Source organism: Camelus ferus, chromosome 16, assembly GCF_009834535.1.
Source record: "Camelus ferus isolate YT-003-E chromosome 16, BCGSAC_Cfer_1.0, whole genome shotgun sequence".
Classification (NCBI taxonomy): Eukaryota; Metazoa; Chordata; class Mammalia; order Artiodactyla; family Camelidae; genus Camelus; species Camelus ferus.
The window spans coordinates 10175478-10247566 of NC_045711.1; positions in this window are offsets into that span (position 1 = coordinate 10175478).

The following is a 72089-nucleotide window of genomic DNA, read 5'->3' on the forward strand; positions in this document are numbered from 1 at the left end:
AAACCAAACAGTCCTACAATAAGACATATTGTAATTCAGATAGGCCAAATTTAAAGATAAAGAAAGGATTCCAAATGCAGCAAGAGAAAAACAAAGAGTGAGTTTCAAGGAAACCCCCATAAGGCTTTCAGCTGATTTCTCAACACAAACACTGCTGGCCAGAGGGAGTGACATTATATATTCAATTTCTCAATAAGAAAAACTGCAACATATGATTCTTTATCCAGCAATGCTATCTTTAGAATAGAAGGAGAGATAAAGAATTTCACAGACAAGAAAAACTAAAAGAATTCAACAATATTAAACCTATGCTAGAACAAATATTGAAAGTTCTACTCTAGATATAAAAGAAGCAGAAAGCTATAGAAAGGAGAAAACCATAGTTGGAACTGTGATAACTACAATGAGTTGCAAGAGAATAAACATGAAGCTATAAAAGAGGACATCAAAATCATTAAAGGTGTGAGAGGGAAGCAGGAAAATACAGATTTTTTTTTCTTTGCTCTTTTTAGCATGTATTTGAGCTTATTACCAGTTCAAAGCAAACAAAGATATAGTAATGGGTCAATATACTTGAAAAACAGAGTAATCACAAATCAAAAGCATACATTAGAGTCACAAAAAATGAAAAGAAACCAAGACAATACAAAAGGAAATTATCAAACCACACACACACAAAAATGAAAAGAACAAAGAGGAAATACCAAATCAAGTGGAAAACTTAGCTCAAAATGGTAATAAACACACATCTATCAATAATTACCATAAATGTCAATGGACTAAATGTTTCAATCAAAAGACAGAGTGGCAAATTGGAAAATAAAACAAGAGCCTACAATATTTTTCCTACAAGAGACCTAGTTTAGGGTGAAGGACACACATAGATTAAAAGTGAGAGGATGGGAAAAGATATTTCATAAAAATGGAAATGAGAAGAAAGCTGGAGTAGCAATATTCATATCAGACAAAATAAACTTTAAAACAAAGGCCATAAGGAAAGATAAAGGACAGTATACAATGATTAAAGAAGCAATACAAGATGAGGATATTATACTCATTAACATATATGTACCCAAAATACCTAATGTACCTAAATATGTCAAGCAAATGTTAACAGACATAAAGAGAGAAATTGATAGGAACACAATAATAGTAGGAGACTTTAACACCCCATTAACATTATCAGACAGATATTCCAGACAGAAGCATCACTGTTTACATTAGCCATAATATGGAAGCAACCTAAATGGCCATCAACAGATGATTGGATAAAGAAGTTATGGTATATTTATACAATGGAATACTACTTAGCCATAAAAAAGATAAAATAATGCCATTTGCATGGTCCTAGAGATCCTCATTCTAAGTGGGCCAGAAAGAGAAAGAAAAATACCATGTGATAACACTCATATGTGGAATCAAAAAAAAAAATCCAAATAAAGAAGCCACTAATGAACTCATCTACATAACAAACAGATTCGCAGATATAGTGAAAAAACTTATGGTTACCAGGGAAATGAGGGTGAGAAGGGATAAATTTGGAAATTTGAGATTTAGAAATATTAACTACTATATTAAAAAATAGATGAAAAACAAATTTCTTCTGTATAGCACATATATATATACACATATATATATATATGACTGACATTACACTGTACACCAGAAATTGACACATTGTAACTCTCTATACTTCAATAAAAAAAAAATGCAGCTCTTTATAGTTTTGGTGGAAATTAATGGCATACTAGAATAAAAGACACAATAAACCAGAAATTTCTATTTTTATTTATTTTATTACTAAATAATATTTATTAATGCTAAATATTATTTTACTAATATTTCTATTTTTATTTATATTATGTCCCTTATACTTAGAACAACGTTTAGCACAGAATAAGAAAGTGAATATTTGTACAATAAATAAATGTCTGAATAAAAAAATGAATAATAGAAGTACACAATTCTATGATTGCAAAAACTGCCTCAATTCCAGGAAGAACATATTACATTTGTTATAATGTAGTTAATTAGCTAGCTAACTTAGCAGATGAATAATTCTGGGGTCTGGCATCACAATTTATTTGAAATGATTTTAAGATGGCATAAACACACACAGTATTTGTGCATTTATTCTGGAGAATTAGGTGAACAAATTCCAGTTTCACTTCTGCGAAACTCATTAATTAGAAGAATAAAAACTTGAAAATAAAACTTTCTCTTCCTTTTGTTTAATGTCATACTTTCAAGAAAATTGAAGATCTGTTAGTAAACCTTTCCTTATTTTTTTAAACAAAAGATCAAGAACAAAATTAAACATATAGGCAAGTATATTGATGTTGTCATATATATTATACTTTAAAGAACTGGCCCTAGTTTCTCCAAATTATAATGAATTGCCCATTCTGTCTTCATGCTTTCACCACCTTTATCATTTTCTACCACTTTACTTTTATTTTGTTCTCTTAAATTTCCCCTTTCTCATTTTTTCTATCTTTCCTGCATAAAATCATAAAATATATTTCCTTTGCAAGTCCTAGGTTTTCATTCCTTACCACAGCTGCAGGCTAGGAATGTAAACTCTCAGCCAGATTTTGCGATCAACCTCCCCAAAGAAAAGAAAAATATATCAATTTTTGTAATTGTAATATACAGCAACAAATTGAATTTTATGCAAGTTTTCTTCTTTTATAAGCCTTCTAGAAAAACCAATTTATCCATAAACTCTTCATGGAATCAGGGTCAGATTTATTATTTGTTAACTAATTCCTTCTAGAATTTTGTTGAACCTTAGCAGTTAATAACTGCTAGTTGTCATTTATCAGCTTCCCTCACCAGCTGATTCAACTACCTAACTTTCTGTGTGGCTATAATTTTTCCCCTCAAATTTATCTCCCTATTAGTGTCACCCAGAACTCATCATAGCATGAATTTCTAAGAGAGAAGTCACATACACCAAATACGGTCCAAAACTAGATTTTTGAGCTTTAACACTTCAGATTTAATTTTTTTATTTAGATGCATGAGTTGTTTCAACTTCCAAATTTTTGCTCTTTCTAGCATGAGTGATAGACAAGTGACACATGGATGACTATTCTTTCAGATGATCCCAGCTCCCAACTTTTAAACTGTCCCAATACTAAGTGTTTCCCAACGTCCAAGGTCCAGATTCCTTACTCACAGAAACAGTAGAATAATAAATGACCACCTCACTTTCCTAAATTGTGGGGTAATTTTTATACAGCATAGTAATAACACTAGGCACCTAGAGTTTTATCAATTTTATTGATCTTTTTAAAGGACAATTTATGGTTTCTGCAAAATCTAATTGTGTGATGTTTCTATTTTGACTTATTTTATTAGTTTTTCTTGAACTTTACTTACCTTGGATTTAATTTGCTCTTCTTTTCCTGTTTTTGTTTGCTTGTTTTTTGCTTTTTTTTTTTTTTTTTTTTAATGTGGAAACATCTTTTCTAACACAGGCATTTAAAGCTATAAATTTCTGTCTCAGTTTCTCTCCAACAGATACTAGTATATTGTACTTTGACATTAATTCAGTTTAAAAGGTTTTCTAATTTTCTTTGGGGTTCATTGGCCTGTGATTATTGACGTGTTTGTTACTTAATTTGCAAATAGAGATTTGGAAGATATATTTTCTCATTGTTCTCTGTTAATTCCCTTGTTGTCTGAGAAAACATTTTGAATTATTACAATGCTTTTACATTTTTTGAGACACTTCCAGCATATGGTCTTTTATGATAAATGTTCCACATAGATTAGAATAAAACAATCTACAGTTTTGAAGTAAACTGTTTTATAAAATCGCTTTATACATGAATTTTGTTGCTAGTTTTGTTTATTTTCTGTATCCTTTTCCTCTACATATTCTAGCAATTACTGAGAGATACCTTCAAATGTTTGTGAACTTGTGTCTTTAATCTCTTTAGTTCTATCAGTTTATGCTTCATGCATTTGAAACTTTGTTATTAGGTGCATACACATTTTGGATTGTTACATCTTAATGAATAGATCTACTTATCAAGTTGAAGAGGACTTCTTTATTTCTGATAATACTCTTAATCTTGAACAATCTTCTGACATTAACGTAGCTTTTTACTCTTTCTTATGGATTTATTCATCAATTTTAGACTATACTGTAATATTGTTACTCTCTCTTTTGGTCATTTCTTTTATATATATGTTGGAAGATATTCTTTTCTCTACATTTTTATTAATTTTTTGGTTTTCTAATGTTTAATTTCTCTATGCTGAATATTGAGCAATTTTCTTGTTATAGCTTCTAAATCACTGATTGTCCTGAATTACAATGTCCTAATTTCTTGTTTATGCTCCATCATTTTTAAAATTTATTTAAATTACTCTATACTATATTGATTTTTTTAACAAATAAGCCTATTTTAGTCACACTCTGAATTTTTGTTTGAATTTGATGTTTTCTAGTTTATCTATTTACTCTTTTTACTAATGGTTTCTTTCATATACTTCTCAATGTGGCAGCTGGTTGAATCTACTCTTGATTTATTTCCACAATGTATTTTGATGTTTCTTTGTGAAATGTTCTAATAGAATTGGTTTGCATACTATAAATTACCAAAAGTCAGAAGTTATCTTTCAGATCTGTTATGTATTTGCTTCTAACAAGTACCCTAGCCGTAACATCAACCAATGAGCAATATTTATAATATTTATTTTGGGAACACTCACATTATATAGCTAGTATATTTATTATTGTAGTACAATGTGCATACAATAAACTAAATCAACTTTAAGGATATTACTAAATAATTTTGATAAAACAACCATGCAACTAACACCCAAATAAATTTTATAAAACAACCATGCAATTAACACCCAAATAAAAATATAGATTTCTGTCATCCAAAAAGTTCTTCTCATTCCCTTTTTCATCCAATTTCCCAAACTATTCACAACCAAGGAAACACATGTATGTTTTCTATAATTATAATTTAAAATTGTCTTGCCTTGAATTCCAAGGAAAAAGCAACAGAATTTCAAATGAAAAGAGCAAGATTTACTTTTATGGCTGCCTTGCTTTAATCAGCATAATGTTTTGAGAGTCATTCATGTTGTTGTGTATGTTACTAGTTTGTACATTTATATTCCTGAGAAGTAGTCCATTTACTGAATATATCATATTTTGACAATCCATCCAGTCATTGATGGACATTTGCATTGTTTCCAATTTCAAGTTATACTGAATAAAGCAATTATGAAGATTGTTCTCCAAGTTCTTGTGTATGAAAATGTTTTTATTTCTCTTGGGTAAATACCTAGGTTTAAAAATTCTATGCTATATGATAATTGTCTTTAACTTTATCAGAAAGTGTCAAACTATTTTTTCAATGGATTGTACTGTTTTACATTACTAATAGAAATATCTGAGAGTTCTCCTTGTTCCACATTCTCAATAACAATTGGTATTAACAATCATTTTAATTTTAGCTATTTCACTGGCTGTATGGGAGTACCTCTTTGTGGAAATTTTAATTTTGCTTAATGAAATGGACACTTATATAAAGTTTATTATTTAGGTTTCAGTTCTCTGAGTGCTAATAACCACATAAAGCCCTGTGACCAGTTCCACAATCAAGATATAGAGCAGTTCTTTCCCCACCTCCCCCAATACCCTATAGGCATTTTTTAGACAATATACCACTTCCTGCTTCAAACCCCTGGCAAAAACTGGTCTGTTTTCTGTTCCTAAAGTTTTACTTTTTCAAAATATTATATAAATACATTTATATACTATGTAACATTTTGAGTTCGGTTCCTTTCACTTAGCCTGATGAAGCTGAGATTAATCCATGGTATTGCATGTGTTAGTAATTGGTTCTTTTATTGCTGAGTGATACTTGATTGTACAAATGAACTACAGGTCGTTCTACCATTCACCAAATGAGGGAAATCCATGTTGTTTTCAGTTTTGGAGTAGTTATAAATAAATTATGTGCTTATTTACATTCATTGAATTCCTAGGTTTACCGAGTCAATCACGTTTTAGTTAAGGCATTGATGAGGAAGGAGTGAGACCTTGAATTTTGGGATGGAGACATCAGATCAGAAACACATAGAGTTGAGAATATCACTCCATTGAACCTCCTTTGTCAATAAAACAGCCTTATTTCCTGTGCCTGAAGAGGCTGAAAAAAAACAGGTTAAAAATAGAACATCAGAAACATTTATAAACAACATGCAAATGTTGTTCTCAAAATAACAAAATAACATGAAAAAACAATGTTCTTCATGGTTAGGCATGGTCTTCTGTTAAACCTTAATCCAAGACTTTGAAATTCAGAATAGCAAAGTGTTAAGACTACTCAATAATTGGAAATAGCCTAAAATGTGTCACATATGAGACATTAATGTTTTATTCCCTACCTTAGTTTTTTATGGATTACTGGTTTAGCATTTGGGAAAGTAATCATAGATTTTAGGTAGTAAAAAGGGTCATGGCAACCAAAATTTCTCTTATTACTGTCTCATCACAGACTTTAATCACAGCGTTTTCTTGACTAGTTCTGTTTTGTGCTAAATCACTAAATCTAAGGCACTGCTATCTCAGGTGTGCAGCTGCAGTTCCCTTATCTGAGCCTACTGCTGAATACATAATAATGTCCCTCTCTGTTCTCTCCCTGCCCCTTCATTGGAGAGCCTAAAGAGGCTCTCTACATTTTTAGGAACAAAGTTTCTTTTATTTAATGTTTTGAGATAACAGAGAAAATACAAAGAGAAGAGGAATTTTAATCCAGGAACCAAGAGTCAAAACTTAGCCTTACCCCCATCTTGGGCAATAAACAAAAATTGCTCCACAATTTTGAAATGAGTATTGTAATATCTATCATATTCTGTTATTTTGATTAGTAAATGATGTACTGCATGTACCAGTATCTAGCCCAAACACTGACCACTTATTAATTAAAACTATACACACTGATAAAATACAGAATTAAGTGAGATTTATCTCTAGAATGCAAAAATGTTGCAATATCCAAACATCAATAAATGTGATACACCATATTAATACATTAAAGAATAAAAAACATATGGCCATCTCAATAGATGCACGAAAAGCTTTTGACAAAATTCAACATCTATTTACGAGTAAAAAATTCTCAACATAGTGGGTATAGGGGGTACATAATTCAACACAGTAAAGGCCATATATAACAAACCTGCAACCAACATCATACTCCACAGTGAATAGCTAAAAGCGTTTCTTCTAATATCAAGAACAAGATAAGAATGGCCACTCTCACAACTTTTATTCAACATATTATTGAAAATCCTAACCAGAGCAATCAGTTAAAAAAAGAATATAAAAGGTAGGCAAATTGGAAAGGAAGAAATAAAACTGTCACTGTTTGCAGCTGATATGACTCTATATATAGAAAATCTTAAAGACTAGTAAAGAATTCAGTAAAATTGCAAGACACAAAATTAACACACAGAAACCTGTTGTATTTCTATAAAGTTACAACAAGGTATCAGAAAGAAAACAATACAATTTGCAATCACATCAAAGATAATGAAATACCAAGAAATAAATCTAACAAGCAAGGTGAACAGTTGGTACTCGAAAAACTATGACACTGATAAAGTGAAGACAACAAAACAAATGGAAAGATATGTCCTGCTCATGGATTGGAAGTACCAATACTGTTAAAATGACCATACCACTCAAGGCAATCTACAGATTCAGTGCAGTCCCTACTATTAAAAAGTTAATGGTATTTCTCACAGAACTGGAACAAAGAATCCTAAAATTTGTGCAGAAATACAAAATACCTTGAATAGCTAGAACAATCTTGAGAAGGAAGAACAAAACTGGAGGTATCTCACGCCCTGATTTCAAACTATACTACAAAGATACAGTCATCAAAACAGTATGATACTTGCACAAAAACAGGCATGGAGAACAATGGAACAAAATAGAGAGCCCAGAATTAAACCCACACTTATGTGATCAATTAGTCTATGACAAAGGAGGCAAGTATATACAGTGAGCAAAAGACATACTCTTCAATAAATGGTGTTGGTAAAACTGGAGAGCTACATGAAAAAGACTCAGACTGGACTACTCCCTCACACCATATGCAAAAATAAACTCAAAATAGATTAAAGACTTAAATGTAACATCTGAAACCATACAAGAAAGCATACCTAGTATACTGTTTGACATTGGCCTTAGCCGTATTTTTTCTTGAATCTATCTCCTCAGAAAAGGGAAACAAAAGCAAAAATAAACAAACAGAACTACTTAAAACTAAAAATCTTTTGCACAGTGAAAGAAACTATCAACAAAACATAAAGTCTGCTTACTGAATGGGGGACAGTGTTTGCAAACAATATATTTTGAAAAAGGGTTAGTATCCAAAATATACAAAGTATTCATTAAAACTCAACATCAAAAAAACCAAACAACCCAGTTGCAAAAATGAGCAGAGGACCTGATGAGATCTTTTTCTAAAGAAGATATACAGATGACAAACAAGCACATGAAAAGATAATCACTGATAATAAGGGAAATGCAAAAATGCAAACCAAACCACAAGGAGGTACTATAATAGGGAATAATAAATCTGGATTTGGATTTATTATCCATATTGGATTTGTTTCTTTTACTTTAATCTTTGTATTCTATTGCTTTTACTACTAGTGAATCACTAAAGAGATGTTGCCTAACAATACCATCTCATACACGTCAGGGTAATTATCATCAAAGAATACAAAGAGCAGGTGTTGGCAAGGATGCAGAGAAAAGGGAAGCTTCTTGCACTGTTGTTGGGATTGCAAATCAATGCAGCCATTATGGAAAACAATATGAAGTTTCCTCAAAAATTAAAGATCAAACCTTTGAATGATGGATAAAGATATGGTGGTATCTATATAGAACTGAATATTACTCAGTTATTAAAAAATGAAGTCTTGCCATCTGTGGATGACATGGATGGATCTAGAGTGCATTATCTTAAGTAAAAAAAGTCAGACACAGACAAACAGTGTATGATCTTATTTATATGTAGAGTCTAAAAAGTGAACAAAAGAAAATGAAAACAGACTGATAGATACAGAAAACAGATGGTTGGATGCCAAAAAGGAGAGAGGTTGGGGGGGGGGGATGAAAGAAGTAAAGGGAATTAAAAGGGATATACTTCCAACTTTATAATAAATAAGTCATAGCCATGTAATATATACCTTTAGGAATATGATCAATGATACTCTATGGAGATAGATGGTTACTATAATTATGCTAGTGACCATTTCATAACATATTCAACTGCCAAATCTTTATATAGTTTACTTGAAAAGTATAATATAATATTATATGTAAACTGTATTATATGTAATATAACATATAAACTATATTTAAATTTAAAATTAAATTTACTGAAGCAGTCAAGAACAATAGAAGTCTTTCTGTTTGGTCACATTCACAGCAGTTTTTAATGTATTATTTTACCTGATTTTCAAATTTCATTTAAAGTTACCTTTTAATTGAGTCATTTAAAATGAATTTTGTTATGAGGATTCATAAATTTGCAATATTAACATGTGGGTGACTTTTTAGAAAGTCTGGATTGGAAGTGTCTAACTTCTTTCCTGTTAGAAAGAGATTGTGGCATTAAATGTTATCACCATTTAAAGTACTGTTTGTCCGTATTAAACAAAAGGGATGGGAGGGTCTTTTCAAATGCCTATCTGGAGTGGGAAAGACCTCTCTGACAGGGACATTGCTCTCCACTTTTTCGCTTCTGTAAAACAGCTTGCTTCTAGGAAACCAAAACTTACAATTGGTTCCCAAAGCTGACTCCTATTTGGTCCATTTCTAACACCTAATTTGCATTTACCCCTAAAATTCCATTGGTTCCCAAAAGCTCACTCCTGATTCATCCATTTCTAACACCTCATTTGCATATGGTGCCAACTTAATCAAAACCTAAAACCCTATAAAACCCTGTGTAAACCTACAGATGGGGTCCAGAGCCTGGAGTGTTAACTCTTTTGGGCCTGCCAGCATAATAAACCTAAGTTCTCCAACCCTCCGAGTGTCGCTTGGTCTCTCGATGGGATTCCGTCTTCTGTAAAACTCTAATTCCTCTGCTGAAGAATCGTTTTTGTTAAAAGGATAATGTAAGCTTTTTAATTGATCCAAAGTAATGGGTCAAATAAAGTTTTGCTGCAACAGTTACTAGAACCCTACCACTCTGTAGGATATGCACATTAATTCTAAATATTTAATTTTAAACTAATTTATTTTATCTTTATTTTCAGAAGTCAGAGACATTAAAATCATAATTTAATTTCAGGTTTATTTCAATATGATTATTATGTTACTTTGCTTGAGCTACATAAATCTGAATATAATAGAAACACTTGATAAACTCCAATCAAGAAAAGATTAGTGATGCGAGCTGAACATTTAAAAATTTCTTATCAAAGCTATTGAAATACTTAACTGTGTGACTGAATTAATATCTTTGAAATCAATGATAGTGAAAATACATTTGTGCTTATTCAGTGCTGGAAGAGAAATTAGTTAAGAATGAATTAAAATTTAATGTATGCAACTCTACCTTTTAAGAAATGCTAAATAGATTTCATATTTGGAAAATTCTACATAATAATAGTAGATATTACTATCAAGAGTATAATTTAATGACATTTAGCCAATATTGTTAACTAGATATCATATTCTAGAAAATTTTTTTTAAACTAATGTGGAATTACTATGCCAGTAAAATCTTTATCTTCTTTCAACACAGTTCTTAGGTCTATTACTCCAGGTCATCAGGACTCTGGGAAAATTAAGAAAATAATTAATTTTGAGAAATGTCTTACATATGTATTTTCCAGTATTTTATTCTCCCTCCATCCTGGTGAAACCATGTTGGAGCAAATCTTCATAATCTCACTGTAGCTACATGTCTAAAAACTAAGCCTAGGTAACACAATCTTTTCTTAATGGGAAAATAATTTTTTTTTTCCTGAATCTGGGAATCCATGTGTAAATTCACAAAACCAAATTTGGGTGGGAGATTTAAGACAAGAATCGTGATTGACTGTGGTGGACTTTGTAGAGAATTGACCTTTCTTAAACTGGGTAGAGTTGTTACAATTAAATTTATATATGAATTTTTTAGATGGAGAACTAACTAATGAAATAACAATAAAAACAGTAGGCAAGATACTAGGGTTAGAAATAATCAGCTCAACCTACGGACTTATTATTTACAGAACCACGGGAAATTTCCCTCAGCTCTTTGTGTCTCAGTTTTCTCATTTTCCAAATAACGATGATAGTACTTAAACCAGGGTTATCAGAGGTGAATGAGACAATAACTATAAAGCACTTAAAAGAGTATCTCACACATAGTGAACTTCATATTTACATGCATTTGGTAAAAACATAAAGATCCAGAGATCAGAGAGCTAAAAATAGGATGCAGGTAAGCTTAGTATATTTAGAGACAAGGATACCACAAAGCACAGGCTGGGCAATACATGAGTTATGATGAGATAACATTATGGAACCTCTCTCCGTAGCCAGATGAGCCCCCTACATACTCTCAGCTAATTAAAATGATAAAAGAAAATGAGAAAAATGGCTAAGCAAAATGAAATGTAAGGGTTAAACTGCCCAAGACTGACCCCTGTAAACTAATCCCCCAGGGGAGGGAAGTTGGCCTCCTGCAGAACAGAACATTTTAGGAAATGAGGTCTATTCCATGAAACCAGATTCAACTTAGTGATTAAGGCAGTCATTCCTGGTAGAAGGCTGAGAGGGCAGGTCAGGGCTAAAAGCCACAGTCACTACAGGATGTTTTAGACACTTGATCATGCCGGAGAAGGGACTGGGGTTGCAACTGAGGGTTAGAGGATGCAATTTCACTACATACTGCTGTAACCACAAGGCTTGTACTCAACCTACTGATGATGCTGGCTGAGGTGGAACTTGTGCCTTCCTAATCAAGCTGATTAAATGCTTCATAACTCAAGAGTCAGTGGTCCTCCCCAAAACTGTGACATTGCATCATGATCAGTTTATGTGTGCGCTTTTAGAATGCATCAGGCTGTGGACAAATCACGTATCAGCTATAACTCTTGTGTCTGTGAACTTCCCCCTCATATGTTTACTGTCTGATCATTTACTCCTATTCTCTTGATCAAGATTTTAAGCAGAACCAAAGCTTGACCCACTGGCTTCCTTCACAGTTTCAAAATCATTGATGAACTGCAAGATATATAAGACATCTCATAGTGCTGAGGTAGCAATATTCCAGGCTATTACTCATGTCCACACTATAGTTAAAAACTCAGGATGCTGCAGTATTAAGTACAAAGGAACATTCCCAAGAAGGTAGCTTGAGTCATACTGACCAGATAATCACAAGAGTTTTAATTTCCATAGTGAATGAATAGAAAAAAAAAAAAGTAGGAAAGGGGATGGAAGGAAGGAAGGATGGAAAGTAGGATACTGATTTCCTTTGCATAGGAAGGACTCTTGATTAAAGCAGGACTGGCAATTAAATTATATCCCTGATACACTTTCAACTTCAGTCCTTGATATAAATGGTGATTTATGATATCAGTGCAAGGATGGTAGTACAAAGGACCAAGAGAAATACCTTGAGAATAACATCCTGACCCATCTACTCTATAAGAATTGTTCAACCATTCATTTATGCATTCAACATATATTTTTGAATACTTATAATGTCCTTGGTGGTTTTCTAGGTACATGTGAACAAAACTATAAAGTCCTTGCCTTATGTAATCTTTATTTTAATGAGGGAAGGCATATAATAATTTTATTTATTTTTATGTTTCTATCTATATATAGTATATGTATGTGTGTGTATATATATGTGTATATATATATCAACTGTATGATATATCAGGTGATAATAAATGCTAAGAATAAAAAGAAAGCTGGATAAAAAGAGAATTTATTGATATTTAAATTTCAGATATTGTTATGGGAGAAGTCCCCTCTGAACGTGTGAATCTTGGGCAAAACATTGTAGGAAGAGATACTGTGATACAGAGAGGAGTATCCTAGTTAGGGGGAAGAAATATAGAACAAAGTCCCTAGGACAAGAGCATAAATGTTACAAACTGAGTGGAAAACAAGGAAGCAGAGTGGAGGCCAGGAGAATGGCAGAAGGTGGGGAAGTTAGCCAGGAGCAAGGTGATATAGGACCCTGAGTGCCATGCTGAGGATTGTTTTCTCATTCTGAATGAGAAGGGCAGACATTGGAGGATTTCAAACATATGACTGTTGTGACTATAATCTTACTGAGCTGCATTTTAGAATAATCATTCAATAGTCTGTAGAGAGAACACACTGAAACTATTGAAATAGTTTAGATGATAATGGCCTGGACCACACAGGAGAGCACTGAAGACTATGAGCAGTAGTTAATTCTGATTATGTCTTTAAGGTATAGGTAACAGGATTTGCTGCTAGATTATTGGGGATATGCAAAAATGTTTATAAATACTAAAAGAGTTTAGGATGCAACTGTGCTGTGGTTTTGTAAGTGTGGGTGACAAATTTAGCCTTCAATATCAATATACAAATTGATGCTTAGTATTTAGGTTTAATAAGATGTTACATAACTATATCAGTTAGCTGTGACAAGAGTGCTCAGTTCAAGTTTCATAAATTCTCCAAAATGTTAAAAAAGTGAAGTGCAAAAGTATATATAACTTCAGAGAAAAAAGGAAAAAAAGGAAGTACCTGATAATACATGATGTATTCCTTCTCATCTCTCAACATAGTAAATTAATTGCTATTAAAGAAATGTGTATATATATATATATATATATATATATATATATATATATAAAATGTCCTAGGAAAAGTTGAATTTCTGTTAGCATTACTGTTTGGATGATAAATAGGTAAACCATTTTGAGGAACGGATAGATCCTTATGAGTTTGAATTAGCAACCACCTTAGAAAAACCTGATGTAGATTTTTCAACGAACATCTATACCAAGAAAACTGAAGAAACTGACTCTCCTACCCATAGATCATTGGACAAACCACCCCAAAAGACAGACCTGATTCGTCACTTTCCAGAAAATATCTGCCACGTACATAAAAGTGAATAGATGCTGAGTTTACCCCTTCTTTGTGGGAAAACTAAACTAAATATGATCTGCATTAAAAATTTATGGATTTATAACTATGCAGTCAATCAAGCAGGATATTTTCAGAAAACAAGCCAATAATAAAATGCTAATGTTCACTCACAAACATTACTTTCTGCATTACCAGTCTAAAAGTAGTAGAATTTAGTGAGCTCCTGTCCTCTTATTGAGACTACAAGTACTGTTTCTAATGTATAAGGTGATAGACCCAGTGAGATGATGAAGACAAGAATTCTGCTCAGGGGAGTAAATAATTAATTATAATACAACACAGAAAATACTGTTGTAGATGTGGGCATTAGGATTCTTCACAAGTGGCACAAAATTAAACTCTCACCTTTTAACCACATTATAAGGCTTACCCTTTCTCATTGCTTTTGAAGTTAGTAGAGATCATTTGAGGTGCTTCGGTCAATGAATGTGAAGGTAGTGACTTTGGTCACTTCTGGTTATAAGTACTAAGAGCCAGACCGTGATCTACCCTGTCACTTACTTTCTGACACACTGACTGTCAGGGCACAGCTACAGACATAGCCTCCATTATCTGGGTTCCTATAATGAGCAGAACCCCCTGCCAATTTCCATTGGTTTTGTAATGTAACCAAAGAGTTAGCTGCTATTGTCTTAAGAACTGACACGTAGAGATGGTGCTTGAATAAATCAGAATACGGTCATTATTCAGACTAAAGACTTTGAGGAAAAGATCTTGAAGTAAAACTTCTCTGAGCTGAACCTTAACAACGAGTAAGGAGTAAGGTGAATGGACAGGATGGTGGCCTTATATAAGCCATATGAAAAAGAAAGAGTGTTATGCTCAGGAAACTGTGCATAGTTCATCATGACTGGAAGGTTAACATCAGTATACTGTCAACAGGGAATCCTGGAAAAATACTCAAGGATCAAATCATGTGGGCCTTTTTTGATAGGTTTATTTTTAGTTACTCATTTTTCTAGAGACTACTATTTAAAGCATACAAAACAGATTTAAAATATAATAAACACTATGTACCTGTTATCCACCTTAAAAATTGAAGATATACTAAAAGCTCCCTGTGCATAAAATTTTTCAGTCACCTCCCTCATCAATACAAGTAACAATTATCCCAAATTCTACTATATAGCTATGCAACCCTCGTAAACAATATATATTACTATTTTGTCTTTGTGTAGATTATAAGCACTTATATTATGCCATATTTATTTTCCTTTTTATTTCATTTTTTGGAAAATAGTCTGTATTCTTATATAAATGCAAGACATTCATTTAAAATGTTGCATAGTACTCAATTATTTGATGATATCATTTTTTTTTTTTTCTATTTGGTGCTCTGAAAAGTGTGGTTTAGGTCATTTACCATTTTTCACTAGTACAAACAACATAACACTGAATATTTTGCAAGTTCCCCTGGTAGATGTATGCAAGAGTTTATCTAGGATATATACCTGAGTGTAAAATTACTGGGTCTAAGGATTTGTGAATCTTCAAATTAACCAAATGTTGTTAAATGAAAAGAGACATTTAGACTTAAACCAGAAGCCAGAGGAAACTCTTGAAGGATGTTTAAGCAAGGCAATTAGCATGATAAGAGTTCTAGTTTAGAAACCTCTGGCAGCAATATGCAAACTCGATTGGAGTTGACCAAAAACTTTTGAAGAACTGAATAAGGCAGTGCCCAAAGTAGATTGTCAAGAAGAGGAGAATCAGCAGATATTAGGTGGCTAATGGGGGAAGAGAGAGATGTTGAATTTGGACTCTTTCCCTAGCATTAACTCTGAGTTTCTTCATGTACTTAGTTAGTTGATTATTGTTTCTATTACTTCAGGTATTAAGTTGAAAGCACAGTACTGTGTATTCCTAACCAACTATGCGTAAGACATTTCTTTTAGTTCTTTGTAAGGGCACGTTGCAACTGCAAGAGTCACTTGTTTAAAGGCATATTGACTAAATTTAAATCTGCCTCATCGCTTATGTGTAACTTCTCTTTGCTTTTGTTTCTTTTTCTGTAGAACAGTGATAATAATGCTTATCTCATGGGGTTGTCATTAATATTAACTGAGGTAATATTTAGCATTTATAGAACATATGCGGCATATAAGATAGGGGTTGACACTGATAAGTGGCATCTACTATGATTATTCTAATCTCAAACTCAATTGTGAAAGTAAATGAGAGCAACTTCCACTGAAGAAATTGAGACCCAGAAAGTCTGAGGAACTTAGCCAGAAGTTGAGCTAGAAATCAGAGGATTTGGGATATGAAAACTATGCTCCTCCCACTATGCCACATTGCCCATAAATTTTCTCTTACTTTTCAGGTTTCCTTCTCTCCCTTTCTTTTATGGCAGGAATCCCACAGACTGAATACACTGAATCATCCTTCACCTTTTTGTTGCACCATTACTCTAGTTGGTTATTTCTCATCCTTCAAGGTGTGTGTATATATATATATATATATTTTTTTTTTTCGCTTTCAAGAAAGGCAATTTAGGTGGTGTAGCTTTTTTCTAAATTCAAATCATACTGTTCTTAGGAGACACTCTAGATATGCAAAGGTTCTCAAATTTTACCTCTCCCCTCCCCAGTTAAAGAGAAAACAAGTTAATCTTCACCAATGTGTATGTGGGAGAATTAGAGGATATAGAAGCTGCACACCAATATGAATCCAGTGTTTGTAAAACTCTATCTGAATATGGAATCATAGAATATGCTTAGTTTGCAAAGGATTTATGGATTTAAAAACATGCATTTTTGACTACTCTAGCAAGATAGAAGAGTTAATTGTGTCAGTGGTCCAGATGAATAGATGAAAATAAGAATTAAATGAATACATTTACTGACGGTTAAAAAGTTAAAATACATCCCTATATATTCATGATTTAGTTCTGGCTATTATTACTCCTGGGGATCTCCTTCAATTTTGTTTGCAACTGTTTACTTTGAAATTCAGTGATTTGTGGTAGACCACATGATGAGTTACTTCATTGGTGCAACTTTCAAGTGAAAAGATGTCTTAATGTTGCCTTTTATCAATGCCAATACTGGGCAATGTCTGGAGATATTTTTAGTTATCATAACTTTAAATGAGTGCTGCAGACACATAGACATAGAGGCCAGGGATGCTGCTGAACATCCTCAATACACAGGACATCTGTTCCAGCAAAGAATTAGCTATACCAAGTCCTGAGGTTGAGAAAATCTGTCTTGTATTTAGAACAGGTTGGAGTTAATCCTCTCATCTTTGATCATTATGGTGTTTCATTCTCTGTACTCCTTGGGCTCTCAAAGCCAGTCTGTCCCCAATACAGAAAGCATTAATTTGTGTGTGTGTGTGTGTGGATACCAGGTGCTAAAATGATGTTTAAAAAATAATAAACAGGTGCACCACTGCTCAACTACAAATAGAACATTGATACACACTCATTGCTCATATTGTCCATTTGATATTAAAACATGATATGATAAATGGTCACATAGTTAATTATTTCACTACAACCTCAAAATTTAAAACACAGTTTTGGAAGCAATTAATCCACAGTGGATTAGCCCTTGGGAAAGATTTTGATAAATAAAATGTCAACATCTTTGGCATAGAAATCTAACAGTTCCCAATACAGGTAGGCTCTCTTATAACCTGGATATCTTGCATTCCTTATCTTTCTCATTTCTGTTACTGTCACCAACATTATAAAGAACAAGGAACATTGTTCAGGCAAGAAAAAAATACTGATTTTTTTTCTAACCCGCCAACTATTGATTTCTCTAATATTTCCAAAGTAATGCTTTCATGACTTCTTATTTAAGAAACTAAAGCTTGGATCAAAGTATGTGTCTACATTACATGCATCTGTGGGCTACATCTCATTTATGCCCTATCATTTCTCATCACATTATTGCATTTGATCTGTCTTTCCTCTAAGACATTCTCCTCCATGTTACTAGTTATAAATATAAACACAGAGCTCCAAGCATGTTAGTCATATATTTTAGAACTTTGAATTTTACTCCCTTGCCAGTAGGATAAAATACTTAGTGGAATGCCTAAAACTATTTTCTTTCTGGCACCAGCCAAACTGTCTCATTTTATCTCCTATTAGTTTCCTTTCCTATTCTGTTTTAGCTGTATTTAAAAGTTGCCATTTTTGAGCAAACTGGGCAATTATTTTTATTAATGGATTTTTCAAGACAAAGCTCAAACAACATCTCCTATCTCCTCTCTGAATCCTCTGAATCCAGTTTCCACTTTCTTAGAGTTTATCCCCTTTCTTCTCTATGTTCCAATAGTTAAGTGTAATAATACACACCATATCTTTACAACTATGATACTAACGACTGCTTCATTTTGACTTTAGGTCTACCTTAATCACTGTGGTCTCCCCTCAAACACTGTGGCTATATCTTATTCTCCCTTGGATTACAAGCACCTATTTTGTTGCTTTTAGCTGGTTTTCTAACAGTGTTTTTGGGTAACTTAATAAACATTTCCAAACTATTTATTTCATCTTTGCCATATTATTAACTTTCACCCAAGCATCTACCATTTGGGAAATAACCGGTTGTCAGTCTTTTTGCCATTGTGGCATTGATGTGTTTATCAAAAGAATAGATAAGAAGAAGACCCAAGGATGCCTGGCTCACCAAGTGAGTACCATCAGATAGAAATCATGTTCAATCTAAAAGTCATAATTTGTAGAGAAGATAGTCAGCTTATGCTTTTCTTTTCTCTTTAGCATATGTTGTGCAGTAATTTTGATGTATTAACATGTTTTTAATGAATCAGCAGCTCACTGTAAGGGGATATTATAAATGATTTTGAATATGAAGTGGTTATTATTATTCCATATGTATTTTATAAAGCATTAACATTAAGTGAATGTTGATAGAAAGGTCTTATGCAGTTTAGACATTTAATGTATTTGTAATACCTACTAGAAGTGGCATAAAATAAACTATCAATATTGAATAAATCTTTTGGCAAGATACATTATAAATTCTAAGTGACTGGGTCTAAAATATGCATAAAATATGGTGCTTATTATAGTAGTCTTAGACAGTTTCCTTTTTAAGAAGCCATTAATATTGTGAAGAACTGAAGTATACAGTAATGGGCTTTAGAGAAAGCCATCCATTAAGTCATTCTATATTTAACTAAGATAGAGTAAATTCCATAATTATAAATGCTCCCGCACACAAAAAAGGACTGAAGAGAAATTTTAGTTGAAAAAAATCTCTAGTGAAATAAATGGAAACCTCAAAGTGATTCAAGAAAATCCATTAGTCGCTCATCTTCTGTCTTGTGCTTCAGCACTCTGTCATTTGCTCGGTATCTACAGCAATACCATTTTCTATTCTTTTTTTCCCCCTTTTTTCATGTCCTAATCTAAAAAAAAATTTTTTTCACTCCAGTCACAGATTAAGCTCTCTGGGCATAACAGTCAATCAGATATAAGTTCAGAATTCCAAGTCTCCCAAATTTTTCCATGGTAATGATCTCAGCAAATTAATAAAACCTCATTAAACCTCAGTTCCCCCAGTTATAAAATGGGGATATGACAGTAACTGCACTATGAAATTGCCATAAATATTAAATGAAATGTGCTTAGAATGCCCTCATTACAGTAATTGTTCAATAAATGAATGAATGTATCACCATTTTCCCCACTTTTTTTTTTTTTTGTATTCTAAATCAAGCCCCTAAGAAAACATTTTCTAAATGGAATACAGTTTTATGACAGATATTTCTCCATGACATGAGGTTGGATAAATTTCTAATTTTAACTTTTTGTTCATTTATATACAGGTTACTGATTGTTTAAACAATGTAGGTAAATAGGCAACTCTCCAAGCTGCACTGTCCAAAAGGTTAGCCTCTAGGCACATGTGACAATTGAGCAGGGAAATGTGGCTAGTCCAAACTGAGATATACTGGAATGTGTTACACGTATCAGATTTCAAAAACTGGGAGTCCGTTAAGTAAACTATGGAATATTTATGCAATGCAACAATGACGAAAATGTAACTCGAAGAAAAGAGTGAGATATCTCTGTGTATATTTAAAACTGAGTGATATTCGATATTTAAGGTTTAGTGAAATGTGAAAGAGAGAACTGTATTTGCTATTTCTTTTATTTGTGTGTATGTGTGTGTGTGTGTGTTGTGTGTAAAGAGAGAGATGGTGGGCAGATATTTGCATATAACAATACTAAAAGCAAAAAGTAAAACAATGTTAAATGTTAAAACAATCTTTTTAACCATAAAGAGGAGAAAATAGGGCAGCCAGATATAGAAACTAAACTTCTTTCAATATGTATATTGTTATATTGATATTTTTTGGAACCTACTGTATTTTACATAATTTTAAAACATAAACAACATGTGAAAAAACCCCAAAAAGCAGAAGCAAATGAAACAAGCCAATTGTGTCAAGCTGATGTTATAACTATGACATGAACAATTACAAATGACTGTAAAAGACTATAATTTGACTATATATCCCTAAATAGGTATGTGGTATATGCCCTAAGGACAAAGGTAAGTGCAACATTTTTAAAACTTTTCAGTTATATTGTTGTGGGCAGTCTTATTTTTGGTCTGAGACAATAGTATGCATCTTGCAGTACAAATGAAATGATTCTTTTTTGGCACCATTTAAGATTTTTGTCATGGAAGAAAGGAAATACAGGTGGCAGATGGAAGAGGTTAAATGACAACTCTGAAATCCAAAATTCATGAAGCACTTCCTGAAAATAAAATACATGCATCCTACCTCTGCTACACTGAAATGTCTCCTAAACGATGACAGAACCGGTGGTAATAGGTAAACATAATACCCAGATTGTGTCTCCAGCTCTCGTTTGCCACTAAAAGGAACTAGAGCACCCTGCAAACCTGTAATTTCAGGTCTAAAACAGGAAATATATAAGATGAACATGGATCATATTGGAATATAGAAAGCAGGAAATATTTCAAGCACTGTTTTAGCAGAGTTAAAAGGATTCAGGAGCTAATTAAAATAAGCTCCCACCGGCCCTAATAGGATATATTGATCAAGACCAATAATAATTGTGGTAGATTTAAACATATAAACTGTGTTTAAACTCTTGAATAACAATATAAATAAAAGAAAAATTAATCGGTATATCTATTGGTACATACAATGAAAGCAACTTATTTTTGAAACCAGTAAATAAAAGCATAAAAGATATTTACCTTAATTTCATATAAAAATTATAACTCTAGTATCTAAACTGTTGAACAGGGGAAGTTGTCTTTAGAAAACTATTTCAGCTAATAGATGAGGAAGGCATGACTGTATTTTTTCAGCCCCTAATGAAAAACTAAAGCCAGGCAATAGTCACCAATGACTGCTCACCAACGGCCAGATGTTATGCTCCTCCTGATGGAAGTATTCTCTCCCTCTTTCTCTCTCTCTCACACACACAAACACACACATACACAAAATCAAACCAAAATATGATCAAGCCTCAAGATCTAACTGCTAATTTACAGAAAGTGTAGGGAACAAACAAAAATGTTAATCAACACAACAGGGATGTAATCAGCACAATCCAGATTGTGGGAAACCATGAGACAAACTTAATTTTGCCAACAAATTAAGTGCAAAGAAAAAACACATGGAAGAACCTATAAATTAAAAGATACTCACAAGATAATCATAAAAAATGAACTTCTTTGAATCATGTTTCAAAAGAAGAATATGTGTGTCTAAGCATGTGGTGGGGTAGGGATGGGAGAATGGTGTTCTATGCACAAGCATACATGCATTGTGTGATAATTCAGGAAATTTGAATAATGATTGGATATCTGATGCCGTTAAGAAATCACTATGGTTATATCAATCACAACAAATATTATGGTTATGTTAATGAGAGTATTTAACTTTGGAAATACCTATATAAATATTTATTGATGAAATGATATGATGTCTGGGATTTTCTTAAAATATCCTGGGTCAGAAGTAAATATGAAACAAGATTCACTATGAGTTAAAGATTTGCAAATGTTAACCACCATATATAAAAAATGAGACAAGACATTATAAACCTCCTAGAAGAAAACATAGGCAAAACATTCTCTGACATAAATTTTAGCAATGTTCTCCTAGGGCATTCTACCCAGGCAATAGAAATACAAGCAAAAATAAGCAAATGGGACCTAATTAAACTTATAAGCTTTTGCACAGCAAAGGAAACCATAAGTAAAACAAAAGAACAACCTACAGAATGGGAGAAAATATTTGCAAATGATCCAACTGGCAAAGGTTTAATTTCCAAAACATGTAAACAGTTTATACAATTTAATAACAAAGAAACAAACAACCCAATCCAAAAATGGGCAGAAGACTTAAACACACATTTCTCCAAAGAAGACATATGAATAGCCAATAGGCACATGAAAAACTGCTCAATATTACTAATTATCAGAGAAATACAAATCAAAACTACAGTGAGGTTTCACCTCACACCAGCCAGAATGGCCATCATTCAAAAGTCCACAAATGATAAATGATGGAGAGGGTGTGAAGAAAAGGGAACCCCCCTACACTGCTGGTGGGAATGTAGTTTGATGCAGCCATTATGGAAAACAGTATGGAGATTCCTCAAAAAAATAATAGTAGACTTAACCATATGATCCAGCAATCCTTCTCCTGGGCATATATCTGGAGGGAACTCTAATTTAAAAAGATACATGCACCCCAGTGTTCATAGCAACCCTATATACAATAGACAAGAAATGGAATCAACCTAAATGTCCATCAACAGATAAAGAAAAATAAAGATAGTTGTGATATATTTATATAGTGGACTACTACTCAGTGATACAAAAAGAAAAAAGAAAAAGAATAAAATAATGCTATTTCCAGCAACATGGATGGACCTAGAGATAATAATTCTAAGTGAAGTAAACCAGAAAGAGAAAGAAAAATACTATGTGATATCACTCATATGTGGAATCTAAAAAAAAAGATAAAAGCAGACACTAATGAACTTATCAACAAAACAGAAACTGACTTGCAGACATAGTAAACAATCTTATGGTTACTTGGGGGAAGGGGATAGGAAGGGATAAATTTGGGGGTTGGAGATTTGCAAATGTTAACCATAAATAAAAGCAAATTTCTTCCATATAGCACAGGGAACTATATTCAATATCTTGTAAAAACTTTTAATGAAAAAGAATATGAAAACAAATATATACACACACACACACACACACACACACACACACACACACACACATGACTGGGACATTATGCTGTACACCAGAAACTGACTATACTTCAGTCAAAGAATAGATAAAAACACATTTCTCTTTAGTACAGGGAACTACATTCAATATTTTGTAATAACCTTTAATGAAAAAGAATATAAAAATGAATACATGTATATATATGCATGACTGGGACATTATGCTGTACATTAGAAACTGACACATTATAATACTTCTATTAATTTTTTTAAAAGATGAATAATGGGTATATGGAAGTTCATTGCACTATTACCTGCACTTTCATATATATTTTACATTTTCCACAATAAAAAGTTTAAAAATATGCAGTTTCATTCTAAACATGACCATGATTCTGCAGTGGTTCTTTCAAAGCATTGATGGTTAAAGATGCCCTTCTCTTAAGTAACAAAGTCAAACACTGCTCTAACAGATATCTTGTAAAATTATAGTGTGGATGTTCTGAGTTTTTTTCTTATTTGCAGACAAGCACTTGAAAAATTAAAATGAGAGCTGTCTCAACCATTCTTCAGTTTAATTTTACAGTGTCTTCCAGGCTCTACTAAGGTAGGACTATCAGTCATATTCTGTTTTATGAGGCCAGAGAATTGTCCAATCTAGGGAACAAGCAGGTGTCTAGGTGGGTGACCATGACTTCAGATTACTATGATGCATCTATTTTTCCATCTTAAAAAATAATAGAATAATACCAACATAAGAATTTTGTTCAAGTCATTTATGGGTCAGCTATGCTTTTCCTCTGTTAAGAAACTTCTCATTTACAGCTGATTCTTTAGGATAAAGCTATAGGTTTCTAATATAAGGCCTAATTGAGTCAGCCACAGGTAAAAACACATCCTATCAGATTATCTTTTAAACTCAAGCCTCAGATGTATCTTTTCTTACAGGAATTAAAGATGAGAGAGATTGACATTTATTACTAGGATGATTGTTTCTTTTGTAGAGATCTAAATACACCATCCTGGCTCTGCTTTGTTACTGATTTCGAAACCTCAGAGCTTCAGTTATGTTTCGCTTTTAATCCAAACTTAAAATACATAAAAACCACATTTAAAGAGATAGGGCCACTATAGAAGATGAATTTCACATGAAGGAGTAGCCTTTTGTTGGTTCAACTGATACAATATAAGAGATAAAAAGAGTATCTTCATCTATGTATTAAAGAATGCAAACAATTTTCAAAGTGTAAGTAGAGCTTACAACATTGCTGGAATCCTATAAATAAGTGAATCTTATAAATAAATAAATCCTATAAATGTATAAAATTAATACAATTATTAACTCTAACTGTAGGAGATAAAGGGGGCAGAAAGGAGCCCATGATGATTCATCTTGTCATTTTCCATAGCCTTTCAAACTTAAAATTCCTGGGTTCTCATTGAAGTAATTTCACAAAAGACACTTGAGTCTGTGTTAAGAGAGATTTCAGTTTCAACTATAAATATGCTACTTACTAACTGAAAGGGATTCTGTATCATTGTTGGTAAATTGTTGCCATTCCCAGAATCTCTGCCTTTTTGATTTGACTTTGCAGTTCCTCCTACTAGAGGCAGAGAATATATCTCTGCTCATTGAGTTTCCATCAATATGGTATGAGTAGAAGTGACAGTGGGCCAGCTTGGTTTCAAGCCTTAAAAGTCACTGCATTTCTGTTCTCACTCCTATTTCTGCTGTTATCATGTAAGAACATGTCCCAATTAACCCATAGTCCCAGCAGAATGAGAGACACATGAAGCTGACATGAACCTATCGTTGGCTTGGAGCCAAACTCAGCCAAATCCAATTAGTTCAGATGAATCTCAGCCAAGTGGAGGCTGCAGGAGTGAAAAAACAAAAACAAAACAATGATTATTATATATCATTAAGTTTTCTTTGGTTTTACTTTTTGTTATGCATTATTACAGTTGCAAATGCTGATTAATCCAGACATTGAGTACAGAACTAAGATACTGCTTTAAGAAAAACCTGAAATGTGTTACAGTGATTACAGCTGTTCTGTAAAAATGTTACATAATAAGAGAGGGGAGAAAACCAGTAAACCAGTATCTGAGGCTGGAAAACACATTCATTATGTGTCTTAATTTCCTACATGGTAAAATTTGAAAAAATATAACTAATTCATAGAGACAATATGCATATTTAACTGGATATTATGTGTCAACTGCTTAACCAGTACTTGGTGCATACAAATTATACTCAAATTTTAGTTATAGACATTTTAATGAAAATTATATTAAAAATAAAAGTAATATCTGTACAAGTGGAAGTTGATACATGAGGAAACCAATGTTACCGAGTCCAAACTCATTCTGCTCGCTGCATGACAGGCCAATGAATTGGGAGATGAGGTGTTGCGGCAAGGAATAGTGACTTTATTCAGAAAGCCAGTAGACCAACAGGATGGCAGACTAATGTACTGGAGAACCGTCCTCCTCCAGTCAGAATACAGGCTCCTTTTATACAAAAAAACAGGGGAGGGGGTGTGGTTGATTGTTGCAAACTTCTTGGTGTAGGAATTATTTGTTCCTGCAGCTGTCCACGTGGGCCAGCTCATGGTGCTCCTGCAAAACCTCCAACAAAACAAATGTTATTCTCTATTCCGCAACTTACTGTCTTTACATGAGTGCAGAGCTAGCAAGACTAAGCCTAGAAAACAGGGCACAGGGTTAAAGCCAAAGGAACAGATCTAATAAGGAGTCAGATCTGTTCTTTTCCATTACACTAAGACACAGCAAGAAAGGAAACTAACTCATACTTAAACTCCTAGTAGGTAAAAGAATTAAGGTTTGAACCCAGGTTCAACCAGTTACGCAGCTATTGCTCTGCTGAAGCTCCCTGGAGCACAGAGGTTCTCAAACCTGGCTGCCCATGAAAGTCAACTAAGGGATTCTGAAAACATATGCATGTCTTGGTCTAAATTCCATAGATACCCCCTTCATTAGTCTGAACTGAAGTCAGAAATTTTTGAAATATCCCTGATGATTCTAGAACACAGGCATGGTTACAAGCCTCCAACGCAATGGGAAGACACAGTAAAGTGCGGTGGATAAGAGCTGGACTGCTATCTTCAGCCTGCACAGTCTGGTATTCCAGTTCTTAAAGTAGAGAGACTCTGTTCCTCATTTTCCTCACCTGCAAAATGGGGATTATGATTATGTCACCTCATAGGATTGTTTTCAGGATTTAATGATTTAATATTTGTAAAGTGCTTGGAACTGTATCTGGATATAGTAACTGCTACCCTGGTGATTCTTAAATAAAGAGAACAGGCCTGGAAACAGAGATAATTTGGTGGTGGTGGTGGTAACTCCAGCTGTTGCTTGCTAACACTGAGAAAATTACACACATTGTATCATAAAATTCTCACCTATAGGTGAGAATTATTGATGGCTTCATCCCTACCTCTCTTTATTTTTCTTCTATTTCATTTTATTTGGGTTTAATTATTTTTTAGAATTAAAATGTTTAACCATAATAGTATATCCTGTTCTGTTTTTTAAATGTACTGGGAAATTTGAACACTGATTTTTGAAGGCTAAAAAACAATTCTCATCATTCAAAGGCTAAAATTAGGGTTCAAACAAACCATTTTCTTTCAGGTTAGGTAACTCACAAATTGCATAATAAATGTAAGTGAGCAATATGGGAGGAATGTAGAACTTAGGATCCCTTGAATTTTAATCAACTCATTTAGAAAACATCACAATAACAGATTATCACTGAAATATGGTAATTCTCTTCTTCAGGGAAGGTTTTTATTGAGTCATATAATTTTTTTTTCTTATAAAGGAAAATACAGGATCTAATATTATTCCATTCTGGGCAACTTCCCAGTAAAAGTTGCTGAGACAAGAAGATCTGTGATGGCTTTCATTTTTGTGGAGGTGGAATAATTTCAATTTGAACGTATCTGCAAATATGAGTGTGGGAGGAAATTATTTCCAGATCCAGTTTGAGAGACTAAGAATTTTCTGACTCCACGTGGTATTTCTTCTACAAGCCTTTAATGTATTGCTTTGTTATGGCCTAATTTCTCCACAGCATCATGATGTTTTATAAATATTTATTTAGATTTTCTTCCCCCTACAAGACCACAGACTTCTTGAAGCTTATGTCTGTGTCTTCCTCAGATATAAATTAATGCATTTTTTGCAGATGTCTGTGTGGAACAGTAAGAGAACACTTTTATTTTCTTCAGAAAGGTAAATTATTGATCTGTAAAACCTGAAGTTTGCTAAAAAGGGTGTGAGTAAATGTCATGAGGAAATCAAGGAAAAGAAAGAATACAAACTTTTATCTGTTCTGTCTGCAAGTCTTTCTGAAGGTCTTGGGTTTTTTTAACTGAGGTCCATGCAAGGCAGGATAAACAAGATTTCTAAGATAAGTATTATGAGATAAGCCTGGAAAGAGTCTGGACCAGGCTCTATACTGAGTTAAGTGGTTGTGGAGAAGTGTGATTTGAGAGTGCTGCACTGAGAAGGAAGCAGACCCTGGACCCTCTGCTGCAGCTATCAGGATGTCCTGGGAAAGCTGACTGCACAAGTGTATACAAAGAAAGAGGATGCTGCAAACCATTCTGGAATGAACTACGCTTAACTGACTATACTGCCAAGGAAGTTGCCTTCTTGTATTTCTCCTTGAAGAATTACAGTGGTAGGACAATGATTTTCACTAATGCCAGTGAGAACAAGGATAGGATCAAGTTCAACCACAAAACATTAATAGCTGGCTCTTACATATTTGCAACCTGGTGGGTGCAGAAGGGATGAACAGTGACAATGCTTTGGAGTACAGGTTTTAGCTGTGATACCAGACCTTGGCACTGGAGGCGTAATGGCAGAGCTCCAACCATTCTGGAGCAACCAGGATACATTATCCACACTGGAGACTTCTAAGCTTCATCTTTGAGGAATTGGCACTTTGGACACAAAAGGGTATTCCAACATACATTGCAGAAGATACAAAGAAAGAGTATGTGTGTTTATTTGTTTGTTTGTTTGTTTGTTTGTTTCAGGGTGTCCTGGTGTTCTTGACAATATGAGCAACATCAGCAACAGGTTACCATCACCACTGAAGGACTCTGTGGAAGGCCTACCTTAAAATGAAAGTTGGTGTATCCATGTGTATCAAAGAGTGTATCTAGCTCTAGAATTACTGGCAATGAAATAGGATACCCCACCCAAGCAGGATAAAAATATTTAATAGGTTTATTGGCTTCCCACATTGTCATGGCTCTGGAGATGTAATGTAAGTTGGATAGTTTAGTTGCCAGGGCTGCCAGAGCAGGGGCTGGAGTCTCCGACTGTTGCTTGCTGCCTCTCACTCATCACTCTCTAGGTGAAAATTCCTAGCAAGGAGGACGAGGTGACACATCCTCGCCCACCCAGTCCACCTACAGCAGCTCCCTCCAATGCTCCAGCCCCAGGACCATCTCCTTTTGGATGAGCCCCAGAAGGGACAACTCTGAGACCACCTTAACCCGCAGCACCAGCATGAGGCTCCTGGCCAGCATGGTCAAGTTAGGCCAGAAGCTGGAGTGATACCACATAGCTAAACAGAGATCAGAAACCATCAGGTTTCCTGGCTTCTCCCACACTGAGTTCTTGGGGGCTCCTGTGGACATGGCCAGCAAGGGCCACCACTTTGAGAAGGAGCTGGTGGGCCACAGCCAAGAGGAGCCAGTCTCCAGCTAGAAGGAGAACCTGAGGCTCTCGAGGGTTGTGATACCAAGGCTCAACCTGTGGATCAGCAGGACCCAGGAGCCTGGAGATCAGGACCCTCGGGAAGTGCAGAAAGAGTCAGCAGCCACCAGGAGGACCCTGTGGAGGAAGAAAGCAGATGCCTCTTTGGGTGCCGAGGTGTGAGGGGCCCTCCCCAGAAAGACGAGCAGGTGGTCTCGGGGCCCCTGCGCCACCCCTGTCTTACCACTCCATTTCCTTTCTTCCTCTGGACCCAGGACCGGGAATGTCGGGGAGAATCTGCCAGCCCCTTCCTGGCCCAGCTTCAGGGGCAGTGGTGCTGGCACCTGGTTCTACTGCAGGCAAGGCGGGTCCTGGGCCCCAGCACTCCCTCCCGTCCATCCACACCACAGGCCTCAGCCTTTGGTCTGGAGACAGCTCCTACTCTGCTCCCTTCAGGGTCAGGGACGCACCATCCCACAAGAACCCGAGGGCCACCTGTCTGATCTGCACCTGGCAGGTGCCTCCCAGTGTGTACCTTGGAGGTAAATTTGTTTACTTGAAAATCCTTAGCCTAAATGACCCTGTTAGTTCTGTGAATTGGATATCCATGCACGGAATTTCAAGGTCACTTAGGATCCTCTGACCCAGCCCAGTTACCTCCTCCATCCTAATCTTAGGTCCCTTATCCCTAGCCAGTCAAAACCCTAAATGTACTATCTCAGATTTCCTTCTTTCCAAATGATTCACATATATCTAAATTTACTCCTGTTCTCCTGCAGTTCCCTCCTTCTTTTTTATTCCCCTAAAGGATCACTATCAAAATATTTAATAAACATAGCCCAAATGACTAGGAAATTTGAGACAATTATCAATTTTCAGAATAAAATATAAAATTTATTAATTTTATTATTGGGTGAATTCTTCTCAAACTTTTCCAGAGAAGTTAACTATAATTTGCCTATTTTTTTCCCTAACTCTTTCATGCTTGTGTACACTGCAGTTAAAGTATTCATGATGTTGTATGGTAATGCATATTTATTTCCCATTAGACTAGAAGTTCTTTAAAAGTAGAGACTATGCTCCTGATTGTAGTATTGACTGCATTTAAAAGAGTAATAAATCTTTTGTGAGATTTTAATAAATGGCCATTGAATAACCATATTATCTAGGGTTTGTGGCTGTTTTCACTCAATAATAATGAATAATTTTCCTTTGAATATTGCTATGAGACCCTGAATATTATTTGACTACTGTATAGGTAATGTTAACAACCTGGAGAAAACAACTGATTTCAGAAGCCTAGCCAATAAAGTCTCAAACTCTACAGCTACCTTAAAGGGATCACCTAGGTTACATGCAATTTGATTTGGAAAAGATACACATGTTGTGGGATGACAAACTTATGCAATTAAGGAGACTCTCCTGAAGAAAAAGAAAGCAAGTTGCAGGTGCAAATTTGGTGCTGTGGCTTGGAAGAAAACCAGGCCTGTGAGGGGCTCTGAAGCCAGGTGTTATTTGCTCCACAGATAATCCTCTCTCTGGTATGTATAGAATTACCTTTACAGAACAAGATGCAATGCAGTGTCTCAAATTTTACAGAGTTTCAATATAACAAATAATCATGTTTGTAATGGGGGAGCATTTTTATTTTGAAGCAGAAGAAGGATACATATACTGAAAATATTATTCATTATTTTTGTTCAAAATCCCTTATATGAATCTCCTAGGCAATTTTATTATTTTTTTTTTTTTGCTCAGAACCAAATCAAGGTATAGCCTGTTTGTAATTTATGAACTTGTTGGTTTCTTACTGTTAAAGAGTGAGAACTTCATGACACATAGAATGTCTTTTCTTAGAAGCCAGGAAATGTAGATATAAATGATATATTCAATCATTGTAACTCTTCACAGCCTTGGTTTTCCAAAATTCCTTTCCCTTCTCCTTCTACCATTTTGGTTACTTGGGTTTTTATCTTCTCTTTAATGATTTTTTTCCCCAATTTTACTACATCTATTTTTCAGTGTACCTCAGATCACCATGTATAAACAAGTTAAACTTGAATTATTCACCTAGGAACCCAGCAGTTTAAAAGAAAAAAAAGGAGGGGGGGAAACAATGGAGCTGGAAAGGATGGGACTCTTTAGAGATAGTAAATAAGACTACAGCTTCTGAACTTTCACACCTCAATTCCCATCTCAACTCAGCAAAAATTAGAATTACCTCTGCTCTCCCTCTTGTAATGGTGAGGCCTGGGATCAATGTGAGAGTCAGGGGGTGAGGTTAGCCTTCCTGCTGTGGTTCTCGCAAGGTCAAGGATAGTAGCAAAATGTATCTTAACTGGAATTGCAGGAAAGCTAAAACTCAGCACACAGGAAGCTGAGAGTCCAGCTGGGTTAGGGAAGATTGGGAAGGTCACCTAGGCAGAGAATAAAGGCCCAAGACAAAGAAGTCAGAAACAGGTATTTGAAATGAAAGACGCCAGCATGGTGATCTAGAAACAGAGAGCAAGGCATGGAGGAAGAAATGGTCTGGGATAGGCTGTAGAAATAATTGATTTACCTTTCTCTCTGTCCTGTGATGCATAGGCAGGTTGGTTTTATGTAAAGAACTAGTGTAAAGAAAGATTTAGGAGACAGAATTCATATGGCTTTCAGAGTCTACAATAGTGTTATTTCTAAGATAAATTAATTTCAACAGTTGCACAAGCTGGAAAAAGCTTTCAGAAATTAGTTACTTTTTAGGTTTTCAGTACAGCACTGTGTTCTTCAACACCATCTGCTTCAGAAGGCTTCCTTGATAAAGCTAATTCAACTGCCAGTGCTCTTTCAAACTCACCTGAGATTCTTGCACATTAGTGAAATTGTGTTTCCAATGATTTCACATCTACCCTGCTACCATAATTAAAGTATCTTGACAATGAAGATTGTGCCTCATCTTTATTGTAGTTTCTAATTATTAAATTAAAAATTCTATATACCCAGCATTCTACTTGTTCTATTTTATATGGTGTGTTAAAAAACCACATTGAATTTTACTCTCATTCCTTTCAGACAAGAACTCTAAAATAAAGATATTATATCTTCTCCTTTTTTATTGAAGATAAATTTTCTGAGACATATAGAGATTATGTTATCTGAATATATAGCTACAAACAGATCTAAGACAAGGACCCCAGTTTTCTTATTCCAAGCTGGAAGTTCTTTCCTTTTTTATGCTTCAGGAGTCCCAGCCAACCAGTTCATCTGTTTATCCAATTTATTAGTCAAAAGCAGTTGAGCAGCCTCTCTGTGCCAAGCAGAGCTAGTCACTAAAAACTGGGCTTGCATGCTAATAGGGGGCATGTCTGAGACTACAGTATACCTCTCTTGCCTTTAGGATAAAGATACAAAGAATCAACTTGAAAAGTCCAGCCCTAGCATGGATAATTCTTATGGGAAGTAAAGCTCATGGTGTAGTTTAGATGTTAATGCCACTGCGCTAACCCAGCACCAAATGAACAACGCTTAGATACACAAGACCAGGTCTGGAATCACCTTTACGCCATCACAGGGAGCAGAGAATTGGCTCAGTGGCCCACAGGCATCTCCCTATCATCACTGGGGCTGCTGTCCACTTTGGAGACAGTACCAATCCTGTAGTCCTACAGATGCCTCTGCTGGCTATGTCTTTCTGAATGTTGACAGCTTTTGCTTTTAAAGTGGGCTCAATAACAGGTGGAATTTAGGAAGACCCAAAGTTTGGTGGAGTATTCCAAACACTAGATAGACTTAGTACATGTGATTTTAATCAGCAGACTAGGTGTAAAACAATGAAGGTGGCAGGCAAGTTTGTTTTTTCTTCTCTGAGAGAGACTCCATGTTTCAGGCTGTGGAATATGGGAGAACTGGGTTCATATCCTCTGCTATTTACTCTGTGGCCTTAGACAATTTTTTTGAAATTTCTTATCTTTAATGTCCTTGTTTGAGTAAAGGAATACAGTATAATCATATTTTCTCTCTAAACCTGTATTAAAGGTTAAATTCAAGTGGGTGTTTATATATATATATATATATACACACACATAAGATATATACATATATATGTATATATATACACACACACACACATATATATATATATATATATAAAAGAAAGATTGAGATTAGTAGAATGTGCTCTATCTGAATTCTGGAAGAATCTAGACTGAAATAGAGGTTTGGTGGCATTGAAGTGACCATAGGCAGGGATTTTTACTTCATATTTTATAAGTAAAAATTTTTGAATAATAGTAAGATTGTGAGGGATTTTTACATTCTGTGTTCATGTGTGTATACATGTGTGTGTTTCATATAAGAGTACTTAAGAGACACTGCACAGGTAGCATATGTAAAGAGCCTGGATCACAGAGCACATTCTCTTTAGGTAAGTTTCTTTTCTTCCTTTGCTTTAAGATCATTTAACATAATGAAATTGACAATCCTTATTACTGGCATCTTCTAAAAGAGATGCCATGAAATTATTAAATGGCCTGGGAAGTTGGTGGGGGTACAGGACTCTGAAGAAGCAGAATGCATTCCTAGGAAAGAGACTGGAATATTCTGGGTCATTTAAAGTAATCAGCTGACTGCCTTGTTCTTCTCCTGGCTGTATACTGAAGAAACCCCTTCAGCTATTGTCCCAGAAAACATCAGCATAAAAATAGAAAGGTGAAAAGATTTGTAATCAAAACAGTTGTGTTTTAGCCCTTGCTTCACAACAGAAAATTCACCAGTCACTTAACCCATGCATCCTAACATTCCTAATCTGAACAGTTGATTTAATTTTCCTTCTCTTTCCAAGTTAGGCTGACAATCTTTGTGATGCAGTTAAATGAAGTGGTTGGTGAATTCAAAAACATTTTCATCTAGTCATTCATTCATTCATTTATTTAAAGTTGTTTGAAGACCTATTAAAGAGCACCAAGGGAATAGAACTGAAAGTCCAGTGGTGGAGGAAGATGCCTTAAAGTACAGTATAGTAAAATTCATGGGGGTGCTGGGGTCACCGAGAGAATAACTGCCTTCAGCTTTGCAAAATACAAAATATTTTTCAAAACCCAGAGGTTCTTATTATTTCTAATTCAGTAGCGCTTCTCTATTTTCCAAAGAAAGGCTTACCTATGAATTACCAACCTATTGTGTTTTCCATTTAGCTAAGAAAAAAGAGAATTTTTTTTTAATCCTGTAGTTCTTCAATCATTCTTTATAAAAGTTCAACAGATAAACTGTCTCCTCCACCCTCACTCCATAGATGCTCTTCTGTGTCTTTTCCACTCTTTTATCCTTTCTCTGAAATGTTCCCATTACTTATAACTTCACCCACTATCATCTTCCAACTACCCGCATGAGTCGATATTTTGTAAGCAATAACTTTTTGGAAGTCAAGTATTCCTCTAGCCATACCAGTTTCAGATAATTGGGATGATTGCTTAACTGCCAGGATGCTGCTACAAATTAAGAATAGTTTTACTGTACTAGGCATAAGATGGAGTTTCTCTGTCAACTTCTCTCTTTTCGTTAGACAAGATCTAAGGCCAAACAAATTACCATGGCCTTCATTGTTAGCAAATATGTCTAGCCCTTCATTAAACTCACAGCTTTCTATGAATGCTCAAGAATATTTTCCATATTTTCAAGTAGCACTGCTTATGAAATAAAAACTGGTGTATTCAGAGCTCCTCAACGCAGAGTTAGTCAATACACCTTTAACTCACCTTGCAGAGTGAACTCTGGGCTTCTAACCTCAACATCTACAAACCTGCTGGCATTTAATTGCCTGGATATATTACAGTATTCCTTTCTAATTTAATAGTTTTTAAATGTGAGGAGAAGTTTCCTACCTCATTAATCATATTTGACAATGCAAACGGGGAGCCAACCTTTCTTACAACACATAGGCCAAAAAAAAAAAAAAATCCACCTTTAGTTGTTTTCATGTGTAAATAATTTTTTCTTGTCTTTAATTCTACAAAGCCTCCAGCTCAAAATGAATACCCAGATTTAACCATCTAGAGCTTGACTGATGTTGCTATATGACTTTTCAGTTGCTTCTGACATAATGCTCTTTCCTCTGAGCATGTGACTTTAAGCATCATTCTTTATGCACATGTAGAATGTGGAGTGGATTTAAGAAACTCAACTTCCAATAAGTTTCTTATTTATTGGAATTATTATTTATAAATACTCCATTATTTGATGATAAAATAATCAAGGAATTGACATCTTCCTTTTATATCTTTAGCATGAGTGATAAGTTGTAAAATATATTTTTAAAAATTCCCACCTAAATCCTATGCTAAATATGGGATGAAGTTTGGGATGAGACTGACATAATCCCAGTCCTGCTCTGTTTGCCTCTCTTCTTTATCTTAGCAACTGGCATTATCATCTACATAACTGTTCAAGCCAACATTCTAGAAGTTTTCATTGATTTCCCCTTCTCTCTACATCCAGTCATCAGCAAGTCCTATTCAACTTGCACAACGTATTCTGAAAGCAACTACTTTCTCCATTTCTACTAGCAACAACATTGTCCAGGTCATGCTAATCTCTCACCAGAAATGCTGCAAGAAGAGCCTCTGAACTGATCTTTCTGCTTGTTCTCTGGTCTCCCTGGAATTTACTTTCCAATGAATTTCAGTGATCTTTAGACCCTCATTCTTCTAAAGATTGATTTTGAACCAGCAGCATCAGTATCACATGAGAGCTAGTTAGAAATGGAGAATCTCAGTCCCCACTCCAGACCTACTGAACCAGAATCTTTCTGTTAATGAAGCCTTCAGGGGATCTGTATGCACAATAAGTTTGAGAGGCACTGATCTACAACATAAAGCAGTTTTATGATTGAAAGTCTTCAACAGCTTTTTTAAATTAATTAATTAATTTATTTATTTATTTTACCTAGAATAAATCCAATAAGCTCAAACTCTTTAATATGGCTCAGGAATCTTCATGTATCAGGACCTTTGCCATAGCCTCTGACCACCTTTTGTTCCAGTCTCCCCTGTATTCACTGTTCTCCAATCACAGGAGTGATCTTTCTGCTCCTAGAAAACATTATGGGGGTCTTGGCACTGGCTGTTCCCTCTGCCAATAATGCTCTTGCCTTATCATGTCATGGCTGGTTCCTTCCTGTCATTTTGATCTTAGATTATATATCACCTGATCAGATATAATTCCCCTTAACTACCCAAATGAGAGTAGTCATCAGATTATTCTCAGTTTCCAGGCTCTGTGTTAATTATCTGCTTAGGATTTTATGGTCATTTCACATTTTTTCCTTTCTATTTGTTTGTTTGCTATCCCTCTCCTGTCTTCTAGAAAATTCATTATTCTTGCTTGGCATGCATTACAGGCATCCAGCCAGGTATATATTGAATGGAAAAATGAAGGAAGGAAGGAAGGAAGGACAGAAGGAAGGAAGAAGGAAGAAAGGAAGGAAGGAAGAAGGAAGGAAGGAAGGACATATCCAGGACATTTCCAGGAGGGAGGCTAGGAAAGTGTTCAGGAGAAGCCAGCAAGTGAGCTGGGATGAGGCTTGCTAAAAGTATTTCTGCTTTTCTTAAGTCTGGAACTTGAGAAGGTAGAAAGGACTTTATCATTTAAGCAATAGTACCCAGGACAAATCTGTTCTGCTTGTAGGCATTCCCTCCAAAAAAAAAAAAAAAAAAAAAAAAAAAGAAAAGAAAAAAAGAAAAGAGAACATTGATAACTTTTTTTGCTTTAAACAATCTTTCATAATTTAACAAAAATTTGATGTGATTCTTGGTGTGGGAAAAAGGTCTCTGATAGGGTGCAAGTTCAACAAGTAAAGCACATTTAGGCTCATTGCTAAAGCAGGCTCTCACCGTCACTATCCTCGGTAAACTGAAATGTAGAGGCTAGGAGGGGGTCATAAATGCTACTCCCTCAGCTAAAACAAAAGGAAGTAGCAGGGACTGTCAGAAAAAGAGAGTGTAATAGCACCCCTAATTATTCTCTTTTTTTTAATTTCCTTTTTTCATTTCCTGGCTCTTATTCTAAACTCTAACGTGTATGCATTCACATGTTCCTTGTTTTCCTCTTCCACAGTAGAGCATCATTTTTACCTCTCTAAGGCTGGGAATTTTATCTACCTTTCACTTTGCTTCTCCAAGGACCAGCGCAAGAAACGGAACATAGCATATTCTCTACAAATATATATTGAATGAATAAATAAAAGGAGGAAATAGCTGAAGAAGAAAATTTCTGGAAGGGAAAGGAAGAGCTGGAAGTTAGAGAAAGAATATGCCTTTTAATGAGACGAGAAAGTACTTGAAAACATGTATTACTAGAGTGTAACATTTGTAAAGTTCCTATTTTTTTTTTTTTAAGGAGAGAGATAAATGCACTGGACACAATTACCATTCCATTTTAACATTCACTATTTGCCTCTAGCACAAATGTAGACTGTGAGTCAGGTTTCGGACTGTAACTCCCCAGCTTGTCAGTATTCCTGCCTCTGATAGTACCAACTTTTTACAGGTGGAAGGAGAATCAAGATTGGTTTCCTTTTGGCAAGATCTCACTGGAGTATTTACATGAAAACTAAGGAAGCAGAAGAGCTTGCCTATAGAATTCCCTGTCTTAAGAATGCTTGCTGGCTGGAGGGAACAAAAATAAATCAATGGTTTATTTATGTGGCAAGGTACTGACAAAAACAATGCCCCCAGCCATCCAGATTCTTACCCATGGTGAGCAAAACATTGTGAAAAATCTTGGAAGTCTTAGATCACTGGAGATGTTATTGCAAACCACTTCCAGAAACAGATGGATAATCAATTAAACAACCCCTTAATTTGTGACCGAGGTGCCTGGTCAAAGAGGAGAGATTAAACCATTTACCAATAATTAGTTTTATGGGGAAGTACTTAAGGTTTCTTAGACTTTAAGCTTAGAAGAGAAAGTAAGTATTTAAACACCCATTCTAACATTGATTATGGAATACAATAAGTAACTGTCTTTTATATTCCACCAGTTTTCTGCAAATTTAAAAGTGCAAATTTAGACTAATATCTCTGAGCTTTTGTTTCCTTATTTGTTTATAATATTAAGACAATCAACTCATTGTGAATGAGTGTGTGTGTTTGTGTGTGTGTGCAGAGGGGTGGTATGTGAGAGAGAATGAGGAAACATGTCAGGCAAGAAGTAGGTAACAAATAAATCATGAATGCTGCTTTTATTATGATTAAGGAAAATTAATTTAAATACATTTAGTACTATGGCAAATTAATTAACAGATATAAAAGTAGTTTATTATATATAAACATAGCAATATGTTTATGAATATCATTAAAATATGGTTGTGCTAAAATTTTATGTTTGTTATTTTCCTAACAAAGGGACAAAATTTCTTTAACCTAAATGGGTCATAAGCATCCACAATGATACAAGGACTAAATGAAATAAGTATTAGCTATTATTATTATTAATTATTGCCATTTCTCAATATTTTGATTCATTGCATGAGAGCATATCTCACTTAAATCCAACAAAATCTAATTTGGCCACATTCTATGAATGCATTGCCATGATCATTTCAAAACAGGGACACTTTTTTCTTATTCTCTTTTTATTATTTTTCTATTATTTTATTATTTATTCTAGTATAGTTGGTTTACAGCGCTGTGTTAATTTCTGGTGTACACCATAGTGATTCAGATATATATATATAGTGTTCCTTTTCATATTCTTTTTCATTATAGGCTTTTACAAGATATTGAACATAGCTCCCTGTGCTATACAGTGGGACCTTGTTGTTTAACTATCTTATATATAGTAGTTAGTATCTGAAAATCCCAAACTGCCAATTTATCCCTCCAGAGCCCCTTTTCTCCTGGTAACCATACGTTTGTTTTCTGTATCTGTGAGTCTGTTTCTGTTTTGCAAATAAGTTCATTTGTGTCATTTTTTAAGATCCCACATATAAGTGACTTCATATAGTGTTTTTCTGTCTTTCTGACTTACTTCACTTAGTATGACAATTTCCAGGTCCATCCATGTTGCTGCAAATGGCATTATTTTATTTATTTTTATGGCTGAGTAGGACAGACAGACAGATAGATAGACAGACAGATCTCACAACTTCTTTATCTAATCATTTATCGATGGACATTTAGTTTGCTTCAATGCCTTGACTATTGTAAATAGTGCTGCTATAAACACTAGGGTGCATGTATCTTTTCAAATTGGAGTTTCCTCCAGATATATGCCCAGGCGTGGGATAGCTGGATCATAGGGTAAGTCTATTTTTAGTTTTTTGAGGAATCTCCATACTGCTTTCCATAATGGCTGCACCAAATTCCATTTCCACCAAAAGTGTAGGACCTTTCCTCCATACTCTCTCTAACATTTATCATTTGTGGACTTTTTAATGAAAGCCATTCTGACCAAAGTGAGGTGATATCTCAGTACAGTTTTGATTTGCCTTTCTGTAATAATTAGCAATACTGAATGCTTTTTCACGTGCCTTTCGGCCATTTGTATGTCTTCATTTGAGAAATGTATGTTTAAGTCTTCTGCCCATTTTTGTATTAGACTGTTTGTTTTTTGTTGTTGTTGTTGTTATTGAGTTATAGGAGCCATTTGTACATTCTGGAAATTAAGCCCTTGTCAGTAGCATTGCTTGCAAATATTTTCTCCCATTCCAAATGTTGACATTTTGCTTTGTTTATAATTTCCTTTGCTATGTAAAAGCTTATAAGTTTAATTAGATCTTATTTTTTTCATTTTTGCTTTTTTTCTATTGCCTGGGTAGATTGCCATAGGAGAACATTGCTAAGATTTATGTCAGAGAATGTTTTGCCTATGTTTTCTTCCAGGAGCCTTATAGTGTCTTGTCTTACGTTTAAGTCTTTGAACCACTTTAAGTTTATTATTGTGTATGGCGTGAAGGAGTGCTCAAATGTCATTGATTTACATGTGGCTGTCCAGTTTTCCCAACACCACTTGCCAAAGATACTCTTCTCCATTGTATATCCTTGCCTCCTTTGTCGAAGATTAATTGATCATAGGTGTATGGATCTTTTTTACTATTTTAAAGTGAAGCTTTAATAATTGTAGATCCACCCTCCTCAAAGTTTATGAAAATCACTTGAAGATGGCTAGTTGCAATGGTTTGTGATTGTTTCTTTTAGCTGTGTTTTATTTTAAATCACTAAACTACTGTTAGATGTTATAGATTGAATGCTTGTGTCTCCCCCAAAATTTATATACTGAAACCCAATTCCCCAATATGATGGTTTAGGAAGTGAGGCCTTTTGGAAGTAATTAGAATTAGATGGTGTTATGAAGTGGAATCCTAATTATTGGGATTAATGCCCTGACAAAAGCCACAAGAAAGCTTGCTTCCCCTGCCTTGCGACAATACCACCATCTCCACCACCTCATACATGATTTACTTTTCCACTTGATTGTTGCCAGTTTAAATTTCCTGACTCAAGTCACATATCACTTGCTCTCTGAAGTCTTCCTTGCTTCCCCCAGATACTAATGAAGCCCAGGAATATATTGTGTCACTTAAAATATAGGTTAGCCATGGTTTTTTCAGGTAAACCAAAGCCCTCCAGGTGCTTAAAATAGTAGAAGTTTTTGTGTATGGTGTGAAGGAGTGTTCTAACTTCATTGGTTTACATGCTGCTATTCAGTTTTCCCAACGTCACTTGCTGAAGAGACTGTCTTTTCTCCATTGTATGTTCTTGCCTCCTTTGTCAAAGATTAATTGACCGTAGGTCTGTGGGTTTATTTCTGGACTCTCTATTCTGTTCTATTGATCCATAGGTCTGTTTTTCTGCCAATACCATGCTGTTTTGATTTCTGTAGCTCTGTAGAATTGTCTGCAGTCTGGGAGGGTTATTCCTCCAGCTTCGTTCTTTTTCTTCAATAATGCTTTGACAATTCTGGGTCTTTTTGCAATTCCATATAAATCTTAGGATACTTTGTTCCAGTTCTGAAAAAATGCCCTAGGTAATTTGATAGGGGTCACATTAAATCTGTAGACTGCCTTGGGCAGAATGGCCATTTTAACAATATTGCTTTTTCCAATCCAAGAGCATGGGCTATCTTTCCATTTCTTTAAGTCTTATTTAGTTTCCTCAGTCAGTGTTTTGTAGTTCTTCAAGTAGAATTCTTTCACCTCCTTGATCAGATTTACTCCTAAGTATTTTATTGTTTTGGATGAAATTTTAAAAGGGATTGTTTCTTTACTTTCTCTTCCTGTTATTTCATTGTTAGTGTAAAGAAATTCAACTAATTTCTGTATGTTAATCTCTTATCCTGCTACCTTGCCAAATACTTTTATCAGCTCTAGTAGTTTTTATGTGGTGCTTTTAGGGTTTTCTATATATAGTATCATGTCATCCACATATAGTGACAATTTTACCTCTTCTCTTCCAATTTGGATCCCTTTTATTTCTTTTTCTTGCCTGACTGCTGGGGCTAGGACTTCTAAGACTATGCTGAATAGAAGTGCTGAGAGTGGGCATCCTTGTCTTGTTCCCAATATTAGTGGGAAGACTTTTCATTTTTCACTATTATTATGCTGGCTGTGGATTTGTCATAAGTAGCTTTTATTCTGTTGTGATATGTTTTCTCTATATTCACTTTGGTAAGAGTTTTAATCATAAATGGGAGTTAAATTTTATCAAACACTTTTTCTGCATCTATTGAGATGATCATGTGATTTTTATTCTTACATTGATTGATGTGGTGTATCACATTGATTTATTTGCATATTTGAACCATCCTTGTGTCACACCATACATGAAAATAAACTCAAAATGGCTTAAAGACTTAAACATAAGACAAGACACTATAAACCTTCTAGAAGGAAACAGGCAAAATATTCTTTGACATAAATCTTAGCAATGTTCTCCTAGGGCAGTATACCCAGGCAATAGAAATAAAGGCAAAAATAAAAAAAATAGGACCTAATTAAACTTATGAGCTTTGCATAGGAAAGGAAACCATAAGTAAAGCAAAACAACTACCTACAGAATGAGAGAAAATATTTGCAAATGATGCAATTGATAAAAGGTTAAATTTCTGGAATATATAAACAGCTCATACAACTTAATAACACAAACAAACAAACAATCCAAAAATGGGCAGAAGACCTAAACAAACAATTCTTCAATGAAGACATACAAATGGCCAATAGGCTCATGAAAAAGTGTTCAATATCGCTCATCACTAGAGAAGTACAAATCAAAACTTCAATGAAGTATCACCTCACACCAGTCAGAATGGCCATCATTCAAAAATCCACAAATGACAAATGCAGAAGAGATTATGGAGAGAAAAGAACCCTTCTACAATGCTGGTGGGAATGTAATTTGGTGTAGCCATTATGGAAAACAGTATGGAGATTCATCAAAAGACTAGGAATAGACTTACAATATGACCCAGTAATCCCACTCTTGAGCCTATATTCAGAAGGAACTTTAATTGGAAAAAATACATGCACCCTAGTGTTTATAGCAGCACCACTTACAATAGCCAAGACATGGAAGCAGCCTAAATGTCCATTGACAGATGACTGGATAAAGAAGTTGTGGTATATTTATACAATGGAATATTGCTCAATGATAAAAAAAAAGAATAAAATAATGCTATTTGCAGCAACATGGATGGACCTGGAGATTGTCATTCTAAGTGAAAGTAAGCCAGAAAGAGAAAGAAAAATACCATATGATATTACTTATATGTGGAATCTGAAAAAAAGAAAAAAGAGAGAGAGAGGACACTAATGAACTCATCTACAAAACAGAAGAAGACCTATTCTATATCTTGTAATAATCTTTAATGAAAAAGAATATGAAAAGAAATATATTTATATATATGCCTGACTAGGACATTATGCTGTACACCAGAAATCGACACATTATAACTAACTATACTTCAATTAAAAAAAGATAGTAGATATTTTATTTCAAGGAATTATGGGCTTATATACTTTTTGTAGTTTGCAAAGTGAATGTCAAGAAAGTAACTTTGAGAAAGTTCCTGGTACAAGGCACATTGAGAACATTCTTCTGAGTGTTTCTTCTACTTTCAAGACCAAAATGGGTGGTGCTCCGAAGGAAACCTGTGGTTCAGCAGGAAATACAAACTTCACCTAAGCAAGAAATGCTTTTGAAGCCATCAGATTGCAAAATCAGGAGTTCACCACATCAACAACAAGGGATGCTTTCTAAACCCCTCTTCAGTTGTATTCTGGAGACAGCTCTAAAATAAGACTGCTCTGGAAATGGCAAAAAACAAATAATTAGAAAGTCCTTCCCAGGTTGTGGATTCAGTACTTTTCAACAGCAAACATATAAAGGAGCATTTCTGATATATCTTTGGTCCTTTTTTAAAATAACAAATGTGGGCTTGTTACTTACATTTTCCATAACCAAATTAGAGCATAATTCTCTTTAAGGTTATCTCCATATACACAGACACCCTCTCCCTGGGTAACTACAGAAAATGTAAGTGAAAGTTTTGACATGTCATATAATCCCTTCTGAGTATTTTTCTTTTGGAATATTTATTATTTTATTATAAATCATGGCTTCATATTACATTTAAAAATAAAAAAAGAGGAATGTTGCTCTACTTCTGTGAGTAACTAGGTAGGCAGAAATAGATAGCAGTCAGAGATTTTTAATGAAAAGAAGCAAGAGGTTGTGTGAAGGCCTCCCTTAACAAGAGTGGAGTAGTTTCACTGATATTCTATAGTGTGCTCTTCTTACCACTCACTAGCATATTGTTTTAAAATTATGTTTATTGGGTCCACTTTCTCAAGGATATCTTTTTCATTTTTCAGGTTTATTAGGTAGAATTGATATAGTTTGACTACACATATACAATATATCACGTGTAAATACATATGCCTAATATACTGCATATATTTTTACTTTACATATATGTATTATTCATTGTTTCTAAGAATGCTTAGAACTTTAGCTTTTTAAACTTACATAGTTATCAAAGGAATAAAGCCAACCACAAAATAAAAATTAATTCAGAAAGATACATACATCCCACTATTAATAGCAACATTGTTTATAATTGCCAAGATACGGAAGCATCCTATGTGTACATCAATAGATGAATGGATAAAGAAGGAGTAGCATATGTATGTAATAGAATAAAGCTCACTCATAAGAAAGAAGATATTTTGCCATTTGCAGCCCTTCATTCACATTTTTGTTTTACTTCAAAAACCAGAATTTTTTAACTGGCATAAACATTTCCATTGCATCAAAAACAACAACATACCTAGAAATAAACTTAACCAAGGAGGTTACTTATACTCTGTGCAAAACTTTGATGAAGGAAATTGAAGATGATACAAAGAAATGGAAAATATCTTGTGCTCTTGCACTGGAGAAATCAACGTTATCAAAATTCCTTACTACCATTCCTTACTACCCAAAGCAATCTACAGATCCAGTGCAATCCCTGTCAAAATACTCACAACATTCTTCACAGAACTCAAACAAACAATTCCAAAATTTATATGGAACCATAAAAGACCATGAACTACCAAAGCAATCTTTTGTATGTCTTTTTTTTTTAACCTTTCTCTCTTTTGTTCTCTTTTCTTATAGTTTGATGCCTAGACAAGTTCCTTTAACATTTGTTGTAAAGCTAGTTTGGTGGTGCTGAATTCTTTTAGCTTTTGTTTATCTGTGAAGCTTTTGATTTCTTCATCAAACCTGAATGAGAGCTTGCTGGGCAGAATATTCTTGGTTGTAAGTTTTTCCCTTTCATTACTTTAAATATACTGTGCCACTCCCTTCTGGCCTGCAGAGTTTCTGCTGAAAAATCAGCTGATAACCTTATGGGAGTTCCCTTATATGCTATTTGTTGCTTTTTTCTTGCTGATTTTAATATTTTCTCCTTATCCTTAATTTTTGTGAATTTGATTACTTTGTACCTTGGTGTGTTCCTCTCTGGGTTGATCCTATGTGGAACTCTGTGCTTCCTGGACTTGGGTCACTGTTTCCTTTCCCAAGTTGGGGAAGTTTTCAGTTATTATTTCTCCAAAAATTTTCTCAGGTCCTTTCTCTCTCTCATCTCTTTCTGGGACCCCTGTGATGTGAATATTAGTGTGCTTCATGTTGTCTCAGAGTTCTCTAAAACTATCTTAATTTCTTTTCATTCTTTTTTCTTTTTTTCTTTTCTGCAGTAGTGATTTCCACTAATCTGTCTCCTAGCTCATTAATCCATTCTTCTGCCTCATTTAGTCTATTCTTGGTTCCTTCTAGTATGCTATTCATTTTAGTGATTTTATTCTTCAACTCTGTTTGGATATTCTTTATATTTTCCAACCCTTTGCTAAAAACTTCAGTCTGTGCATCTATACTCCTGTTGAGTTCTCTGAATATCTTTGTCATCATTACTAAATTTAAACTTCTTCTCAGATAAATTGCCTATCTCCTCAGCACATATTTCTTATTCTGGGATTTTATCTCGTGTCCTGGCCTGGGAGATATTCTTCTGCTGCCTCATATTGTCAATTTTTCTACTTGTATTTTTAGGTAGTTTAGTTATATTTCTCAACCTGGGAGAGGTGATGCTCTGTGGGACACATCTTATACATCCCAACAGTACACTCACTCCTCTCTTGTCACCCAAGGGCCAGTGTCCAGCTCATCCCAGTGTAGAGCCTGGCCTGTGTTTGTGGATTCCTTCCACAGGCTTTGGGATTGTTGTTTTCTTATTTCTGGTATTTGATCCCTGATGCATGAGGCTGGAGGCTTATGCAGGTTTCCTAGTAGGAGAAGCCAGTGCCTGTCCGTTACTCAGTGAAGCCTAGTCCTGGACATCTAGCAGGTAGGGGCATGTCTAGAGGCATTTGTGGCTTGGGAAGTCTGCTGAATGGTAGGGCTGTGTTCCCACTCAGTATGTTGTTTGGCCTGAGGCTTCCCTGCAGGCTGTTGGGTGGGGCTAAGTCTTGGTGCTAGTGATTCAATCAAGATGTCACCCTCCAGGAAAGCTTATGTAGATGAACACTCCCAAAATGTCCACCACCAGCTTTTATGTCTCCTAGGTGAGCTGCAGCTGTCTCCTACATCCCCAGGAGAAATTCCAAAACCATCACGCAGGTCTGTCTCTGGTTCCTATGAAATCACTGCCTCTGCCCTTGGACCTGGCACACACAAGAGAATGAAATCTGTTTCCCCCAGTCCCATGGGGCTCTTAGAGCTAAGCCCCATTGACCTTCAAAACCAGATGTCCTGGGATCTCCTCCTTCTCCCAATGCCAGACCTCCAGGCTGGGGAGACTGACGTGGGGCTTAGACCTCTAACTTCTGCGGGAGGGCCTCTGTGACTTAATTATTCTTCAGCTTGTGGGTAACACAGCCTGAGGGTATGAGGCTCAATTATATCATGAGCATGCCCCTCCTACTGTTCTGCTGTGGTTCCCTCTTTATGTTTCCAGTTGAAGATCTTTTTCACTAGGTTCCAGTCTTTTTTTTTTTTTTGATGTTTGTTTAGCAGTCAGTTGTGGTTTTGTTGTAGCCATGAAGAGAGGTGAGCTCATGGTCCTACAACTCTGCCATGTTTCTCATCTCCTTCAAGGATATGTAAAATCATGATGGTAAGGATATTATTATTTTATTTCTGTAAACCAATCACCCAGCACAGAAACTGAAACATACTAGATACTCAGTAAATACTTGTTTTTTAAAAATTCTTTCCTAATCTGTCAATATCACAAAATGTTACTTTCCTCATCTGTAAAAGGAGAACTCTATACTACAGCATTAAGATTTGAGGAGGATTTTAGTTAGTGAAAATATAAATTTACCACATTATTTAGCATGTAGCTATAGTTTAGTAAATATGTGTATATATTAAATGCTTCAATTCTGAAAAACATGGACTCCAATCCTTACACTTTGAGTTTTGGCATCACTATACTCCCACTGAAAACTTTTCTATAATATCAGATTCCAAGTTTTACTGGGGACATCAACTTCCTGGGCCATTATATGTCCAGATGGCATTTTCATTTCATAATCCCTTATTTTTTGTATTGATTCTTATATTCTTTATAAACAAAAAACAAAAAACTCTGTGAAACACAGTGAGTCACGCACTGGTCAAAGCTGAAAAAGTTATGACACAATTATTTCACAAATGATCTAATTATGTTTTAGGTAATAAGGACTAAATTACTTCCTTCAAAATATTTACAAAAATTAGCTCAGAATCAGTAAAGCAAAACAAAACATAAACCTCCACTTATGTGTATTTACCCCCTCCTATTTTTGTTTTTCACTTCCTCCTGGCCTAGAAATAAGGTCAGCCAGATGGGGGAGAGAGCAGGGGAAGGGATGACATGTGGACTCCAGGCAACAGGTGGGTCTGTTTCATAGGCTAGAAACTGGCCGGAGTAACACTATTTCCACTAAAATATTCCAGCTCCTTCTGCAATTTCAGAGATCATATATTTAAAACTTAGGAAGTGTATAGTGTTCTTTAAGCTAATATATAAAGAATTTTGTTTTCAAACCATATCTTAGCAATAGACACAGTGTTAACTATTACATAACAACAGTTATTCCTAGCCGAGCTTTTTGGTGACTTTTCCATGAGAAACAAATTCCCTAAATACTAGAGTTAACAGAAAACATAGGGGTCTCCAGGACCCCTAAGTTAGGGAATAATCTGAATGGCTTTGTTTTTTATGAGAGCCCATAACAGGCTGATCTGAACTGTAAGTCCCCAAGAAAGGGATGTGGTGAGTAAGTTTCCCACTCTTACTGCACATAGTGTGAAGTGAACATCATGTGAAACAAACTGTTAAAATAAGTGCTGTTAATATATAAGCAGAGCAGCATCACTTCATATACACTACAATGAGCAGCATTTCGTGTGTCCCCTTTGCAGCTGGTATTCTCCTTTAAGGCAGAAACCAGGTTTATTTCTCTACTTCCCACCAGTTTTTAACACTCAGTACTCGATAAATAATTATGGAGTATATAAATAAATGGCTGAATGGACAGATAAATGAATTGATGAATATAGTGCCCACCCAACAGTTGTGAATTAAGTTCTGTTCTCTGGAATTACGACTGAGTACAAGCCCTGGCTCCTCTAAGTATAAATTCTGTGACTGTAATGCTTTTTAGTTCATCTTCAAAACTGAGATAATAATATTCTCTAACATATAAGATTGCTATGAAAATTACATGAAATATTACATATATATTACTTAACACAGTGTCAGACACACAGTTAATGTACAATAACTTGTATTAGCTATTAACATTAAATAATTAAAATAGGATAAAAATGGTACTTAAGAAAGATATGATATAAAAAATAAGTAAACATACTTTTTGTTCATCTTGTTCATTTTAAAAATAGCTTCAAGTACATTCATTTAAAAACTGCACTGGGTAAGCTAAGATGCTCAAATGTTAGATGAGCTACACAAAAAGCTATTAAGGGTCTATATTATGGTACTTTGTCAAAAATGTTTAATCTTGGTAGAATTTATGTATGATAAGTTTTATAATCAGATTCCTCCATGGAAGGATGTTATTGCTAATTTAGTGAAGTTCATTATTACTCATTGTATTAAACATGGGAAATGAATTATGCAACATTATGAGAAGAATTTTGACATAGAGAAATTAGCTTGGCTTCTGCAATGTCTTACTTTTCCTAACCCTTATAATGTGTAAAACTTTTCCGGCACATGGCCTAGAATGTGGTCATAGATTTTGAGTGTTTTGCACCAGAAAACAAGTTCTGACTTAAGTCATTGTGTAAGTGATAATCAATGAATTAAAACTTGTGAAGTGTTAGCCTCCTGAGAAACGCTTTATAATTTAGAACATCTGAATTTATAATTTAGAATCATTGTAATGGTTATTCTGGTAGCTATTGAAGGCACTAAAAGGCTTTTAGCATCAGCACAACAAATAAAATTTGTGTTTAAATTGGTATTATAGGGAATGATATGGTGTACGGCTTACCAGGGACAGTTAAACACTGATGTAGAATATAATGCTAATGCCTTACATGACTACAGAGATCCTTGGCAAAATTTTGCCATGTTTCATCCATGGAAATTAACATAGTACCCTGTATACATCTTTCAAAACTGGCATTTCTTCAATCCTCATTTATAGGAAATTTGAAATTAAGTGAAATGTAACTTTTAGCTAAACTTGCTAGCTGAGGAATCATGAAAATTCTTTCAAGTTAAGTAGGAGGAAATGAGACAGACCTGGATTCGAATACTGGTTCTACCATCGTATGGATATATAATTTGTGACTTAGCCACTAGCTACCTCAGTTTCCAGGTCTGCCATGAGAGGCCTTACTGTGAAGAGATAAAGGGAAAGGATTTGGCATGAGACTGCTAGGGTTTGAATCCCAGCTGCCTTGCCTACTGTGTAGATATGCATACTTTCCTTTTTTGTCCCACTGTTTAGTCACCTGCTATAAATTGTTTGCTAGGGCTGCCATAAGAAAATATCACAGAGTGGGTGGCTTCTATAACAGAAATTTATTTTTCACAATCCTGGAGGCTGAAAGTCCATGATGAAGTTGTCTTCAGGTTTGGCATCTTCTGAAGCCTCTGTCCTTGGCTTGCAACTGGCTTCTCATTGTGTCCTCATGTGAGCTATTTTCTGTGTGCACATGCCCCTGGTGTATCTCTTTGTATCAAAATTTCCTCTTCTTAAAGGATATTAGTCAGATTAGGGCCCATTCCAAGGGCCTCATTTTAACTTAATCACCTCTTTAAAAAGTCCTATCTCCAGATACAGTCATATTCTAAGATACTAGAGTTTAGAACTTGAACATACGAATTTGATGGAGGGAGCACAATACAGCTCATGACACTTGTAAAATAGGAAAAATTATAGACTGTCTTATAGAGAGAAATATATGAGTTCACATACCTAATGGCTTAGAACAGTGCCAGCCACTTAATAAGTACTCGATATGTTGCCCATTATTGTTATTCTATTTCACTTTGTACAAATAAACTAATCTTTATAAACCTCGTTAAAATAGAGATAAGAGTGTTTTTACACATGAGACAAGAGGGAAGGGGGCAAGGCATGACCATTAAAAGAATGACATAGCTATTGAGGATAGGACATAAGTGATTAGAACTAATTAGACCAAATATGGCAGAAGATTTGACTTCCAGTAGACTTTGAGCCTCATTATAGGCTCATTATAGTATATTAGCATACTAAATGACACTCCCGCAGGCACCAGTTCCCAGGCTGAACACAAAAAGCCAAGAAGTGGGCAAGGACCCAATTCCTGAAAATTCCTTCCCCTTCACCAAAACAGTTGGAATAATCCTCCCACTCATTAGCATATGAAATTGCCCAGCCCATAAAAACTAACAATCTCAGACCCTGGGGCCACCTCCTTTGCCTTCTGAGATGGCCTGCACCTCTGTCTATGGAGTGTGTATCTCCCTGAATAAATCTACTTTCACTTTACTATGGAATGTAGTTCTCCTTTTACTTTCCTAGGCAACCCCATGCTCAGGGGCCACTCTCCCTTCTGAGAAGGACCATATTCCATCTGTGGAGTGTGTATCTCTCTAAGTAAACTTATTTTCACTTTACTGTGGCTCCCTCTTGAATTCTTTCCTGCATGAGACAAAAACCTACACTACGGTAACACATGTATTAAAGATCATGCATGTAAAATTCTTAGCGAAGTGCCTGGCATATCTTCAGTTCTGAATAAAAGTCAGTCACTAATTATTATTCTTTTGATTGTTATTGTTTTTGTAGTCACTATTATTGTCACTTTAAATTATTATTTCCATGTACCGGATGTTTATACTTACAATTTCACATTATTTATAAAAACTGAATTTTAGATCAGTATTATTCCATATATTTTGTATATGAGCAAATTGAGTTTCAAAAAACACTAGGTTTAATCAAATTAGCTCAGCCTATAGATGGCGAAGTCAAGATTTAACCCTGCCCAATTAAAATCCAATTGTTTTTTGTCTATATACTAGCTTTCTTTTCACTGACAAATGAAGAGACAAAAATGCATGCTATTATCCCATAAAATAAGATCAAATTGAACTTCTGGTGGAACTGAGCCTAATCCTATGGGGCCTTCCTAGGAAAGACCCCTCCCCCATATCCTCTCTGAAGTACCTACATCATAGTATCTGAGGCATGCTTCTTGACTTTTTCAGATGCTAAAACCACCACCAAATGGAAGAAATTAACTACTTCATGATTAAGAACACAGCCTGCAGACCTTCTGGTACCCAAGGACTGATCACTATCAACTAATCAGAGAATTATGCAGGAGCTGATCACATACCCTGGGATGCCCCTCCCTCACCTTGCCTTTAAAAATATTTTGCTGAAATCCTTTGGGGAGTTTGGGATTTTGAGGTGTTAGCCACCTGTTCTCCTTGCTTGGCCCTGCAGTAAACTGTTTTCTGCTCCAACCTCCAACCTTTCAATTTGGCCTCACTGTGCAACCGGCACATAAACTTGTGTTCAATAACACTGGTACTTTTTTCCTAACTATAACTACATGTTCATGTCCAAGTGAATATGTGGCATATATTCTTAGCCACACTCTCCATTTGCCATTTCTAACTTTTATCATCAATTGTCTTAGAATCATATGACTACCTCTTTAATTCTCCCGGTAGATTGTGAGCTTCTGGAAGGGAGGGCCTATTTCTTACTCATTTTTTTTTTTTTAACTCCAGAAGGTAGTGAACAAATATTTGTTTGGTTAATGAGAGAATGAACTATGAATAAAACCATGAATATTCATTAAGGCCTCCTGATCATTCTTTTGAGTTGAGTCTATTAAATAAAGGATAATTAAAGATTACAGAGTACTCCAACATCTTCTCAATATTTCTAGTGATCCTAACTCAAGGTATGATTAAAATAGAAGTTTGATGTGGGGCAAAGAAGAAATTCAGAATAGAAGAATTGTCACATTCAATAATTCTTCTACATAAACCTGACCAAATTACTGTTACTGGAGAATAGGTTCTTGTCTTATGCAGGAAAGAATTTAAGAGTGAAATATAGTAAAGTGAAAGTAAGTTCATTTAGGGACATACACATTCCATAGAAAGAGTGTGTTCCATCTCACTACGAAGGGAGAGTGGCTTAGAAGATACACATTCCATAGGCAGAATGCAGGTCATTTCAAAAGGCAAGAGGGAGAGAGGCTATGAGGTGTGGGGATGTTTAGTTTAAACTAGATCCACACTCCATAGACAGAGTGCAGGCCATCTCAGAAGGCAAGAGAGAGAGCAACCATGAGGTGAGGGGTTGTTAGTTTTTATGGGTTCTGTAATTTCATATGCTAAGGAATAGGAAGATTACTCCAATTGTATGGGAAAGGGGTGAGAATTTCCAGGAATTGGACCTCCACCCGCTTTTTGACATTCCATGGTCAGCCTAGGAAATGTCAGATCGTCTGTGGGTGTGCCATGAGGCTCAAGGTCCACTGGAAGTCAAGTCCTCCAACATCTCAGTTCTAACCACATTGTTCTCATTTGCTGTGCCATTCCTTCAATTGCTGTGCCCTGCCTTCTCCCCTCCTATCTCATTATTGCACATCTGACATATCATATTTCTTTTAGATTTATTTTAGCTTACTCTCCAAGACCTCTTGCCAGAAACTGGAATCTTGTAATAGATTTGACTTATTTTCTCCTCTGAGTCTACCTTACAAAAGTCATTCAGAAGCAGAGAACTGATATAATTTTTATGTATTCTAGGAAAAACAATACTATCTATAAGTTTTCCACCTAAAATATTTTATTTCCATATGAATCAGTAAAATTCATACCTGAATTTTGATGGAGGTTCCAATGGCAGTATGGCAAGGGGAAAGTTAATGTTAGTAAACACATTCTATGTAAACATATAATCTTGACAGTTCTGGGAGAACAAAACTCAAGGTTCAATGCAAACATTTGATGCCTGAAATATTGGAAAATCTGCAACAATTTGATCAGGCCCAGCAAGCTGTGTACTACGTTCTCAGTAAGTAATGAGTGAGTTGGTGTAAAGGATATTGGTGAATGACATAGGAAGAGTGATGGCTTGGGTGAGCTTGAATCACTCATTCAAACAACAGATGCTGGACTACAGAGATATGCATGATAAATTGATCCTTGAAGTGATTTCGACAGGAACATCACTTTAAGAAGATTTAAGGGCATTGCTTAGAAGACATTATTAACTCAAAACTCTCAACTTTTCAAATAATCAGGATTGAGTTATTATTGTGGTTGTCTCTCTATCTTATGTTTTTTTTTCCATATTCCATAAATAGTAAAAGGAACGCCCCATTTCAAAGCAGTTCCAAAATAAAGGGCACTAAAATCTTCCTATCAAGATTTAGAAGACCACTTTCTTTCTCAATCAAGAACAGAATGAAAGAATGGGCTGATAATAAGAATAGAATGCTTTTTTTTTTTTACGGCATAAGGCCTAGATTGCCACTCCAAACTGGCTGCATAGCCATCCTTTGGTGTATATTTGGTAAAGAAAAATTTATTTATCTACTCAGTTTTGGCTAAAATGGTTTTAGATCCCCTTTAAGGTTCAATTTCTTTCTTGCTTGGAATTATTCTTTAAATGTGAACAAAATTCATAAGCATATTCTAATCATCTCCTCTGCTATACCATTTACCATATTATCTCATCTTTACAACCTCTTAAAAAAAGACTATACTACGTGAGTATGTCTCTTGAATCATTTAGAATAACATTTTTCATGGAGAAAAAACTTGATAAAAGTAAATATTTATGAGCACTGGGAAGAATTTGGTTTCAGGAGAAAACATTACAGATCTGAAAGTACTTAAATATTTCATCAGTAAATACTGGATCATATACACAAACTCTGCACATAAACAGACTGTGATCAAAGAAAAGCTAGAAGCTTTCCTGCTAGTCCCCTCCCTCAGTATCTTCCCCCTCATGCTTTTGCCAAATATGGACAGCTTTCAAGTCACCCTTTGGGGGACTGAAATAGCACTATCAAGATAAAAGTAAAGATATTCTTTATTCACTACCATGAATAGGAATTATTTTGTTTTAATACATATCTTTATAAATGAAAACAACAATATATAAGAGGGGCAAAAGATAAGTAATTTTGACAAAGGAAAGGAAATGGAGAGAAACAGAATCTGGTGCATGATATGTGAATATGGCAGAGTGGCAGGGGACAGAAATGCTACAGGAGGGAAGGCCACAATCTGCGGGACCTTCTTGGGAAAGAGAAGGCTCAGAGTAGATGATGGAGTGGATATAAATGATACATACATTACAAATGTGTCTGGGGCTATTTTGAATCCTCGTAAGATAGTATATTATGCATTTTCACAGCCCAGAACTTAAGGATAGTGGGCTATCATGGGCTCCCAGCTAATCAGATTCTAATGCTATTGTTTGAATATATGATACCATCATGTTTAAAATGTAATCTTTATTCCATTCATGCAATTTCTTTTCTCTAGATGTTAGTGTTTTCCATGATGATATAATAAGAAAATGAACAGCTTAGTGGCTTTTCCTTCACACTTTATCAGATTATGGAAATAAGATAACAATAAATGAAGAAACCTGACATGTATAAAGGGTTAAACAGGTACTAAGCATAATGCTAGGTATTTTTTTTATTTCATTTTTTTAACATTTTTTACTGATTTATAATCATTTTACAATGTTGTGTCAAATTCCAGTGTTCAGCACAATTTTTCAGTCATTCATGGACATATACACACTCATTGTCACATTTTTTTCTCTCTGAGTTATATCATAACATTTTGTGTATATTTCCCTGTGCTATACAGTGTAATCTTGTTAATCTATTCTACAATTTTGAAATCCTAGTCTATCCCTTCCCACCCTCAACCCCCCTGGTAAACACAAGTCTGTATTCTCTGTCTGTGAGTCTATTTCTGTCCTGTATTTATGCTTTGTTTTTGTTTGTTTGTTTGTTTTTGTTTTTGTTTTTTAGATTCCACATATGAGCAATCTCATATGGTATTTTTCTTTCTCTTTCTGGCTTACTTCACTTAGAATGGCATTCTCCAGGAGCATCCATGTTGCTGCAAATGGCATTATGTTGTCAGTTTTTATGGCTGAGTAGCATTCCATTGTATAAATATACCACCTCTTCTTTATCCAGTCACCTGTTGACGGACATTTAGGCTGTTTCCATGTTTTGGCAAAAAATTGAGCATTTTTTCATGTGCTTTTTGATCATTTGTATGTCTTCCTTGGAGAATTGCTTGTTTAGGTCTTCTGCCCATTTTTGGATTAAGTTGTTTGTTTTTTTCTTATTGAGTCATATGAGCTGCTTATATATTCTGGAGATCAAGCCTTTGTCGGTTTCACTTGCAAAAATTTTCTCCCATTCCATAGGTTTTCTTCTTGTTTTACTTCTGGTTTCCTTTGCTGTGCAGAAGCTTGTAAGTTTCATTAGGTCCCATTTGTTTATTCTTGCTTTTATTTCTTCTAGGAGAAAATTTTAGAAATGTATGTCAGATAATGTTTTGCCTATGTTTTCCTCTAGGAGGTTTATTGTATCTTGTCTTATGTTTAAGTCTTTAATCCATTTTGAGTTGATTTTTGTATATGGTGTAAGGGAGTGTTCTAGCTTCATTGTTTTACATGCTGCTGTCCAGTTTTCCCAACACCATTTGCTGAAGAGACTGTCTTTATTCCATTGTATATTCTTGCCTCCTTTGTGGAAGATTAGTTGACCAAAAGTTTGTGGGTTCATTTCTAGGGCTCTCTATTCTGTTCCATTGGTCTATATGTCTGTTTTGGTATCAATACCATGCTGTCTTGATGACTGTAGCTCTACAGTATTGTCTGAAGTTTGGGAGAGTTACTCCTCCAGCCTCTTTCTTTCTCTTCAGTAATGCTTTGGCAATTCTAGGTCTTTGATGGTTCCATATAAATTTTATTATGATTTGTTGTAGTTCTGTGAAATATGTCCTGGGTAATTGGATAGGGATTGCATTAAATCCTGTAGATTGCCTTGGGCAGTGTGACCATTTTAACTAATATTGAGTCTTCCAATCCAAGAGCATGGAATATCTTTCCATTTTTTAAAGACTTCTTTAATTTCCTTCATCAGTGGTTTATAGTTTTCAGTGTATAATTCTTTCACCTCCTTGGTTAGATTTATTCCCAGATATTTTATTACTTTGGGTGCTGTTTTAAAGGGAATTGTTTCTTTACTTTCTTTTTCTGTTGATTTATCATTAGTGTAAAGAAATGTGACTGATTTTTGAACGTTAATTTTGTAACCTGCTACCTTGCTGAATTCTTCAATCAGCTCTAGTAGCTTTTGTGTGGACCTTTTAGGGTTTTCTATATATAGTAACATGCCATCAGCATATAATGACACTTTTACCAATGCTAGGTATTTTATATACTTCTTCTCATTACATCTGACACCTCTCCTTCGAAGTAAGTATAATTATTTTCATTGTATAGAGGATAAAATGGAAACTTGGAGATGTTAAGTAACTTGTTCAAGTCAGACAGCTCATAGATTTAAAAGTAAAGAAGAAAATCATCGACTGTCTAATTTCTTAATCTTGCCTTTGACATTATGCTGCATTTGGAGACTCAATGAATTGTAGGGTCTTAAGAAGTCATTGACCTTAAATCCCTTTCTCTGAGCAATTTTCTTAAATATTGGAACGTATCAAGTTACCCAAAGGATATCCTTTTCACTCAAACAAGCAACAACAACAAACACAGCTGTGTCAGAGAGTTCCAAAATGGTCCTCTCCCACCACTTTTTTATTAAAAGTTTGAGAATATGGCAGTATCAAAACACGTCCCAGTTAATATTTTGTCCATGATGAATCTGTAAGTACGTGAGGAAAATAGCTGGAATCTCTCAGAGTAAAACAGCAAATCATCTCACTAGTTGCTTCCACTGGGCATGCATGTTTGGAAGAGGAACTGAAATCTATACTAGATGGAATGGAGGTCAGACCTACTTGGCACTCATCAAAACAAAAGATTGGCAATTACCCATTGTGCTCAGAGACAAAGTAAGCCATTGGAAGAGTTTCCTTTGTTATGTCCAGAAATTCAAGCAACTTCCTATACAAACAAGTGTGTTATTTAGACCTGGAACAGATTTACTGAAAAGCTCTTTTCAAAATTTATAATCCTTAAAATATGATATGAGAATTGTATAAACAGTCTATCACAGAGGTGGTTCATAAAGTTTGATATGTACAGTAATCACCTGGGCATCTTGATAAATTGTAGATTGTGAGTCATTTAGGTCTGAGGTTAGTCTTGAGATTCTGTATTTCCAACAAGCACTTGGGTGATGTCAATGATGCCAAATGATCACAAAATGATATCCATTTTTTGAGTACAAATGACCAAGATTATTCTGAACAATTCCCTGTGGTTCATTACTATAAATAAGTTGTAAGAGTCTTTAAACCAAGCTGACCCATATAGAACCAATTGAAAATACTGCCTGAAATTATCATGAAAACAATTTTCCCTACTCTAGAGCCACCTGATTTTTGTTCCTCATGACCTAATTTAACTTACCTTGTATATATCTGTAGACTTCTAAGGTTGCAACTTTTGTTCATCTTGTGCTTTTATTCCTTTTGGATCAATCACACTCATGAGACATCACATGAATACCTTGGTCACCTGTCCATCAGTCTCTAATCAGAGCTATCACATTTAGAGAGGAATGCATTCAGAAACTCACTTTATTTTTCTGCATCATAGAAAGGGCTTCTTGCCCAATTTCTAAGGGAACAACAGAAAAGTTAACAATGGCAACAACAACAAACACAGCTGTGTCAAAGAGTTCCAAAAATTTTATATGAAGCCATTGATAAATATGGGCAGTTGCCATACACAGCCTTAGAGGGGAAGTGGGTTGCTATGCTTTAATACAAAGCCTATTGGATAGAAAAAGCAAGTATGTCTGTAATACCTGTATATCTCTTTCCATTAGACAATAAGCAACCTAAAAGAAGAGATTTCATCATTTTTATTTTAATACTAAGCAGTGAGTTTGACAGAACTCACAGAATGCAAGTGGTCAGTATGCTTTTTTTATTTCCATATGACGGAAAGATAAATAAATGTCAACCCAAGCTTGAGTTTTGACTTGAGGTTCTCACTTAGAAAAGGAGAAATGTAATCTGCACAAGTGCAATAGAGTCCTTATGGCTGTAAGATAATAGCTATTATATTACTGTAAAATGTTAAAGCACTATGCATATGAAAGCAATTTTGATTATATCTGTTACTAACTGTAACGCTAATGTTTCTCAAAAGATGAAGGGCTGGAGATGAAAAATATAAACACTATTTAAGTAGTTCAGGGAAGATCTCCTTTGGTTTTCAAAACGCCGTGCACACTGGTTAGTATCTGAACTTCAGTGATTAGAAATTATTTTTTTTTATTTAAGCTTTCCCCCCATTAAACTTTCATTTCCTTAGAGGAAAGTATTGCATTAAGTTTTATGAGTAGTCTGACCATATGTCCAATGCTCTTGGATAATGTCACTTTATGCCTCTTGTCCTAGTATCTCATTTGGTTAACACTCTCATTTAATCTCAAAATGACCCACATTTACATGATATATAGTCATCCTACATATTGGATATATTTGCAACCTTGTGTGAAAGAATTAGTTCCATGGTTTGTTTGAGTATGCAAGTTCTGAATGCAGAGGTGAAAGCAGGGAAGGAAATGAATCTTTGACGGGTCTAACTGTGATATGGTAGAGAGTGTGAGGTGTGAATAATCTGCAAAAAATGAAGGTAATATAGGAATAAAAAAGGAAAATTTATTTTTGTAAGAGAAGTCTGGGATCAGTGAATATCAACGTGGCCTTCCTCAGTTATTGGTTAAGAGATCACTGTGTTATTAAGTTTCTAGGGAACAATGTAGGTATTGAGATTGGTGAGGGGGGTATTTATTTAGAAAGTTTGGGAAATCAGTATGTCTCTGTGGTTTGCCATCACAGTCATTCAATTACAAAGAAAGATAACTGCATCATTAATCTTCTTCCACAATTTGGAGGATAAATCAAACATAGAATAATTGATTTTAAGGAAAAATAAAGTCAAAGGAATATGGCACTTACTCTTTCAGTGAATAAACCCCTAGTGTGAAAAAAGATCACATTTTATTCCAAGGAAATGTAATGAAATACCCTAATATACACATACCTACTTCTTTAAAGATGCTCCAGATCTTAGGAGAAACAAAAGGCAAAAAATGCCTCATCATCACTATTCTTCCTCTTTAATAGCCAGAACAGGACAGGCTGAACATCAGAGTTTTGTTGTTATTAGCTTGTGGTATCAGATTTTATATAGAAGCTTGACAGCCTGCCTTCTTTGTATTGCAATGAGCTATAGAATATGTTATAAGAATTTATCACTGTTTTCTACCATTTGAGAATGCTTTTCCTTATGTTTTCAATTTAATATTCACACTGAACTATTCTATTTAAAAAAAATAACAGATAGTTTTAAATCTAGAACTAGATAATTCAAAAAAATCTAGTGATTATATGATTTAGAATTTAAAATGTTTGCAAAATTATAAATCAGTTTATCTTTACTTATCTAGCCAAAATAAGAAAGTTTCTCTACCCAAATATGTTACTTGTTCCTTAAGTTAAAGTTCTGACGGAGGCAATGGGCATATGATAAGGTTCTTCAAGCAAATGACGACTTTTGAAGGTTGACTTAACCAAGGGTGCTTCTCTTTAGGAGAAATCACCCGTAAAACAGTAGATTCTCCTTAGAATCAGAATGTATCATTCCTTTCCTAGGAATATAATATCTAGTTCTTGAAAAGCAGGCTAGGAGAGTCAGGTGAAGGTGTATTCAAATGAGACTTTTAATTATAGAAGAAATCTAACAATTATTTTATTAGTACTTAATTTCTACAAGTCCTGAACTCCCAATTTATCCCTCCCTTTCCCCCCTTGTAACCATAAGTTTGTTTTCTGTGTCTGTGAGTTTGTCTCAGTTTTGTAAATAAGTTCACTTGTGTCTATTTTTCTTTTTTAAGATTTCATATATAAGTGATATCATATGGCATTTTTCTTTATCTTTCTGGCTTTCTTTACTTAGTATGATGATCTCCAGGTCTATCCATGTTGCTGCAGATGGCATTATTTTATTATTTTTATGGCTGAATATATATCCAATTATATACCAAAACTTCTTTATCCAGTCATTTGCCAATAGATGTATAGGTTACTTCCATGTCTTGGTTATTATAAAAAGTTCTGCTATGAACATTGGGGTGCATATATCTTTTTGAATTAGAATTTCCTCTGGATGTATGTCCAAGAGTGGAATTGCTGGATCATAGGGTAAGTCTATTATAAGTTTTTAAAATAATCTCCACACTGGAGATTGCACCAAATTAGATTCCCATCAACAGTGTAGGAGGGTTCCCTTTTTTCCACACCCTCTCCAACATTAATCATGTGTGGACTTTTTAATGATGGCCATTCTGACTGGTGTAAGTTGATACCTATTGTAGTTTTGATTTGCATTTATCTGATAATTAGCAATGTTGAATAGTTTTTCATGTGTTTATTTGCCATCTGTATGTCTTCATTGGAGAAATGTCTGTTTAGGTTTTCTGCTCATTTTTCATTTTTCTTTATAGTTGTTGAGTTGTAAGAGTTGTTTGTATATTCTGTAAATTAAGCCCTTGTCAGTTGCATTATTTGCAAATATTTTCTCCCATTCTGTAGGTTGTTTTTTGTTTGTTTGGTTTTACGTTTTTCTTTGCTGTGCAAAACCTTATAAGTCTAATTAGGCCCCATTTGCTTATTTTTGCTTTTATTTCTATTGCTTGGGTAGACTGTCCTAGGAGAACACTGCTATGATTTATATCAGATAATGTTTGCCCTATGTTCTCTTCTAGTTTTATGACATCTGATCTTATGTTTAAGTCTTTGAGCCATTTTGAGTTTATTTTTGTGTATGATGAGGAGTGTTCTAATTTTACTCATGTACATGTGGCTGTCCAGCTTTCCCAATACCACTTTTTAAAGACACTATCTTTCCTCATTGTGTACTCTTGCCTTCTTTGCCAACGATTAATTGACCTTATTAACCCAATTGTGTGAGTTTATTTCTGGGCTCTCTATTCTATTCCATTGACCATATGTCTGCTTTTTGTGCTAATATCATGCTGTTTTGATTACTGTAGCTTTGTAGAATTGTTTAAAGTCTGGGAGGTTTATTCCTCCAGCTTTGATCTTTTCCTTTGGTATTGCTTTAACATTGGGATTTTGTCTCTTACTGAATATGTTTTTCAGATCTAGCAGTTTTTGTGTGGAGTCTTTAGTGTTTTCTATATACATGTTATCCACCTATAGTGACAATTTTACCTCTTCTCTTCAAATTTGAATCATTTTTTATCTCTTTTTCTTGTCTGATTTCTATGGCTAGGACTTTTAATACTATACTGAATAAAAATGGTGAAAGTCGGCATCCTTGTCATGTTCCAGATTTTAGTGGGAAAGCTTTCAATTTCTTACTGTAAAGTACTATGTTGGCTGTGTGATTGTCATAAATAGCTTTTATTATGTGGTGATATGTTCCATCTATACCCACTTTGGTAAGAGTTTTTATCATGAATGCGTGTTGAATTTTATCAAATGCTTTTTCTGCATCTACTGAGCTAATCATGAGGTTTTTGTCCTTTCTCTTGTTGATGTGGTGTATTACATTGATTGATTTGCATATGTTGACCCATTGTTGAGTCCCTGGAATGAATCCAACTTAATCATAGTATATCATCTTTTCCTCTGTGGTTGGATTCTGTGTGCTAATATTTTGTTGAGAATTCTTGCATCTATATTCATCAGGAATATTGGCCTGTAAGTTTCTTTTTTGATAGTGTCTTTTTGTAGTTTTGGTGTCAGGGTGATGGTGGCTTCACAGAATGAGTTTGGGAGTGTTCCCTCCTCTTCAATCCTTTGGAAGAGTTTGAGAAAGATTTGTATAACTTTGTATATTTGATAGAATTCCTCAGTGAAGCAAATTTGTCCTGGACTTTTGTTTTCAGGAAGGTTTTTTATTACTGATTCTGTTTCACTTCTAATGATTGATCTGCTCAAATTATCTATTTCTTTTTGATTCAGTTTTTGTGAACTGTATGTTTCTAGAAACTTCTCCATTTCTTCTAGCTGTCCAACTTATTGCCATATAATTGTTCATAGTATTCTCTTATTTTTTAAATATTTATTTGATGTTGGTTGTAATTTCTCCTTTTTAATTTCTTATTTTGCTTATTTACATCTTTTCTCTTTTCTTTTTGGTGAGCCTGGCCAGAAGTTTCTCAGTTTTGTTTATTCATTCAAAAAAAAAAAAAAAAAGAGCTTAGGTCTTGTTTGTTCTTTTTCTCATTCTTTTAGATGGTATGTTAAGTTGTTTATTGAGATTATTTTTATGTTTTGAGGAAGGCCAGTATCACTATGAATTTCCCTCCTCAGACTGCTTTTGCTGCATCCCATGGATTTGTGTGGTTGTGTTTTCATTGTCATTTGTCTTGAGGCATTTTTTAATTTTCTCTTTGATTTTATGTTTGACTAATTTTTTTTTAGTAGTGTGCTGTTTAGTCTCCATCCAGTTTTTTTTTCCTCATGTCTCCTTCTGAGGTTAATTTCTATTTTTATGGCATTGTGATCAGAAAAGATGTTTGAAATTATTTTTATCCTCTTAAACTTGTCAAGGCTTCTTTTGAGTCTGAGTATGTGGTCTGTCTTCAAGAATGTTCCATGTGCACTTGAAAAGAATGTATATTCAGGAGGAATTTATCTTGCTTGTTTGTGTTTGTCCTTTTAGGTGTAATGTTCTCAAAGTATCAATTAAGTCTAACTGTTCTATTGTGTTACAAGTATTTCCATTGCCTTATTGAGTTTCTGTCTGGAAGATAAGTCTGTTGATGTTAGTGGGGTGATAATGTCTCCTACTATTATTGTACAATTTATTAATTTATGTCTGTTAGTATTTGTTTTATGTATTTAGGTACTCTTATATTGGTTGCATATGTATTACCAAGTATAATATCCTCTTTATTGCTCCTTTGATCATTATACATTGTCCTTCTTTATCTTTCTTTATGGTCTTTGTTTTATAGTCTCTTTTGTCTGATATGAGTATTGCTACTCTCCCTTTCTTGTCATTTCCATTTGCATGAAATACCTTTTTACATCATCTCACTTTCAGTCTGTGTCTTTCATCCTAAAGTGAGTCTCTTGTAGGCAACCTACCATAGGCTCTTATTTTATTATCCAATTTGCCACTGCATGTCTTTTGATTGGATCATTTAGTCCAATGACATTCATGGTAATTATTGATAGATGTGTGTTTATTGACATTTTTAACTTTGTTTTCCAGTTGATTTTGTTTCTTCTTTGTACTTTTTGATCAGATTCATACATGTTGAAACTATAGTTTGCCATGTTATCTGAATTTAATCATTTGTTTTAGAGAATAAATATTTTAGTTATGAGCAGTGATGGGTGTAGTGTATAAGTGTGGATGACACAAAACTATATAGCTAATTTTCTATAATTTTCCTCAGGTTTTTTTGTATTTATAATAGTAATAAAACTTTTTTTTCCATTAGGAGGTGAGTAGGGCACATTCTCTACCTAGGTGTCCTTCCGCACTGTCCTTATTATGATCCTCTGACGTCTCAGAGTTATTTATGTCTGGAAGTAGAGCATTTTCAGCAGGGATATAGAAAATTAGCAGGGATGTAGAGAAGTAAATGAATTAGAGAAATCAGTTACAGACAGACAAACAGGACAGTGATTGAGTGTATGCAGTTGGTTAAGGAGAGAAGCAATTCAAGATTATGTTCAGATTTTTTACTTAGGTAACTTGCTGTTTGGTGGCACAATTTATTGAGTTAGGGACTGTAGGAAGAACAATTATAGTAAGAGAGATGATTTTCATTTTTGGACACAATGAACTTTTATTGATTGTGATATATCCAAGTAAAACAATTGGAAATTGATATCAGCAATTAGAAATGGATATAAAACTTAGAGCAGGAAAGTCTGAGATGAAAATATGCATTTATAAGTCACAAAATATAAGTGGTAAGTATAGCATTGAGAGAGGACTTTATTACCTTAGAATAATGTGAGAGTGATTTTTTTTTAATGATTAGTAAAAATACTAGAATTTAAGACATAGGAAGAACCACCATGGATTGACAAAGGTCAAAAAGTCGGAGAACTCCAAGTGTTGATTAGAATGTAGAACAACAGAACAACAGGAATTTTTACATAATGAAAATTGGTACAATTTAATTTAAACATTTAGAATTTTTTCACAAAGTTAAAAGTATTCATGTCATATGATTTCACAATTGTAGTTCTAAACATGTACCTAAATAAGTGTGTATAAATGTGTACCAGAAGACATGTATAAGAAAATTCATAGCAGCCTTGTTTGTAAAAGAAAAAGAAATATGAATAAATCCAAGTGTTTATCTATAAGAAAAGTAATAATGTATGAAACTTCAATAACATAAAATTAAAAAATTAATTTAGCTTCAACATGTATGAATCTGATCAATATTTTGGGGAGGGAAAAGACAAGAACACATATTATATACTGTCATCAATTTAAAATTAAAAATATGCAAAACTTTTGACATGTTGTTAGGGATGCGTACATATACAGAAAAACTATAATAAAAAACCAGCAATAATCACAAAAAATAGAATGACATCTAACCTTACTAGGAGAGAGAAAGATATATGGAGAACACATTATTTTATTGGATAGAATATTTAATAATAAAAGAAAATTTTAAAATGAAATTAGAATATTAGTTTGGAGCTTGCAAAGGAAATTGAAAATAGCTACCAGAGAAGTAAGACAAAGAGATGGAGAACACTAGTAGGGGAAGGAATGTCCAAAGAATAGTGATATTTTGAGATAAAGAAGTGGTTGAGTGTCAAAAGCTAGTAGTAGAAAAAAAAAAAGAGTCAAAAAACTGTTCAGTTATTTAGCAACAATGGTAAAATTGGCAATATTAAGTAGAGTAGATTCAATAGAGTGAGGGGATTGGAAGCCAGAATGAATTTCTTTGAGGAATAAATGGAAGATGAGAAAGAGGAAAGAAGGGAGTCAAAAGGGTAGTGGCTGAATTTAGAGAGTTTAGGAAGGGATGTTTGTTTACAACTGGTTGGATTTTGGACCAGCATATGTGCTTATGGGATGGAGCTTATAAAATAGGAAGGAGTCAAAAATATTAGAAAATGAGAGAATTCGTTTTAAAGTAAGTGAAGTGCTTGAGACAGGGAGATAATATAATCCAGATGTTAAGTGAGAAGATTCAACTTTTGGTCTTGACAGACAAGCCTATATCACACTGACTCTTCAACAAAGAACAGCTTTGAAAGCTAAAAACAGACAAAAAATATTTGAAGAGTTAAAAAAGAAAACAGAATAGCCAAGATGGATCATTAGGATTTTAGAGGGCCAAGATGGACATTTCCTGATTACCATTTTAGGGAATAGAGGACAGGCAAAACTCAGCAGCTTAGGACTTGCTTCAACCTCAGTGGTTTGAGAATACAGGGTACAGAAGTTAAGAATTTAGAGTATCTAAACCAGGATCCTGGAGTGGACAAAGCTGCCCAAAATTTTCCCTTTGAGATACCTGACTAAGTATAGCTGTGCATAGATGGGCAAGACCAAACAGACAGAAATAGCTAGATGGCTAACGAGCTGACCAGAAATTTTAGGAGTCTTATAGCCTTGGGAGACACAGTTAGAGATCCCAAATAAACACGATGGAGGAAACTTAATAATCGCCCAGGCTTTTAGTGGAAATTTAGGAGGTGAACATTAGGAATAAGGCTTACTTAGGAGTAAGAGCAAACCATTTGCCACACTCCCACAATATCTGCTTTCCAGAATTTTAAAAATCCCTCCCTGAAAAAAATTATAATCACCTGACCTTCAACAATTATCCATAGTCAAGGGTTGGCATTCAATAAAAATTATCAGGCATGTCAAGGAAGAATAAAAAGATGATCTCCCTTCTCCCCAGAAGAAATAAAATAAAGAACTAATAAGTGATCCAGACATTGGAGTTATCAAATAGGAATATGCATATATGTATATGTATATAAAAATTAAGAAAATTAATTTAAGAAAAATAAAAATAAGAAAATAAAATAAAAAATTAAGAAAATAGAGAAAATATGAATGCTTCTATTCAACAAAAACAATCAAATTGGAAAAAAAAACAAACATATGCAATAAATTATTTTTAAAAACTAGACTAGCCATAGCAGAAAAGTGGGTTATTGAACTGAAAGAAAGGTTAGTGATGAAAATACAGATTGGAAAAAAGATAAGAAAATAGAAAAAAGGAGATATAAAGGCAAAGTGGAAACGTGTAACATGCATGTAGGTGGGACCTCACATGGAGAAAAAATGGATTAGGTGCAATATTTGAAGACATACTGGCTGATAATTTTCCAAATGTGATCACAGACATCAATCCACAGTTTTTAAAAGCTCAGCAGAAACTAACTAAACACTAACAGGATAAGTGCAAACAAACAAAATCAAAACAAATACCTAGGCACGTCATGTATTTGCTCTCAAGCAAACAGAAAGTCCAAGAACAGGACAAATTAATAGTGTGGTGGAGAAAATCAGAATTCCAATTACCTTTATGGGATGGTATTGACTAGCTAGGTTACAAGGGGAGCTTCTAATAGTCTATGTTTTAAAAAAATCTGTAAAGTTATTAATTAAATATATTAAACAGGGTAAAATAAATCTCATTGGACACTTTGTTCATATTTTTACATATGTCATACTTCAATAAAAAGTTTATTTAAAATAAAAACCCATAAACTTTTTGTTTTGAAATCTGATGATTTTAAAATTTATGGAAACACAGAGGGTTAAGGGTGGCCAAAATCTGTTTAAATAAAGAGAACAAGGCAGGAAATTTTGCTCTGTCAGCTATCAAGGTTTATTTTACAATCACAGGAATTAGATTAGTGAGGTTGTTTAGAAATAGACAAAAAAAATAATTCAAAAGAACAGAATAGAGGGCCCAGAATAAATATCCAAGCACATATGGCCACTTGATACATAATTAAATTGGCATGGCAAAACAGTTGGGAGGGTCAGCCTTTCTGAAAAAAAAAAAAAATGTGCAGGGACAATATTATATCCATATGGAAAAAAAATGTTTTGACCCCCTAACTCTCACCATATGGAAATTTTTATTTTAGATTATAGCAAATTAAATTGTAAAGGAAGAAAAACTAAGCATCTAGAAACACAAAATAATATTTTAATGCCTTGGAGTCAGGAAGAAACCTATTAAACAGGACAGAATTTAAAAATAAAACGCTAAATAAAAAATATTGGTCACTTTGACCATATTAAAATTTTTGTTTTCTTTAAAAAAAGTATCCCTTAAGGGACATAGCTGGCAATCCACAGTTGATAAAAGATATGCGTGCTATATATCCAACAAATAATTATTTCCAAAATGTAAAAAATTCTCCTGCATAACAAGAGGAAAAAAATAACAACCTTACAGTAAAATAAACTAGACATTAGAATATCTTCCTCAAGAAAAGGGTGTACAAATGGCCAATAAATATGTGTTCAGCCTCCTTAGAAAAGAGAAAAATGAGAATTAAAAACACAATGAGGTTAACACTGCACACCCATCAGAATGACTAAAAATAAGAAAATAATAGCAGACACTGAAACTGTGGATGGATGACAACATTTCCAATTCTAAGAGTAGTATAAAATCATGCAGTTCCTTTGGGAAATCCTTTTAGATATCTACCAATGTTGAATAAATTCACACTCACAGACCCAAAAGTTCTCTTACTCAGTATCTACAAAATGTGGAAGCATACATATGTGCACAAAATAGTAGTCAAATATTTTTGATGTATTATTCATAAAATCCCCAAACTAGAAATAAACTACATATCATCTCACAGTAGAGTGTACATAAATTATGCTATATTCATATGACTAAATGCTATATAGCAATACAAATGAACAACATGCATGAATTTCACAAGTATAAATGAAAGCCAGACACAAAAGACTCCATTTTTGTTCTTTTATATAAAATTTAAGAAATAGGCAAAACTATAGTGTTTAGAGATTCATGCTTATGTGGTAAGGCCAAATCAATGCAAATATATATATATATATATATATATATATATATATATATATAAAATATGATTTATATAGTGATATATATATATATATCACTATATAAATCATATCTGGGGTTGCCTTTGGAGGAAAGGAAGGGTTTAGTTACAGAGAAGGGTATGAGAGAGGCTCCTAGGTCCTGGAGACATTCTATTTTTTGACCCATATGATGGTCAACTTTGTGATAAATCACTGAACAGCACATACATGTGTGAATATTGTTTCTCTGTATATACATTATACGTACAAAATAGTTAAATAAATAAAACTTTTAAAATAGTAAATTTAATTAATATATGCTGAAATTGCTTTATGAGCTATAAAGTCTACACAGGTATAACATTTTTATTTTCATTAATGTTACTAGTTTCAAAAAGCTTATTATCATCTAATAAACATTCATAATAATTTTTATTAGGTAACCAAATGTAAGGAAACATTTTTAAAGATATGAACAAAGTATTTTTCTTGGACCTTACAGTAGGTACTACTGAAGAGTGTAAACTCTGAGCAAGGAGCCATAAACTTTCCCCAGTTCTGTCATGTGTTTGATGTCTGACCATCTCAAAGTCAAATTAAGGATCTGCACCACTTTTTCTCCACCTGTTAAATCACCTCTAACACGTACTTAACTCACTCTGGAGATTAATATACAAGTACACAATTTTCAAAACAAATTTTTAAATATGTTGGACCCAGGTAGATAATAGCTGCATTAATCAGTGATGATTATAGAATGCTTTACAAAGGAATTACTGAAACTTATTCTAAAAGTCAAGAGATAATAAGCATACCGTTTGAAAAGGCAAACTGTAACTACTAAATCACAAAGCACTGGCTATGGTCACTTTCCAATCATAATTTTAGGAGACTTTTCATTTAAATATTTCTAAGGATGAAAGAAAAACTTGGTATTCTTGGTTTCTGAATTGTAGAAAACAGTTTTTAAAATTTTTGGATCTATGCTGACACATACTTTATCTTAAAATATATGCCTCACAACATTCTCCAAAAATGATATAGTAGGAAATATATAATAAAATATATACACAATATAGAACAAAGGCAAAACTAGAGTAACTAGTTACTCTAGTCAGTGTATGGAGTAACTAGTTAGAGGAAGAGAAAAAAATTAAAGAAGGACTGAGATAATCACTGTAATTAAATATTAAATGTTCAATTGCCAGGCTGAGCATAATACTTTGTAAGAACATTTGTTTCCAAAAGTTTTGATGTGAGTCTGAAGCATACTGTCAAAATCCTCAGTAATCAGTTATGTGAGAAGCCTGATTTATTTTCTACTACCTAAGTTAGAACACAAGGGCTAATGGATCGGGAAGTGGGAGGCGGCTCATAGCTATTGTCCTTGAGTAGGTTTGTAGCACTGAGCAAATTATTACCTGAGTGAAGTCAGTGTTCTCGTTGGTCAAATGAGGTTGTACAGCAAGATAACACTTATGTTCTTCTCATCTCAACAATTTGATAGTGTATATCAAGGGCCAGCAATTTTTCTTTTGTCAAATTCCAGGGAGGCAATATTGTAATCTTCACAAACCATACTGTCTCTGTGGCAATTACTCAACTCCGAAATTGTACAGTGAAAGAAGCTAATGGGCATGGCTGTGCTTCAAAAACATTTTATTTTCCAAAACAAGCTACAGGCTAGATTTGGCCCTTAGACGTTAGTTGTCCAATTCCTGGCATATATTGACATAGGACTAGTCTTCTGTCAAGTGTTGGGTCAAAGTTGGGCACAGACTTCAAGTTTATACTTGAATAAAGTGGCCAATGAAAATAAACTCACAAACAATGCTAATGGATGTCTGAGAATGAGAAGAACCTGGGTTTGTTTCATGCCAAAATCTTTTGCTAATCTGCTTCCTAATGGGATTTATGACATCTTATTTCAGCTCAATGGATTGTGATTCTGTCAGTGTATGGGAAATAGATGGCATAGAGAAACTGACAGCATCATTTCTATCTTACGCTACACCTTTAGTTACAGACAGTGCCTACCTATAAACATTCAAAGTGAAGTGAAAGTAGAATAATTATCTGTAAAATAAGGTCTATATATAGACTCACAGGAATATATCAAGTTCCCCAAATAAGTTTTCTTTAAAAGCAAGTTATGTCATGGCCATTTAAAATGGATTCTGGAAGGGGTGGGGGTACCTCAATTTAAAGACAATATGTCATTTTGAATTTTAGTTTCTTGTCATTTCCATGCTTATTTCTTTCTGGATTTTACACTACACATTGTTTAAGAAACTTCTCTTAATAGGCAGTTAGATAAGCGGGGACACCAGGCAGATAGGTGGAGGAGAGGGAGGCTGGTCTGGAAGATGGTATTATGCCCACCTCAGCATAAACGAGTTTTATTTCCTCTAAATGAGTGCCAGCAGAAACCAGTTAGAACCCCACTGCTGCAACTGCATGATGGCCAGAGCCTAATCAGACATGACCCAGTGCTCATTGTAATATAATTAGCATTGTGGTTTAGGACCCCCCACGGGTTTTGCTGTGTGCATCATGAGTAAGGACATGTGCAAAAGGGACAAACACGACTAGGCATTTCAGGGGCAAGAGACATCAATCAAAGGACCATCTCTAAGTGAGGATATAAGAGGAAGGGACAAAGACCACCACATTTTCCTCTTTTGGATCAGCCCGACACCTATTCTTGTACTTTTCCTTTCCTAAATAAATCAGCTAAAATCTTCCACTGCACAATGCACCATCTCCCACCTGTATTCTTATCCTTCAGGTAAGAAAAGAGCTGGCATCTTTTTCCTTTCCATTTTGGGGTAACACTCTGACTGTGTGGTTTTTGGAGTACTCTGTAGGAATTTTCCATGTTAAGAAACCAAGCAGCAGTGCCTTACATTTCTGTTTAGAATTTATAATTTGTAAAATCTCAGAAGTAAATATAGAGAAAAACATAAACCCATACTTTATAGTTATAACTGGACACTAATCTATAGTATTACTTCCTTTGAAATACTTTATTGTATCTTTGTGTTGTTTTGACTATGCAAAGAAAACCACTAAAAATAATGGTTCTAGGAAACAATGAGTAATCTTTGTTCAGTAAATTAGATCTAAGTATGAGAAAGCAAATTAATAAATTATAGTATAATTTAAATAGCAAAACTCAGTACAGATATTTCCTATAGTAAATAAGACACAAACTTTCATTAAAACTGTGGTAGACTTTATCCAAAATGTTTTACACTTTACAAACCTAATTCTGATGAAAGATTATACTATAGGGCATGACTTAAGGGCATTTTGATTAAAGTTACCTAATGATTTTAAACACATATCACCCACTAGATTTTCAAATCATTCCCAAAATGAAGATGATGATTTTAATGGTTTATTCCTCAGTTAATGTAGCCCTACTTGTAAATATTCAGGATGTTTAGTGTTTATAGTATTTCGTAAGCAGGCCTGTTAGTCTATGCATCTCCCTGCAATACTCACTTATTCTACTGGTACAAAATTTATACTGTTGCTAAATATTTATTGACTGATATTCCTTCTTGCTATTGAAATTTATAGCACCAACAGTGAGGAGTTAAGCATCCTTAAAGTAATAGTAAAGAATAAAGTTAACCCACTAG